Raw genomic sequence first — 72089 nt, 5'->3', positions numbered from 1 at the left:
ATAGATGACAGCAAGAAAACTGTTTGGTATATTCCACACCATGGGGTGTACAACCCACGGAAACCCAACAAAATACGAGTCGTGTTTGATTGCAGTGCACGATTTCGTGGTGAATCCCTAAACGACCACCTCTTGCAAGGTCCAGATATGACGAACACATTGATCGGAGTCCTCCACAGATTCCGTCAAGAACGGATTGCGGTGATGTGTGATATTGAACAGATGTTTTTTTCAATTTCGCGTTGAGGAGAATCAAAGAGACTATCTTCGTTTCCTTTGGTTCGATAAAGGGGATTTTAATTCCAATCCTGTTGAGTATCGCATGAAGGTGCACTTGTTCGGAGCTACCTCCTCGCCGGGATGTTCCAACTATTGTCTGCGACAATGTGCGAATGATTATGAGGAAGAAGTTGGACACGAAGCTGCTGAGTTTTTGAGAAACAACTTCTATGTAGATGATGGGTTGAAGTCGGTGAAGACAGTACAGGAAGCTGTCAAACTTGTCAGTGAAAGCCAAGAACTTTGTGCGAAGGGTGGCATCAGGTTACACAAATTTGTGTCCAACTCAAAAGAGGTCATGACCTCTCTCCGTCCACAGGATCGTGCCAATTCCAAGGAGACAGAACTGCTCAAAGGCATGGACATTGTTGAGAAGCCTTTGGGAATTCACTGGTGCGTAGAAACTGATACTCTGTCAATCAGAGTTACTTTACAGGACTCTCCACTGACGCGTAGAGGCGTGTTATCAACGGTCAGTTCTGTGTATGACCCCCTTGGGTTTTATAGCTCCAGTCATCATGGTTGGAAAGGCTATACTACAAACAATGTGCCGAGATAATGCTGACTGGGATGACCCAGTCCCAGAAACCCTGCGATCCCAATGGGAGAAGTGGAGAACTGAGATTTTAGAATTGACAAGTCTTAACGTGGATAGATGTTTCAAACCACAGGAGTTCAGTGAGATTGAAAGAGTGGAGTTTCACCATTTCTCAGACGCCAGCAATCTGGGATATGGTCAGTGTTCTTACGTCAGATTGACTGATAGTGGCGGAAAGATATATGTCTCATTCCTGATGGGAAAATCTAGAGTTTCTCCGCTAAAACAGGTCACCATACCTCGCTTAGAACTCACTGCAGCACTGGTATCAGTCAGAATCAGTACTTTGTTGTCCAGAGAACTTGAATTTGAAGATGTGAAACATGTGTTCTGGACAGATAGCAAGGTGGTAATTGGCTACATAAACAACGACTCGAAGCGATTTCACGTCTTTGTGGCTAATCGAGTGTCACAGATCCGAGATAAGACTGAGCCAGCTCAGTGGAGATACATCCAGACTGAGAATAACCCAGCAGATGACGCTTCTCGAGGTCTCACACCTCATGACTTGATACACAAGTCCGACTGGCTGAAGGGACCAGTCTTTCTCTGGAACAAGCAACTACCTGAACAGCACACAGATTCAAACAGTGTGATGTTAAACGCAGATGATCCAGAAGTGAAATGTGTTAAAGGTGTTGTGATGAAGACGATGACAACTGAATCAACCAAGCTAGACATGGTTGACCGATTTGCACGCTTCTCTGATTGGTTCAGGTTGAAGCGTGTTGTTGCAATGTGCCTGAAACTGAAGCGAAAGTTGAGACGAGATGTGAAATTGAAACACAGCGAGACCTGCGGAGCTGACAAAATTATTGGATCAAGCACTAGTGTTACTGTGAATGACATGCTGGAAGCTGAAAATGAGATAGTCAAACACTGTCAAAATAGTGCTTATGCAGAGGAGATTCAATTTTTGCGATCTGTGAAAGACAATCAATACACATTCAGACAACTGAAGAAGACGAGCTCACTCTCTCGCCTTGATCCATTCTTGGATAGCTCTGGTGTGATTCGTGTCGGAGGTAGAATCAGGCAGTCTTCTGTCACCTGCAATGAGAAACATCCAGTGATACTTGCAAAGGGACAACATGTTAGCAACCTTATTATTCGTCATTGCCATGAGAAAACGTGTCATCAAGGACGCGGGATGACTACAAATGAAATACGATCAAGTGGCTATTGGATTGTAGGCTGTAGCTCTGCAGTTTCATCTTACATATACAAATGTGTGAAGTGTAGGAAACTCCGAAGTCAAGTACAGCAACAAAGGATGGCAGATTTACCATCTGAACGAGTGAATGCGTCCCCACCATTCACATATTGTGGTGTAGACTGCTTCGGACCCTTCCTGGTGAAAGAAGGTCGGAAGACTCAGAAACGCTATGGCATACTCTTTACTTGTTTAGCCTGTCGTGCTATACATGTTGAAGTTGCTTCATCACTCTCCACAGATTCTTTCATAAATGCTCTGAGGCGGTTCCAGGCAGTTAGGGGACCAGTGCGAGAATTGCGGTGTGATAGAGGCACAAACTTTGTTGGTGCCATGAATGAACTAAAGGACTCTTTTGAGACTGAGATGTTAAGAAACTACCTTTTGAAATGTAATTGTGACTTAGTGAAATTCAACATGAATGTACCTGGAGCCAGCCACATGGGTGGTGTCTGGGAAAGACAGATACGCTCAGTGCGTTCAGTGCTCAATTCCCTAATGGACCAAGTGAAGGCCCAGCTGAATGATGAATCCCTGAGAACATTGATGCTGGAGGCTATGGCGATTGTGAACAGTCGGCCGCTATCAACTGATACTCTTAATGATCCAACATCATTAGAGCCTCTGACAGCAAATCACTTGCTGACTATGAAAAGTCAGATTGTACTGCCCCCTCCCGGACATTTTCAGAAGGCAGATTTGTATGCGTGCAAGCAGTGGCGTAAAGTGCAGTACTATGCCAATGAGTTTTGGTCTAGATGGAAGAAGGAATTTCTTCAAAACATGCAGACACGACAGAAATGGACCCAACATTTCAGAGATGTACGTGTTGGCGATGTTATGATCCTCAAGAATGACAATGTACCAAGAAATCAGTGGCAACTTGGTAGAGTTGTTGAGACCTTTCCGAGTAAGGACGGACATGTTCGGAAAGTAAAACTTCAGATCGCAGATCAAGGATTAGACTCAAAGGGAAGACGGCAATCTTCCACTACCTTTCTGGAACGGCCTGTCCAGAAACTGATACTTCTCCTTGAACATGAAGAATGATTTGAACTGTTTATGCTGACTGAGCTAACTACTTGAACTGATCTGAGTGGATATGTTTGTGAACTTTGCAAGTATTGAAGTGTGAAATATCTGAAATTGAAATGATGTTTTGAACATTTTAAGGTTGGATAAGATTTTATTCAAAACCGTTTGTTTTATTGAAATGTCATGTTTTAGTGAAATCTATGTTTACTTTAAAGTTTGAATGTGTGTTAAGAATTAATTTACTTGGTAACATTTAAATTGCGAGGATGAGTTAACTTGCTATGAATATGTAAATTGCGATGGCATGAATGGAAATTAAGGATATTGCAATTATATGTGTGTATCATTAGTTGCAAGTTATAGATAGTTTCCTATTAAAATTAGTTTATGCTAATTTGTGGGGGAGTGTAGCGGTTATCGTGTAGGTCAGAAGTTTTTAGTGGTATTTGGGTTGGCATTGGCAGAGGGTTGCCTCCCTTTTGTTTTGGTCCCCCTTGCGAAACCAGATCATGGCTGAAAGCACATGTCATGTTGAACTTTGCGATGTCTTCTTCGATGGACATTCATGCGATGTGAGGAACCATGGTGTTCACAAAGTTGTGAAGAGAATGTGTACGGACAAGGTTTGCGACAACTTTGTATTTTAAATGAAGAATAAATGTTGGAACTTTTATAGATTGTGTTTTGCACGTGAGTTGCTTGGAAACCTAGCGGACTACCGCTATAGAAATTTTGTCAACGCTAAATAATGACATTGCTTTTAAGCATCAAATTGAAAGTGACTCGGTAAGAAGGACGTGGTGAAATAGACAAATGAAATTATATAAACAGTTTATTTACTGTCATAACATATAAAAAGCTCGCGCCTGTGAGATATCAACAAAACATTATGAAAATAGCTCACACCAAAGCCTTCACCGAGTATTCACCAGACAGCCCCGCTTCCGAGTTGCGCGAACCTATTTCACTGCGCACATGCTATAAGCGCAGCCCAGCTGTTGAAACCCGTTTTCCCCAGACATTTTCGGGGGGAAATTAGTGAATCGTTTGAACTCCGATTTCGCGCGGTTTTTTTCATCGCGTTATTTTTCAACTTTATAACTTGAATTTGCATTTTTGTTGATTTGTTTCGGTACGTCCATACCGAAAGGTATCAGAATCTGCAAAGTTGTGTTTTACGTTGCATGTGACCTTTAATGAATTTAGGGGTGCTTTGAAAAATTTGTAGAACATTGAATTGCAGACTACTTAGGAAAGCCGCTAAATCCCCATGAGCCTTCTCATTTCTTGTTTTTACTGTTACAAATAGATCACAGGGCCATAGATTGAAAAATGCAGGCATGTGGAAGGAAGAAGAGCAGGTGCCGCTTTGGGATTAGATTTTGCCTGATTTCCAAGGAGAAAAGGCAAATTTCACACGCAAGTTACTTGTACAAAAGAAATCATCATTCGGGCGATACAGTCAACCCGAACGTTAATAGTAGTGATATCGTTTTGGCTGATGCTGTAAGTAACCCGGCCTACTGGCCTTGCATGCTTATTCGGCATCTTGCTAATGTTGAGTTCCTCATTGCAGGGAATCTGTTATCGTTGTATTTGATGCTTAAGCAGTGAGAACAAATGTAGCCATTTTATCACAGAGCGCACCTGCTGGGCCACGATAGATATACTTCTATGGTGTTTTCCTCCTGTCATTCTATGACTGAAATAATGCCAATGCGACGTTACTAGCTGTTTCCTCTTGTTCGTGCAGCAATACAACCATTCGAAAGAGGTTATCGTCAGTCCCACTTAGTACCATCCGCTTGAAATGCATCAAAACGTAGTTAGTCGTGAGTTCTTTTGATAGTTGAAATAATGAAGGTGCCAACTTTACACTCTGCAACACGTTCCTCGGACTGAAAAACGCAGATCTAATAGAGTTGGTGTGCGGACAGTGAATCTGGTAGTGACTCCAGAATTTAGAAGACATTTTTGACAAGTGTCTTCTTTCGTATGCGATTGTAAATTCTAATGAAGGCATTAATTTCCGTGTTATAGGAGGGTCAGGATTGTAGTACATCTTTTCTTATTAAGTAGTATGGTCTGACAAGGTCATTGCATCAACACGTACAGTTTAAAAGGGATTTCTGTGAGCTCTTCTGTAAACTGTGTTTGGAGCATGTAAAGGTTTAAGACTTTCTTCAATTTTCTGGATTCCTTTTAACAGCGATTTAGTCCTGTAGTTAATATGCAGTCTCAACGCTTGCTGAAGTCTAGGCAACAAGCATTACAAAGTGATTGGCATCATTTGATCTTTTATCCTTCTTGGTGAACATGGCAGCGGCGACGTCTTTTTATTCTGCACAACGTATAATTTTGGACTCTTTCCCTCCGTGCAAATTCGTTCAATATTTCTTCACCAAACGTTGCACATAGATAGGTCTAGTTTTTGATTTGTGAATAAATATTTTTATTGTGCGTTTGCATGGCAACAAGTTTGACTTCGACTGAAATCAGCGGTAGTGCTATTTTCCCGAGGAGGAGTTCAAAACCGTTCAATGTTACTTCACAAACTTTGCACATAGATAGGCCTAGTGGTGAACGGGAGCCTTTTGGTAGTTTTATATTACTGAATAAATACTTTTTGCGTTGTCTGTTGTTGATACAAGCATGCTAGTATATGAATAGTTATACAGATTTATGTTTACATTAGATCAGTGTGAAGAACAATGTAAAATTTGACACTTTCATAACTAGTTGACATATTCATGAAGAGTATTTTACCATTGTGGGGGATATTGATGACTGTCTTGTTTGATGATGAAACAGAATCAGTGAAAAGCAATAACAGTGGAAAACAATGCATTTCGCTGGCCATTGTACAAAGCCAAAGGCACTCAAAATCCAGGTTTCATACGAAGGATGGAGTGATTTTCAGGGACTAAAACGTTGGTAGACATGACAATAAAAATATTTCTGTTGATGTCAATTTCTCATGGTGCCTAGCCAACACAACTCAATCAACAAAGGATGTATTTAGAGCCAACCCGTAAATATCTGGGTTAGAACTGATCTTCAGCAAACCATGTTTATTGCTGGCATCGACTAACGGGTCACTTGATTGTCTGACAGCTATTTACAGACAGCAATGCAGAGTTAATTGACAAAACAAAAATATTCTATAGTATACTCCCCATCAAAAGTTTAGAATCACTAGTGTAAATGTAGCCACTTACTTAAGTCAACTCTGCTTTCACATGAACTGATGTTTAACCAAATTTTACATCACAACACAGGTGTTCACATGCACGATATTTGCACATGCTTATCAGCAATTTAATGCATGATCCTCGTGCCATTAATCTACATAAAGTTTGCAGTTGGTTCCCCAAAGTTAGCAAGGGCTCCAGGAACAGCGTTCCTTTGCCCAAGACACCACTTCGACCCTTACTTCACCTAGACGGGTGGTTGAATTGGCCCGGTTCAACCAATCGGCTGGTCATGCCGAGCCCTGAGCACTAAATTTCATTGCTCTAATATTATTTGGCTTGGTTTTATTTGGTAACAATATTGACATGTTTTGATTTTGTATATCTACTATGTGATGTATGGATTTTCAAATTTGTGAAAATTTGCCTAGATGCTTGTGCCAGAAGGCGGTGGCTCATGGGCCAATCTGGTGGAAAAATTACTTTTTGTTTTTTCTGCTTGAGTATATCATCCGGGTATCCTTGGTGCTGCAAGTCGGAGACCCGCTTGTTTTCTAGCATTGTCCTTTGTGATACTCCGTGGTGGGTGGGGAGCTCGGATGATGAAATCTAAACACTTACCATGGCTTATGAAACCCCAACAAAAAAAAGCAAACGTCCTCTGGAAATTGATCCTGATGACAACGACCTCAGACTGTCCAAACAAATTGATTACTGGCCCCGTTTTGTTGTCATTGACACGAAAGATAGCACACCCTTAAAGCTAAATCCTTTTTGCTGTGTCTAAGGGTATTCAAGGCATTGCTGGCGAAGTAAAGAACATCAAAGACTACGTTCTGGTGCGCTGTTGATAGAGTGCAGCAAAAACCACAGTCTACCAACCTGTTGAACACTGACACTTTGTTGGCATTCCGGTTACCGTCACGGCCCACAAAACACTTAACACAAGCAAGGGAATCGTGCGAGACCGCGATAGATTGCTGGCTGACATGTCGGAACTTGATATCGTATCCGAGATGAAGGATCAGGGTGTACTGTATGTCAAACGTTTCTCAACACGTAAAAATGATACAACTATTAAAACCAACACCTATCTGTTTTCCTTTTCTCTACCAAATGCTCCAAAATCACTGAAGGCAGGTTATTGTAACCTCAATGTTGAGACATATATTCCAAACCCTCTTAGGTGTTTCAAGTGTCAAAAAGTTTGGCCACGGCGTGAATATTTTGCACATTGTCTGTTGTGTGTGCTCACTGTAGTGAAAAGACACACACAACTGAAGATTGTGTCAGTAATGTCAAAAGTGCACCAACTGCGCAGGGGAATCACCCATCTTACTCTAAGGACTGCCCGTATGGAAAGACCAAATGGCAATTAATAGAATAAAATTCACGCAAAACATTAGTTTTGCGGATGCCAAGAAGCTAGTCCACAGCTCAGAACAAACAGAAAGTTATGCTTCTATTGCCAGACCAACGGCTGAGGTACCATCTAGGGTAACTAAAGTGTCTACAAGTTGTCAGACAAACTTAACTTGGGTAAATACAGAATCTCTAAACCTTTCTCGACTGCTACAACTACACAAACTGGAAACTCACCTCCTGGTCCATCTCGAATCCAGTCAGAGACGTCCTCCCGTGATCATGAACCATCTTCTCAGTCGTCAACGAAGTCTCAACAAGATATCACTAAACCCAAAAGTAACAAGCCAGATTTATCTAAAAAGCTGAGTGGCAGAGCCCGAAAAGGGTCGCAAAACAAAATTCAATTATACAACAAATATGGATCTCTTGAGGCCATGGACGTATCTGAAAACGTCCATTCTAGGGCACATAGCTTGTCGCCCTCCAAACAAGTGCGGGGTAGATCCCCAGTAAATCCCCCCAAAAGATAATGTCTTCTAATAATCTTGTACAGTGGAACTGCAGAGGGCTAAGGAATAATTTCAATGATTTGCAGCTCTTAGTCCAGGACTTCACACCATCAGCCATTTGTCTCCAGGATACATTTGAATTACGTAATTTCAATGCATACCACTCCTTTTCACCTCCAGGTGATCGGGCAACTGGAGGATCTTCGATCCTTATCAAACAAAGTGTTATCCACAGCCCTGTTATACTTAATACTGGTCTCCAGGCGGTTGCAGTACGACTGACGTTACATGTTGTGTTCACATTATGCTCATTGTACTTCTCACCGTCTTCAACTCTTCGGAAGTCTGACCTTCAAAATTTATATGACCAACTCCCAAAACCTTGTATCATTATGGGAGATTTAAATGGCCACAACCCGCTCTGGGGTGGTACAACAACTTAATGCTAAAAGGTAAACTATTAGAAGACTTTTGTTCAGATAATGATGTATGCATATATAATGATGGTTCGAGCACATATTTACATCCTGGCACAGGAACTTATTCAGCCCTTGATTTATCAATTACAGACTCAGACTTACTGAATGAATTTGAGTGGTCAGTCCACGACGACCTGTGTGGAAGTGACCATTTCCCAACAATTCTCAAACCCGTGAATCCATCTGATGTTCCTCCATCATCAAGATGGAACTTTAAGAGAGGCTAACTGGCCTTTATATGAAACTTTCTGTGCTGACAAACTCAAACCTGAACTTTTTCATGATCTTCCTGATGCCATCAAATGTTTTTCAGATGAGCTCAGACACATAGCTGACAAGTGTATCCCCAAATCCTCTGCAGTTCCTCATGTACGTAAACCATGGTTTAACGCTGAATGCAAACAAGCTCGCAAGGCACGGAAGAAAGCTGAACATTATTTCGTCGCCATCCTATGGTCCACAATTTAAACAAATTTAGAATTTTAAACGCCAAAGCATGGCGTACTTTTTAAACAAAATAAACGCCAATCTTGGCGAAACTATGTCTCAAACATCAATTCGCGCACGCCAATATCAAAGGTGTGGAACATGATTCAGAAATAAAAGGTGGGGCTCTAAATCTAGCATTAAGCATCTAAAAAATGGAGATGAATTATTAACTGATAAATCTGACATAGCAAATAAACTTGGAGAAACTTTGGCCACATATTCTTCCTCTCATCAAACTCATGTACCTGAATTCCAGAAATATCAAAGACAGCAAGGAAAAGAAATCTATTAATTTCAATTCAGACAATGGGAAGACTACAATGAAACCTTTTCGATACATGAGCTTCATACTCGTTTCTTGACCAAGCTCACGATACTGCTTCAGGAGCTGATGGTATACATTATCAACTCCTGAAACACTTACCTGAATCATGTTTAGAGACGCTCTTATCTATTTTGATGTCATTTGGACATCTGACAATTTCTTCGTCGTGGCGCGATGCTATAATTGTGCCCGTATCCCTAAACCTGGACGTGATCATACTGATCCTTCCAACCAGTATAGGCCAATTTCATTAACTAGCTGTGTTTGCAAGACCATGGAACGCATGATAAATAATCGACTTGTTTGGTACTTGAAACCAATAACTCTTATAACTAATATACAATGTGGTTTCCGTAAAACCGTAGTACCATCGATCATTTGGTGCGCTTAGAATCTTTTTGTGAAAAATGCCATAATTAATAAATTAGCATGCAGTGTCGATCTTTTTTCGATTTGAAAAAGCATACGACACAACATGGAAACATGGGATTTTAAAGGATTTACATGATGACTTTGGATTACGAGGCCGCTCTTGCACTCTATTTATATCCAACTTTTTTTAAATGACAGGCAATTTCAAGTCCGAGTGGGTTCAACCCTGTCTGACCATTATAATCAGGATCAGGGGAGTCCCGCAAGGCAATATTTTGTCTGTAACACTGTTTAACATCAAGATTAATAGTTTATCCAAGGCTTTTTAAACGATTCAATTATGATGGATCACTTTTGTGGATGATTTTAATATTTCTTGTCGTGTAAAAATATGCATACTATTGAACAGCAAAATGCAGCTGTGTGTTTAAATAAAATACACAAATGGTGTCTTGAAAACGGCTTTAAATTTTCTAAATCCAAAACTAATTGTATACATTTTTGTAGAAAATATAAGCCGCATAAAGACTCTGAACTGTTTCTCAATGGCACTCCCCATCAAAGTTGTAAAGGAGGCCAAGTTCTTGGGTTTAATTTTTGACTCGCATCTAATCGTTTCTTCCCATATCAAGTCCCTAAAAACTAAATGCTTGAAGGTACTTGACTTGTTGAAAGTCGTTCCAATTCTAATGGAGGAGGATCAAATTACCCTCCTACAATTATATATCGATCATTGGTACGTTCCAAACTTGATTATGGCTCCATCGTTTATGGTGGAGCCTGCACGGCAGTAATTTTAAAACTTTTTAGATTCTGTCCACCACCAGGTCTAAGACTATGTCTTGGTTCCCTTTAGAACTTCACCTGTTGACAGCCTTTCTACGTCGAGGCTGATGTTGCATCTCTTACACAACGCCGCATGAAATTAACTTTACAGTATATTACAAAACTTTATTCCAATGAGTCAAACCTGCATATAACTGTGTCTTTAATCCACTATATGAAGATCTGTATAACAAGAAGCCTTCTCTTGTTCCGCCTCTTGGTATAAGAGAGAAACCTTTTCTTTCTGTTGCTGGCATTGAGCTAGAACATATAGCTCCTTCCCGTTTTTCTTTCTTCTCCGCTAATTGTAATAATTGGTTTAGGCCACAGGATTGACCTAACGTAACTACATTAAAAATCAAGAAACAAATGAATTACAGTATAAACAGAATTTAGTCAATTAAAGAAATAAATATAATACATGCAAATCCTTATTTACAGATGGGTCCAAGGATGGTGGCGCAGTGCATGTGCCACTGTCGTTGATCCCGAACAATATCTTCTAGAATGCCGGATAACAGCTCTATATTTACAGCAGAGAAGCAAACGCCATCTTAACAGCTCTTAAATATATTAATAAACACCGTGAAATATAAACAATATATCATCTTTTTTCAGATTCTCTTTCGTGTCTTCGAGGCTATTAAAAAATCTTTCTTGCAAACATCCACTTTTATTAGAAATTATTGAATTGTACAATGAACTTGCTACTGGCCAATGCGACATCGTCTTTTGTTGGTTACCAGCCACGTTGGAATTTCTGGGAACACGATGGCTGATATTGCTGCTAAGGCAGCCCTCAACAAATCTGTGACACCACTTCTTATCCCATACTCTGATTATAAAGCCAGCATTAGAACATGCATCGCGATCATGCAAAAGAAGTGGGACACCAAGTAGGTATTAATAAATTACATGCAATAAAACCTGCATTGGTTACACCTGCTTGGGTTGTCGGTCAGATTTGAGGAGGTCACTATGCGACGATGTCGCATTGGCCATACCAGATATACTCATGAATATTTATTGAAAGGCGAAGATCCTCCGTTTTGTATCCTTGTGATGAAAGGATCACAGTCAAGCATGTCTTTAACTTGACTGCATTGAATATTCCATCACAAGGGATATCTATTTCACATCCAAAACTCTGAAGGATCTTTTAATAATGTCGGTCCTCATTTAATTATTGCATTTTAAAAATAGACGATTTGTTGACTGATTTGTAAATAGTTAAATATTTTATTATTGGTAGTTTATATTGTAACTGAATGATAGTGGCTGTACCCTCAAAGGGGTTGACGTAGCGTAAAATTATTGTCCTCCTGAGGGGTACGTAAGTCCCAAAACTTTCAAAGTCAATTTAAAGTATACCATGTTTTTTTAATCGTAGGAATATGTGTACTTTTTAATGTATGGCTAGATTTTCTCTTCTCGTCGCCAATGGCTGGAAGGGATGGTGTAAATCCAACCAGGGTCCAGGCAGCAAAAAGTAATGTAAGTCCCCTTGGTTCCTAGTATGGTGATCTACCTTCAGTTGCTTGGCGATCTGTAACCATTTTACGTTGTAATTGTCTTTAATGTTGAAATATTTTAGCTTTGTTCGCTAGTTTTATATTGATATCTGTGATTATCTAGTATTTTTTACTGTCCTTCGTCAGGTAGGTTTTATAATAACTATATATATTCTATTACAATGCCAGTGTTCTCGTCACGATATGGATATTGCAGCTGAAGCCGATGTGACGTTAAATATCAACTCACTCACTCACTCCCCAAAGTTAGTGGAGAAATTCATCTTCGATGTAACCACATATATACGGATTAACGAGAGCTGACTGTATGCATAACATATAGTCAGTGATGTAAGTTAAGTGAGTCTAAACTTTTGATGGGTAGTATATATTGCCCATGTGGTCTCCTCCCTCCTTTTTCTCAGTCTTCAGGTTTGTGTATTTGGTCTTCAATGACCCTTGACACAGCTGGCACTGGCTGTCTGGATCACCACTGTAGAATCTACACGGGATTGTACTCTTTAGAGTCACGATCCCAATCTCTGATAGGTTGGCTAGAGAGAAGACATCTTGAAAACTGGATCTACAACACAGAAACACTGTAGCGAGGAACCTTGGTGGGAACACTGTTTCTCCTTCCCTCTTGTCTTTCGTTGGGTGTTTATGCAAGTGTTGGGTGAAATCTACGTTCATTTCTTTCGCAGTTGTGCAGAAAGTAACAAGCTCTTGGTGCCTGGAGTCCCACGTCTCTTGTCATCGGATACCCGTGTTTGCTGTTTTCCCCTTGCCACAGCTGTCACTGGCAGTCTGTATCGCATCACTGATCTCTGCATTTTATTCTGCTTTTATTAATCTTTATCCGTCATGTGTACTGCACAGGTCAACGAAGGACAGTAAAATATTTAGATTATCACAGATTCGAATTTTAAACTAGTAATTAGATCTAAAACAGTTAAACTATAGATGACAATACAATATAAAAACAGGCTATATTTTGCCAACAACTGAAGGTAGATCACCATACTTAGGTACCATGGGGACTTACAGTACATTTGCTTCCTGCTTGGGCCCTAGCTGGATTTACATCATCCCTTCAGCTGTTAGTAATTGCCGCAAATCTAGCCATATAGTAAAATTACACATATTCTACGATTAAAAAGTGTAGTTTTAATTTACTGGGAATGTTTTGGGACTTACGTACCCTCTCAGGAGGACAATAATTTTACATCACTGTAGAGACGGCTTAGCCTCACTGTATCTGGAGAAGTAAATCACCGCATCTTGAGACTAGAAGTGGTTTCTCAGTAAATAGTCAAAGCGTAGTACATAACAGCCTGCTGATCTCTTTCACACATGTTTTCTGCTGGGTGTTGATGCCAGTGAGCTCTTGGGTCAGATGAGACAAATTCATGCACAACTTGACGTGGCAGAGATAACTGACAGTGAACTGAATTCCTTCAAGTTGTGCAGAAAATACCAGGCGCTGTGGGTCCGGACTTTCAGCCGTTTCCTCCTACTGACAGTTGTGTTGAGCACCAGGTATCCGTCTTTCTTCACTGACCCTTGCCACAGCTGGCACTGGCTGTCTGGACCTCCGTCTTGAAATCTGCATCGGATTCTACTCTTTGGCGTCTCTATCTCAATCTGTTATAGGTTGGCTTCACAGAGAGAAAACATCTTGAAAACTGGATCTACAACATAGAAACTGTAGTGAGTGACCATGATGGAACCACTGTTTCTCCTTCAGACTTGTCTTCCTAATCTACTTTGCGAAAGTTGCAATCAACCGCTCTCACGTTTTTGTTTTAATTCGAACTTAACAGAACCGTATTTTGCAAATATTGAAAAATCTAAAAATATTCAGACCCCTTTTACTTGACTTCAGGATATGTATAAGACATGGTTACTATGGTGATTCTAGTCAGACAGGAGAATGCTGTCATTAAGTATTGGAAGCCCAAACAGTCCATTGATCTCTTTCACACGTCTTCTGCTGGGTGTTGATGCCAGTGAGCTCTTGGGTCAGATGAGACAAATTCATGCACAATTTGACGTGGCAGAGATAACTGACAGTGAAGTCATCTCTGAATTCCTTCAAGTTGTGCAGAAAATACCAGGCGCTGTGGGTCCGGACTTTCAGCCGTTTCCTCCTACTGACAGTTGTGTTGAGCACCAGGTATCCGTCTTTCTTCACTGACCCTTGCCACAGCTGGCACTGGCTGTCTGGACCTCCGTCTTGAAATCTGCATCGGATTCTACTCTTTAGCGTCTCTATCTCAATCTCTGATAGATTGGCTTCACAGAGAGAAGACATCTTGAAAACCGGATCTACAACATAAAAACTGTAGTGAGTGACCATGATGGAACCACTGTTTCTCCTTCAGACTTGTCTTCTTAATCTACTTTGCGAAAGCTGCATTCAACCGTTCTCACGTTTTTGTTTTAATTTGAACTTAATATAATCTTGTTTTGCAAATATTAAAAAAACCTAAACCATTTAAGACCTCTTTTACTCGACTTCAGAATATGTATAAGACATGTTTACTATGGTGATTCTAGTCAGACGTAAGAATGCTGTCATTAAGTATGGGAAGCCCAGACAGTCCATTGATCTCTTTCACACACGTGTTCTGCTGGGTGTTGATGCCAGTGAGCTCTTGGGTCAGATGAGACAAATTCATGCACAATTTGACGTGGCAGAGATGACTGACAGTGAACTGAATTCCTTCAAGTTGTGCTGAAAAATACCAGGCCCTGTGGGTCCGGACTTTCAGCCGTTTCCTCCTACTGACTGTTGTGTTGAGCACCAGGTATCCGTCTTTCTTCACTGACCCTTGCCACAGCTGGCACTGGCTGTCTGGACCTCCGTCTTGAAATCTGCATCGCATTCTACTCTTTAGCGTCTCTATCTCAATCTCTGATAGATTGGCTTCACAGAGAGAAGACATCTTGAAAACCGGATCTACAACATAAAAACTGTAGTGAGTGACCATGATGGAACCACTGTTTCTCCTTCAGACTTGTCTTCTTAATCTACTTTGCGAAAGTTGCATTCAACCGTTCTCACGTTTTTGTTTTAATTCGAACTTAAAAGAACCGTATTTTTGCAAATATTAAAAATCCTAAACCATTTTCACAGACCTCTTTTACTCGACTTCAGAATATGTATAAGACATGTTTACTATGGTGATTCTAGTCAGACGTAAGAATGCTGTCATTAAGTATGGGAAGCCCAGACAGTCCATTGATCTCTTTCACACATGTTTTCTGCTGGGTGTTGATGCCAGTGAGCTCTTGGGTCAGATGAGACAAATTCATGCACAATTTGACGTGGCAGAGATAACTGACAGTGAAGTCATCTCTGAATTCCTTCAAGCTGTGCAGAAAATACCAGGCGCTGTGGGCCCGGAGTCTCAGCCGTTTCCTCCTACTGACAGTTGTGTTGAGCACCAGGTATCCGTCTTTCTTCACTGACCCTTGCCACAGCTGGCACTGGCTGTCTGGACCTCCGTCTTGAAATCTGCATCGGATTCTACTCTTTAGCGTCTCTATCTCAATCTCTTATAGGTTGGCTTCACAGAGAGAAAACATCTTGAAAACTGGATCTACAACATAGAAACTGTAGTGAGTGACCATGATGGAACCACTGTTTCTCCTTCAGACTTGTCTTCCTAATCTACTTTGCGAAAGTTGAGGTTTATCCGTCTTTTTTAACAGACCCTTGCCACAGCTGGCACTGGCTGTCTGGACCTCCGTCTTGGAATCTGCATCGGATTCTACTCTTTAGCGTCTCTATCTCAATCTCTGATAGGTTGGCCTCAGAGAGAAGACATCTTGACAACTGGATCTACAACATAGAAAAACTGTAGTGAGTGACCATGATGGGACCACTGTTTCTCCTTCAGACTTGTCTTCCACTTGTCTTCTTAATCTACCTTGCGAAAGTTGCTTTCAACCGTTCTCAAGTTTTTGTTTAAGTTTTTGTTTAATTCGAAATTAAAAGAATCTTCTTTTGCATGTATGAAACAAGAGTCATCAGAAGATGACAAATGCCCCCGGCCCCTACAAATTTGAAAGAACAAATCAACTGACAGTTACTTAGAGTCCAACTTGATTGTTTGGGACTAGGTCCACATCGTTTCCATGGAAATCATGAAAAATGAAAATGACAAAATCTGCAAATAGCAAAAGCACAACTTCAAGATCTGTTTGATATATCTGTCAAGTCTTGTAGAAAGATTGTGAACGGTTTTCGAGTTGTGATCCGGAAACGAAACCCACCCCTCCCTTTTGAGACTAAGTCCAAAACATTTCCATGGGAACCGACAAAAATCTGTAAATAACAAAAGGCACCACCTTAGGTTCTGTTTGATATACCTACCAATTTTTGTTGAAAAATATTAAACGGTTTTAGAGTTATGGTCCGGAAACAAAATGATTACGGCCGGACGGACGAGGCGTCGACTATAACAAGGGGGATAAAAATCTAAACCATTTAAGACCCTTTTCACTTAACTTCAGGGTTTGTATGATAAAACATGGTTACTATGGTGATTTCTAGTCTGACGTTGAAAGAATGGTGTCATTAAGTAAGGGCAGCCCAGCCCAGACAGTCAGTGTATTGACCATGATGGAGACACTGTTTCTCCTTCATCTCGTCTTTCATTGGGTGTTTTATGCCAGTGTGTTCTTGAGGGAAAACACATCAAATTTGTTCTTGATTTGTTAAGCCACAGGTTGATGAAGTCTCTGTTCAATTCTTTCAAGTTGTGCAGAAAATGCCAAGCTCTGTGCGCATGGAGTCTCACTTGTCTCTTACCACTTGGAATCGTGTCTAGTACTTGGTACTCGTGCTTCTCGTTTTCCCCTTCCCACATCTGTCACTAGTAGTCTGGATGTCCATAATTGATTCTGCATTTTACTCTGCTTTTCAGAGTCTCTCTTTCCGTCGATGTCGTACTGCACAGGTAGTATAACACCACTGTATCCTGAGACATCACTGTACATGAAGTAAATCATCACTGTTTTTCTTGACACTGAAGACACAACTAAAATAGTGTGTTTTCTGTTCAGTAATAAACAACGGGGAGCACAGACAGCCCATTGATCTCTTTCACACACGTCTTCTGCTGGGTGTTGATGCCAGTTGGCTCTTGGGTCAGATGAGACAACTTCATGCACAACTTGACGTGGCAGATATGACTGACAGTGAACTGAATTCCTTCAAGTTGTGCAGGAAATACCAGGCCCTGTGGGCCCGGAATCTCAGCTGCTTCCTCCTGCTGACAGTTGTGTTGAGTATAGGGTATCCGTCTTTCTTGACTAACCCCTGCCACAGCTGACACTGTCTGCCTGGACCTCCGTCTTGGCATCAGCATCGCATTCTAGTTGTTAGCATCTGTATCTCAGTCTCTGATATAGACTATATATATATTTAATGCAGTAGCACCAGAGCTCAAATAGATAGGTTTTCTAAACACTTGATCTTCTTAGCACTTTAATCTTAAGTTTTCTTAGTGCTTTCAATACATTCTCTCAATGAATGTTACTAAATATGTTAAGTTAACAAGATTTCATAAAAGTGAAAATTTCATCAAAGTAAAAATTACTTCAATGTTAAAAGTTGATCCAAGTCAGAATATGAATATACCAAGAAAACATCGTTTAAAGTTGTGTTTATTGACAACCTGATTTCATTTTCACAAATAAAATTACAGAAAAATTTGTTGTGCCACAGGTGGGGGATAGTCAAGTCAACACTTAGTTCTTTCAAGTTGTGCAGAAAATACCAAGTTCGGTGCGTCTGGAGTTTTACACGGTACTTCAGTCTTTGCAATCTCCATGGTTCTCAAAAATCAAAAGCAGACATCAGGGATAGTCACTACAAATGACAGGAAAACCCTTGAAACTAATAACATTTATTACAGATTATAACCTTATTTCACATAGTGTAAAGTTGGTTTGTGGTTTGACGCCTCACTCGGTTGGTTGGTTTGCGGTTTGACGCCTCAATATTCCACATATATGGCGGTGGTCTGTCAATAATCGAGTCTGGACCAGACAATTCAGTGGCCAACTGCATGAGCATCGATGTACACAATTGGAATACGATGACATATGTCAACCAAGTTAGCGGGCACGGAGCACCCGATCCCGTTAGTCGCCTTTTACGACACTGGGTTACTGAAGACCAATTCTAACCCGGATCTTCACTGTTAAGTAGACACATTATGATAATGAAAATTAGAAGTATATTGTTGTTGCTAATCAGAACAAATCGTATTACTCACCCGTTGAAGATATTAGTGTTAAATAAATCTACAATGTTACAACACATTGTGTAATAATATCGTGTGCTGTCGGAACTATTTGCACTCGGTCATATGACCAAAGTAACTTGATCAAAACAAAATGTCGGCTGTCATTCACAACACATCTCGAAGTCGCGATATTCAACTGTTCTTTGCTCGGATGCGTGTTGATTGAAGCCATTTGGTCCCTTTTTCGTACAAAGAAATCAAATTAAATAGACTATACAGAATTTTTTTTAAGAAGATATATATCTGTTCTTTTGTTTTACATATTCCCGTCGTCAAGAATGATATTCGATAGCGATTTTGCCAGCATGTTACTCAAAGAATACATAACCATTGTGATTGTCAAATTGAATTATCTTATAACATTGATAACATCACCCGAAAACAACCACCCTCGGAAACAACATGCAAAATGTGTGGCATGAATATGCTCCACATTTCACATATGCCCTCTGATCGGTTAAAACCTACCTGTAATCATTCTTCTGGTACAACAAGCGGGTCCTAACTTCATTTATATGGATGATAATGCTCGTCCATGAATGAGTTGAGTTGAGTTGGATTTTACGTAACATCGGCATTATTCCAGCCATATAGTGACGAGAACAATTTTGCATTCATAAACATTGTAAGTACATACTCGGAATGAGTTTTTTATTTCAAAAACATATATTCTTTGCATTGTCATTTAAAAGCAGAAAAAGTCATAGCACTAAATTTAAAGGCAGGCAATTTGTTAGTCACATAACACAGTTACAATTTACGATACAGATCAACTTCCCTCAGGTAGTTCACTATCAGATGGATAGCAGTGGAGATAGGGGCTTGTCAAGAGCTGCTTTTGCTGCAGCATCGGCCTTGGTGTTACCTGCTATGCCGACGTGACCCGGCAACCAGCAGAGGACGATGTCACATTGGCCAGTAGAAAGGTCGTTGTAAAGTTCTAATATGTCCAGGATGATTGGGTGACTTGAAGTCACATTTTGAAGTGCTTGAAGGCAGGATAATGAATCTGTGAAAACGATGAAGTTTTTGGAATGTTTTTGCAGTCCAGATTTCAAGAGGTCAGCATGCGACGATGTCGTATTGGCCACATAGATATACTCATGTATATCTATTGAAAGGCGAGGATCCTCCGTTTTGTATCCGTTGTGGTGACAGAGTCACTGTCAAGCATATCCTGCTTGACTGTGTTGAATTCTCCATCATAAGGGAATACAGATCAACTTCCCTCAGGTAGTTCACTATCAGATGAGCGCTCTAGCGGGAGAACAGATCCTTTAGGTTTGTTGCATCATAGTGTGAGTCCCTTGCCGCCGATAAGTCCACGCAGTCAAGCAGAATATGGTTGATGGTGAAAACTTCATCGCAAGAGACACACATGGGGGGTCCATCCCCATCCGTTTTCAGCAGATAGTCATGAGTAAACCCACTGTGGCCAATACGACATGGTCGTGATAAATTTGACATCCGTCGGTACAGTTATAGCTTTTGATAGTGGGTTTGAAATCAGCAGTGGAGATAAGGGCTTGTCAAGAGCTGCTTTACCTGCGGCATTGGCTTTTGTGTTACCTGCTATGCCGACGTGACTCGGCAAGCAGCAGAGGACGATGTCACATTGGCCAGTAAAGAAAGGTCGTTGTAAAGTTCTAAAATGTCCAGAATGATTGGGTGACTTGAAGTTTGAAGTTCTTGAAGGCAAGATAATGAATCTGTAAAAACGATGAAGTTTTTGGAATGATTTTGCCGTTTAATGTAGGTCAAAGCTGAGAAGATAGCTTTGGCATCGGCAGTGAAAATGGAACTGTTGTCGGGAATCCTAGAGGAGACAAGTCTTGGATCCAATGACTGTAGCACTGGTAACTTGGCCCTCATCCTTTGATCCGTCTGTGAAAATGGATCTATGGGTACTTTGAACGTAACTTGTTGTATTCCTGTTGGAGCACCAAAGGATTTGTTTCGGACTTTTTGAGTTTAGTGAGGGTAAGGTCGACCTGTGGTTTCATCATCTGCCAGGGTGGCGAAGACAGGAGTAGGTAAGGTGCTATGATATTGAGATTAATTTTAGCTGCAGATATGTGTGGTTGAATTCTGATTCCAAGTGATGGAACCAGGCTTCGCAGTTTGGGAAACAGGTTTTCATAGAGAGGGTTGAAAACACAATTGTATGCTGGATTGGACTGATTTGAACGTAATTTAGTGATATCTGGCAGTGAAAGTTTAATGCGGCGTTGTTCAAGGGAAGGTTCGTTAGCCTCTGCATATAGACTGTCTACCTTAGAGGTCGTAAAAGCTCCCAGGCAGAGCCTTAGGTCATGGTGGTGGATACAGTCTAATTTTTCTTAATTGCTTTTGCAGGCTCCACCATAAACAATGGAGCCGTAGTCTAGTTTAGAGCGAACCAAAGATCTGTACAAGTGTAGGAGGGTAGTCTGATCCCCTCCCCACTCTGTATTTGAAATTTGAAACCACTTTTAGTAAGTCCAGAGCTTCAAGCACTTGGTTTTCAAATATTTTATGTGTGGTAAGAATGTCAGGTGACATATCAGTTCTGAAGATCTGATAGGTGGACAGTTGAGGAGGGTGGAAGATAGAGTGAACATAGTGTAAACCCTATGTTCAGAGTCATGCGGACAGCAACAGTTTGTAAGTTGGTGTTAAGGGGAACAGGGCTATGTAGGATGCCCTGCCTCGCCAGGATAGAAGTGCCTCCTGTAGCTTTTACACCAGGACAAAAAGGGTGGTAGGAACTGTACCGACTCACCACGGTGTGGCAGATGATGAAACCACAGGTCGACCTTACCCTCACTAAACTCAAAAAGTCCGAAACAAATCCTTTGGTGTTCCAGCAGGAATACAACCAGTTACGTTCCAAGTATGACGCCCATAAGACGGATCAAAGGATGAGGGCCAGGTTGTCAGTGCTACTGTCATTGGATCCAAGACTGTCTCTTCTAGGATTCCCGACAACAGTTCCATTTTCACTGCCGAGGCCAAAGCTATCTTCTCAGCTTTGACCTACATTAAACAGCAAAATCATTCCAAAAACTTCATCGTTTTTACAGATTCATTATCTTGCCTTCAGAATGTTACTTCAAGTCACCCAATCATTCTGGACATTTTAGAACTATACAACGACCTTTCTCTACTGGCCAATGTGACATTGTCCTCTGCTGGTTTTCGGGTCACGTCGGCATAGCAGGTAACACAAAAGCCAATGCTGCAGCTAAAGCAGCTCTTGACAAGCCCTTATCTCCACTGCTGATCCCGTAGTGATTTCAAACCCACTATCAAAAGCTATAACTGTACCGACGGATGTCAAATTTATCACGGTGATGTCGTATTGGCCAGAGTCTGTTTACTCATGATTATCTGCTGAAAACGGATGGGGATGGACCCCCCATGTGTGTCTCTTGCAATGAGGTTTTCACCATCAACCATATTCTGCTTGACTGCGTGGACTTATCGTCTGCAAGTGACTCACATTATGATGCAACAAATCTGAAAAATCCGTTCTCCCGCGTGAGCGCTCATCTGATAGTGAACTACCTGAGGGAAGTTGATCTGTATCGTAAATTGTAACTGTGTTATGTGACTAACAAATTGACTGCCTTTAAATTTAGTGCTATGACTTTTTTTGCTTTTAAATGACAATGTAATGAATATATAATTTTGAAATAAAAACTCATTGCGAGTATGAACTTACAATGTTTATGAATGCAAAATTGTTCTCGTCACTATATGGCTGGAATAATGCCGATGTTACGTAAAGCCCAACTCAAATAAACTCAGTCCTTTTTTAGGTACGTTTCTTGGAGACAAAACGCGGATGGTCTGAAGTCTTGAATCAATGACTGTAATTCGTTATAATTATTCTTAAGTCCTCTGCAATTCCATTGAATCATGGTTTGTGGGTACATGGTGCTTCCACTGGTGACATGTCACGTGAACGTGAGAAAGCGTTTGGTGAACTCCTATTGGTGTCAGGTGGAGATGGAGTGACCTCCATATCCAGAGGGCCAAAGGAGTTATGGACCTCGACGGTGACCTCTGAAGGAGAGGTGGCCTTTGGTTTTGTGTTTGGCAGTTGCTCAAACTGCTTTAGTCTCTCTAGCTTCTTTCTCTCCCTTTTTCGGCGCACAGTTTCTGTTTCTGGTTTGGGCATTTGTTCTGGTGTTTGTGATTCAGTAGTTTTGACTTTTGGCTTTGGAGATGGAGTGGCTGTGATGGGCTGAGTTGAGTTGAGTTGAGTTGGCTGAGAAGACATGACCCACTTTAGATCAGTCTGACAGGAGATAGTTGCTTCATAGCTTCATGAAAAGAGACATTTTTTTGTGCTTGATCTTTATGATCTCTGATTCGCGTTGCCACATGGGACAAGATCTGGAGGAAGCCATATGGTTGGGCACTTCACTTCCTTAGTACAGTCATTGCTGTCATGCTTGTAACCACAGCGGTAACAAACAGCAGAAGAACGATAGGACTTGGATCCATGTCCAAACTTTTGACAGTTGTAGCACCATAGTGGATTAGGTACATACACCTCCACACCAATGCTGCAATAGCCGGCTCTAATAGTTTCGGGAATCTTCTATTGGGTGAACGTAAAGAGGTAGGTGTTTGTGGGTTAAACCACACCGTCCTTCGTGATAGTGAATCTCTTCACAGCTGTAACAGACTGCTGGGAAAGTTCCTGGACAATTTGTTCCTCAGTCATTTCCGACAGGCACCGAGCTCTGTCCCATACAATGCCTCTACACGTGTTCAGTGTTTTGTGCGCTGAGACAGCAACCTTTACATTGACAAACTTTTGTAATTTCAGTAGATTCAAGGATTGCTGTCTCCGAGCACATTCTACTAGTAGAGAACCGGACCGGAGCTTTCTGACATTGGTAACCTCTCTGGAGATACCAGCTATACCCTTGGAGACTGCAAATGGGTTCAATTGCAAATGTTGCTTGTCACAAGCTTCGATGATAAAAAAAAACATGGCCAGTAATCGGGTCGAATGGGCGTACTCTCATCAGAGGAGGAATTGTCACAGTCCATATGTCTTCGTTTTTAACCAGGGTATTGGGAAGCCATGTCGTTAGGAATGTGGTTCGGCATCCCCTCTCCCAACCCACCATGGAGTGTCAACAGGGACGATCTTGTATTGCAGCGGATCTCCAAGCTGCAAAGACCAGGGATAAGGGGGTGTTATACTCCAGCGAATTTGACATGAAATGCTGTAGCTGTCTACCAGATTAAAGGTCAGGATGGATCGGTCCATGACAATCAATTGGAGACGTACAGAATCGGAGGTCAGCATCGCCAGATTGGCCCATGAGCCACCGCCTTCTCTGCATGGGTCTGCGAGGCTAATTTGTTTTGGTAGAATATCAGTTAACATTTAATCATGGCCAAAAATGTTATGTAATACCAAATTTTGTATAAACATTCCATGCACGGGGCAAGGCGTGACCAGCCGATTGTGAGAATCGGGCCTATTCTACCACTCGTCTAGGCAAAGTTTGGGTCGAAGTGGTGTGTTGGATTATCGAACACTATTGCCGGTTCCGTCATCCTCAACCATCAGACTCCTTTCCTCTGCCGACACAGGGGCGTTACCCAGCACTCACCACGAGGAGGTTGCTCTTCAAGGGTGCCTAAGGAAGGAAGAGTAATTCAGCTTTTACATTGGTGGTCCAAAAAGAAACAGTCTAATATAACTCAAATAAGTAGTTTGACAGACTGCTGGTTGCAGGGGCATAGCAGGTAACACAAAAGCCAATGCTGCAGCTAAAGCAGCTCTTGACAAGCCCTTATCTCCACTGCTGATCCCGTAGTGATTTCAAACCCACTATCAAAAGCTATAACTGTACCGACGGATGTCAAATTTATCACGGTGATGTCGTATTTGCCAGAGTCTGTTTACTCATGATTATCTGCTGAAAACGGATGGGGATGGACCCCCCATGTGTGTCTCTTGCAATGAGGTTTTCACCATCAACCATATTCTGCTTGACTGCGTGGACTTATCGTCTGCAAGTGACTCACATTATGATGCAACGAATCTGAAAGATCCGTTCTCCCGCGTGAGCGCTCATCTGATAGTGAACTACCTGAGGGAAGTTGATCTGTACATTGGTGGTCCAAAAAGAAACAGTCTAATATAACTCAAATAAGTAGTTTGACAGACTGCTGGTTGCAGGGGCATAGCAGGTAACACAAAAGCCAATGCTGCAGCTAAAGCAGCTCTTGACAAGCCCTTATCTCCACTGCTGATCCCGGATGATTACGGCATTTTGTTTCTTGGGGCTTATTGCTGGATTCCCTTATCTTCACTTCCGATTGATTACAGGAGGGAAGGGGGTTTATCTCAGCTGTTTACATTAGCGAGGTTTCGCATTGTAATTCTAATGTGTTGGACCCTGGCTCATGCCCCCGCCTGATTGGCTATGGTGGACACGTGACCAGATAAGTGAGCTTTTTTCTGCTATTTTTAGCTTGGGAAATTCCTCTTCTTGTCCGGGTTGTTTTATGCGGACAGAATGCCACTCCCTAGATCCGTCTTTAGGAGTCGAACTAACCTGTAGAGGTTTCAGATTCTTTGAATATATTCCTCCTTAGGGTAAGCCCCCACCCACCCCACACATTCTTGGTCTGATTTCGTTCAGCATGGAAAGTGAGGTACGAGGTTATAGTCTAGGAGTTACCTGCTCTTGGCTGTAGGGGGTCGTAGGGCCCTGTAGGGGTGGTCTCACAAGACAAAAACGCAGTTTTTTGTTTCGTAAATATTTTATTCAAATATTGTTACAACTGTCGTAGGGATTTTAAATGGACATTTAAATGCTTATAGTGAGTGAGTGAGTTAATATTTAACGTCACATCGGCAATATTTCAGCCATATCGTGACGAGTAAATGCTTATAAGTACCCCAAGGAGGAATATATGAAAAAGAATGTAACTGTGTAATGTCACTAACAAATTGCCTGCTTTTAAATTTAGTGCTATGACTTTTTCTGTCTTTAAATGACAATGTAATGAATATAAACTCTGTCAAAAAAGAAACGCAACCCCTGTATTTTAGAGATTTTGATCTGAAGTTTTAGGACGACACGGCATTTTTATTATTGAAGAGACAAGTCTGAAATTTGGCAGAATAATAACCCAGATGGGCATGTTTAAAATTGTCATTTCAAAAGTCATCTCACAGACACCAGTTTGTCACTGTGGGGGCGTCTTTTCAGTATCTCGTGATGAGCACCACGCTGCCAGCAATCACTGCACGGCATCTCCTTGGACAAGAACGGATAAGACGCGAGATTCTTTCCTCGGGGAATGGCTCTCCACTCCTCCTGCAGTGCAACGGCGAGCTGTTGCAGCGTCTGTGGCGGCGGCTGACGTTGACGACGCATCGCGCCGATCAGAGTATCCCACAGGTGTTCAATAGGGTTGAGGTCTGGTGATTTAGGGGTCATGGCAAGACATTGACGCTGGAATTCTGCAGAAAGTTCATTGCTGCACGTGTAGTATGAGGCCGGCGCTGTCCCGTTGTGAAAAATCTGTGTCTGTTGGTCAATAATCGGGAGAAGGTGAAGCTCTAACACGTGGTTGATGTAACGCTGGGCTGTCAGGGTTCCCTGGAACGATCACCAAGTCTGATTTCTGGTTGTATGAGATGGTTCCCCAAACCATGGCGGCTTTCTCCGCCAAATCTGTCCACCTGTCGGACGCAGATGGGCGCAAAACGTTTATGACGCTCTCCTATACAGACGCTGTCTTCCTCCATCCGACGCGTTGCAAAAGAAAACGTGATTCATCAGGAAACCAGATTCCGCCTCCAGTTTTGTGAAGTCCGTATTCCTTACGTTGCTGCACCACCTGAGTCGATGGCGTCGATGTAGGGGCGCTTAGTACAGGTCAACAACTGGTCTACAGGCACGTAAACCCGCTTCTTTCAGACGGTTCCTAATCGTTTGAGCTGACACCTCCTCAAACCTGGTATTTGTGTGGCAGTCACGGCTGGTAGGGCATGCCGATTACGCGAGGTGATGGACCCGGATGTACCGATCTTGAAGGGGTCGTGCTTCTTGGCCTTCCACTCTCGGGCGATCGTTGGTCAAATTCGAAGTTGTTGTCGCGGCCCAAAGTCGGATGTCGTTGTTTTGTGAACATTTAGGTGCCGTGCAACAGTTCCAAAACTTTCTCCGGCTTGAACACGACCAATGGCGATATTTCGGTCGGCAGCACTCAATCGTGGCATTTTTAACACAGCTTTTCGGCGACAAATGAATGAATATAATACGGAAGGCATTATGGGCTTTATACACCCTACATTAACTGCCATTTTCATGATTTGCATGTGTTTTTGTGCGAAGTCACCATGAGGGTCATTTCACGCGTTGTGACGGAATAAGCAAATAAAATACACTTATGCGTACAAATGCAGTTGTTTGGATGGTAATCTTCATTAATTACATGTATCATTTCAATACATTCGAATAAAAATTTAGTTTGGAAGCAAACTTCATTCAAACGAATTTTCATCTATATCTGAGGACAGGGGGTTGCGTGCCTTTTGACAGAGTTTATGTTTTGAAAAAACTCATTTTGACTCTGTAACTTACAATGTTTATTAATGCAGACTTGTTCGCCACTACTATAGGTTGGAATAATGCCGATGTGATTTGTAAGTCCACCTCAACCCTCACAGAAGCTTATCGCATAAAACCTAAAGTGAGAACTGGTCAAGTATTTCTGTGTTGGAATATGACAATGTCACTTTTCATTTCCTTCCTGGAAAAGTTGATGAAATGTTTGAAACTGTTATAATGAGATAAATTTCCAGTATTTAGACATAATGGATTTGGCATTCTGGTGATCAGCAGACTTGATGGTCTTACCTTTGTTGGGAGACTTTTACTGGTGGGTCATTTCCATCTTATCTTCAGGAAATTATTCCAAGCAATACACATGCTTGCTGAGGCATTCAAACATTTCACAGGATATTCACTGATGTAATTGTGTGTTTAAATCAAAATGGAAGTTAACCATATGAAAAGGGGGGAGGGAGTTGGCCATACTGTGGAGATGGATGAGAGCAAATGGGGCATAAAGAGAAAATACCACATGGGTTCCAGTCAGGGTATTCCTACCTTTTGGGTTTTGGTCTCATAGATACATCAAAAATGTCTTTTTATTCAGTGTTGAGAACAGAACCACTGAAACATTCCTACCCATAGTACTTCCCCATGTTGAAGTTGGCACTCTGATAATAACTGACGAATTGAAATCATATCTTTGGTAAAGAGAAGCGATTATGTTCACCAAACAGTTTACCACACAAACAATTATGCAGATCCACATACTGGGGCTCACACCAATACCATTGAAGAGTTTTGGGGTAATGTCAAATCAAAGTTTAAATCCATGCATGGTGTATCCTAAGAACAGCTTGGTGCGCATCTTGAACTTATGTTCTGTTGGAACAACAAGAATGAGTGCATGTTTTCCCTCATGACAGATCTCATGAGGAAATACCACCCCTTTGACTAGTTTTTCTGCTTGGTGTTCATAACTTTACAGAAACAGTATTTAATTGTTGGTAAATACTTCCAGCCCCGCGTTCAATAGGCAAAACGTTACGGAACATTCGGAACGTTTTGTCTGTTGGACGACCCGTTTCCTCGTAACGCTACGATAAACCGCGAACAGTCTGACGAGGTTCCACGCGAAGTGACCAAGATGGCGGACGATGCATCAGTGGGTACATTTTACAAGTGCTCCGTGTGTGGCATCTTCTTTGCAACGATGGAAGCTTTTGTTGAGCATGAGTGTGGTGAGTCCTGAAAACTTTGGAAGTATTTATACAATGGCGGTAACTTGATATTACCTATGAACCCAACGAAATCGCGGTTGACACATGACGCCATTATGGCCAAGTAAAGAAATGTCTTGTTATATAGGATTCAGCACTCTACTTTGCAGCATCATTTTAGATGTAATCATGCTATGTCTGCATTTTACACGGTCAGTGTTCCCAAATATGTTCATGTTGCAATATGTTTCAGCTTCAACTGCTGAGAAAACTGCAACACCGACTGAAATCAGTGCGATAGACGAACTCGGGACTGACACTGACAACGTGGAGAATGAAGTGCACAGGTGATTCAGAAGGAAAAAATGCAATGGACATAATAGACTACATACATTGCAGTCAGAGTAAATATTGTTTGTAAAATAGATTACGTTTATATTATTTTTAAGACGGTTAAAAGAACAAACAAGTTATTTGTAAATACTGCTTGACAGAAGGAGATCAAGTAAAATATAGATCTAGTTCCCTATACATGTCGCACAGTACTAACGTAGTACACTACTTCTTTACAGCTTCTACCCACTGCACATGGGGGTACTCTGCTCACCATCCTCCTAATTGAAACCTACAGAGATCTTCATATATATTTTAAATCTTCTGCCTAGCAAAAGATTGATGCTTGGAAACGAGTGGCCAAAGAGTTACAAAACAGAATTATAGTTATACCGCAGATCAGTGTGACCAAAAATGAGGAAGCTTGGAAGTACAGGTAATTTTGAGATTTCATTTGTCTAACTGAATAGATTGTAAACATTGTTGTCATCTTTGCTAAAAGTGATGCATTATGTTAGTGTTCATTTTACAAGATGATAATTCATATAAATGTATTATCGGTAGGTAAATGACACTTCAATTGAAGAGTCACAGAAATTGTTTTTGTTGTTTTTTAAATCTAACAAAAAAATGTTTAGTGTATTCACTTTAGTGTTAAAATGATAACTTTATATTTTGATCAGACTGATAATGCCAGTGTCTGTTATTAAATGTATTCAGTAAGTGTACGTCTTTATTCAGACACAAGGTAATAGTGGACGGAAACAACAAAACTGGAAGGGGACAACGGACTTGGGAGTTTTTCGATCTTATGGAAGATCTGCAGGCTGGCAACCCATCAGTCAGGCCAACCATAACAGTCTCTTCACTTGAAGGTATATGCAAATGTTGCTCTGAAAGACAAATTAAGAAGAATGTCTATAACCACTATGGGGTAACGGAATTCGCCACAGGTTCAATATAATTTTGCATGCCACAAATATAATGCTAATACAAATGATGGAAACAAAAGTTTATCGATTGAAAGAATAAACATGTCTTCATTATATTTACTATTGTTGTTCACATCAGGTGTATAGTGTAGTGTCTTGTTTGTGTATAATTGTGCAGGTGAAAAGACCAAAGAAACAACTTGTAGTGCTCCTTCAGCTACTAGTACTCCTTCAGCTTCAGAATCTCCCTCGACATCCTTAGCATCTACATCGGCTGAGACACCATCTAAGGCTGGTCGGAAGCGACAAGCACCAGAATGGTTTAAGCAGTTTACAGAGGAAAACAAAAAACAGTTGTCCCAAATGGTCATGCAACAAGCAACAGCAAATGAAGTAGCGAAAGAAAGAAATGAAATTCTAAAGGCTATCTTAAACAAAAAGTAGAGGAGTATGTCTCTATCATGTCTATTTTCTGGTTCCTGGTGGACATTTTTTAGCCATACCTACTCAAAGGCTAAGGGTCATCCAAGCAGTAGTTATCATTTGCAAGAACGTTAAATATTTGCAGCTTCCAGTTTTTGGTTTTATTTTGATCCTTGTGAATACCAGTGTTCATGCCGTACCCGAGACTTATCGTTTTTGCTGTTTATAGTAGTATATTTTCAGCAAACCATAACAGTGACCTTTGTTACAATTTAGCAAGCCATGCTGTGGACATTACTTAACCAGTGGATTTTCCAGTCTGAGGACATGTTGAATACCAAAGTGTTTATTTATTTTGTTCATTTATTTTGTTTAACAGATCATGTAATCGCTGTTGTCAAGTTGGACCAAGTTGATGTAAAGAATGAACAAAAAGTGCCAAACTTTTATTTTATTGTTTTATTTATTTTAATAAATAATTTAAAAAGCAGATTGTTATCAGTTTGTCTTTATTATAACATTGAGGCATGGCAGTGTCACCATGAGTTAAGGGTCTTGAAAACACAGATTAAATCTACAGGAGAAGGGCAATGTCATTCCTCTTTGCAACAGCATCAGGTGGCAACCCCTCGAGTAGTGCCTCTTCATCGATCAACTCATCTGCCTGGTGATCGTCATCACCAACAATGTCATCATGAAACATTTCCCTCATGAGAATAAAATTATAAACACACATGCTGCTACAATGAAGTTGCACATTTCCTCCTGTTAGCTGCATGTCAAGATACTTCAGTCTCCGAAATCTACATTTCAGGAGTCCTATAGCTCTTTCAACATCCACCCTTGTTGATGCATGGCATTTGTTAAACTTCTTTTCTGCAAGGGATAAATGTCCATTGTCCTTGAATGGAACCATGATGTACGGAGCAAGTGGGTAGGCTGAATCACCAATAAGATGGAAGTCGGGTGGCAAATATCCTTGCTCAAGTTTGCGTCTTAATGGGCTGTTCTTGAAAACTCTGCAGTCATGAACCGACCCCGGCCAGCCTACATAAATGTCGGTGAACTGCAGTTTGACGTCGCAAACGACCTGTAACTGCATGCTCGAGTAACCCTTCCTGTTGATGAATGCATCTCTATTACAGGATGTACCAGAGATTGGAAAATCCTTCAGCCACAGCCCCTAGTTCATTGAGAGTTGGCAACTTTATATATTCCTTGACTGTTGAAGAAATTGCTCCACAGACACTGAGAGCAATAACATGCAGGGATCCTTTGCTCAAACCAAACCTGTCGGCAATACCACGATAGGATTCCTGATTGGCAAGTAGCCACAAAGTTGACAGTAGCTTTCGTTCTGCAGTCAGTGTTCTCTCGGGTAACAGTGGTGCAATCCGTTCACAAAGGTCCTACAACAAGAAACAGTACTCATACTACTGGCTCAGTAGACTCTTTAACCCTTTCCATGCTGGCTAAATTATTATTCTATGGGATCTGCCAGTAATATTACCCTACCAGTATGGAAATAGTTAAGCTTCAACTAGTAAGATTTGTTAACCCAATTTAATGCAGTTGGTTTCCTCTTGTCCAAATAGTATTTGGCATGTTCTAAATGAAGGGTTGCAAAGCAAAACAACCTTAGTCACAATTTCAAACTTTTCAGGAGAACGAAAAAATCGAGTTTTTAAATCTGTTGCATTTTTTTTACAATATTCATTATTAAACCTTAGCCATGCTTTAAGCAAAGGCAATTAGTTACCTGACCATCCGATTCTCCCCAAAATGTAACAGAAAATGATTATTTCATATGTGCAGTACTAAGCAGAATCACCTTAGTCACATCAAAATTGCAAAGCAAAATGACCTTAGTCAGCAAAGTTTCATGTCAAAAAAGCCAAGGTTACGTTTGATCTTTAATACTTCAAAAGTGCCCCCGTCTTTGTCAAAATGTGACTTAAAATGCATCTAGTGATTGTAACATTCATTACCACTGACAGGTTTTAATACTTTTACCGCAGTACCATCTAATGGTTGTGAATCTTCAACCACTGTTGTAACAGCAGTACCATCTAATGCTTGTGAATCTTCAACCACTGTTGTAACAGCAGTACCATCTAATGGTTGTGAATCTTCAACCACTGTTGTAACAGCAGTACCATCTAATGCTTGTGAATCTTCAACCACTGTTGTAACAGCAATACCATCTAATGGTTGTGAATCTTCAACCACTGTTGTAACAGCAATACCATCTAATGGTTGTGAATCTTCAACCACTGTTGTAACAGCAATACCATCTAATGGTTGTGAATCTTCAACCACTGTTGTAACAGCAAAACCATCAAGTGAAGATACATCAACTTGGGCAGCAACAACATCACTGTCGACCACCAACAGAGCCTTATCTTCACATTCTTCACAATTAGGGTGTTCATCTTCTTCTGATGAGTCCTGAGTATCCAGCACATATTCAGGATCTTTGCCGTCACAAACATCTGAGAAACTATCCGGATCACTTTCCCTGTCATCATAAAAAATCATGCGAACAACATCATTAGTAGGAGGTTTTTCCATTTTTACATCTATTTTGTGCCTTCCTCGGTTTCCAGAGTGGATCGTGTTGGGTAAGATATGGAGTAAACCCACCTGCGGTGTGTCAAAGGGGGCTCTGATAAGGACTGTAGGATACAATGTCCAAAGCAAACTTCTCCAACATAATCGTTAACCAATTGTGACCATTGATTGATGTCACCATTTGGGTTGACAACAAAAAAAGCCAAATATGGACTGTGAACCAACATTTGACGTGCTGTTGATGGAGAAACTGGTAAAGAACTGCATATTTCCAAACACCGTAGCTTTGGCATGGACTTCACAATCTTGAGTTGATCCTCTTCTTTGAGATCTTGCAATCCATTGGTTACCAAGTGGGTTACTCCTGAACATAACTGAAGACTGTTAGATACATCATTGATATCATATCCGATCCATCCAGAGATAGTTAACTTCCTCAAATTGTTCAGTAAACTGACACTGTGCAATGATGTTAGATGTACAGTGCTTAAAAGAAGTATTTCAACTTTCAGACAAAGGGGTAGGTATTCAGTTAGGTCAATGTGATGGTTCAATTTTTTGCGACAATCACACAACTGCAGATCCAACCAGGTTTGTCTCGACCATAGGGATTTGCTATGAGCTATCAGTTTCCAATATTTGCAGACAGAGGCAACGTCCCTAACAATCTCAAAAGGGGAGAGGTACTGGAAAATCTCAACCAAAACTTCTGAAGGCAGTCTATTCATTTGGGAACTGAAATAATAAAAGAAATGTTGTCATGTAGTTTTCCAATATGAGAGGTTTTTTAGAGAAATAAAGCTTTGATGGTTCTTTTATTGTTTTCTATCCAACCTACAGTGTAAAATCCTAACATTGATAAATAAAGGTTACTTGTCACTAAAATCCATTTTCACTGTTTAACTTCAGTAAATACAATATCACATTTAACAGCTAAAGTTGAAGTATTACCCATTGAAATATTTCCCAGTTAGGATTCTCTAATATCAAGGTGTAGCCATATAAAATTGAAAATAATGATGAAAAAGAAATTACTTGCAGAAAAACCTAAGTCACAAAGATCTGTTTAAACCAATTTTCTCATTTGGAAGCTAATCTTACATCAAAAGTGGTTGGGTTTGTTGAAACGGGATTGCTCTTTGTCGTCTACATACAACAACTCACCTCAAATTCTCCAGAATATGGAGAAGTCGGACATTCTTCAAGGCAGCACTGCATCCAAAAACATGTGGACAAAGTCACTTTCATACCTCCTTCTGAAGAGTTGTGTAATCATTACCAAGCAAAAAGACCAAAGTCAAATAAGTTCCTGCCAAAACAACCTAAGTCTGACTAAGGCCATTTTAGCATACTTCAAGAAACTTTGAAGAGCTATATTTCAAAAACTAATATTCATATGAAGACCACAGTTGGACCAAAGGGTAGCTGCCAACTTAAGCAATCATTTTGTGCTATTATTCAAAAATGACCTAAGTATGACATAGGCGGTTTTGCTTTGCAACCCTTCAAATATACTCCAGTCTGGAGGATGCATTTATTAAACTAAATGTGTTTGTTTATGATGATGATGAATTCTTTTGTCCGAATAAAATTATTGTCACTAGTACCTGAAACGTCGATCTTTTCATCCTGAAATGATCTGAAATCGAAGTCCCTGTATTCTGTATCCCTTCACACTTGCTGTTTGCTCTTGAGTTGTCAAACACATACCCAGCGTTATAGTTGATGTTAAGGATGATATCCTTGCAATGTTTACAGCAGGTAGCAGGCAGGTTCCCTCTGCTAATTCACTGAGAACTACACGTTCTTCTAAAGATAACGCCATTTTGCAAAACGTTTGCACAAAACTCTGCATTCATCAGGTGAACAGAATGTCGCAAAACGTTTTAGGCTATTGAACACAAGGAAGGTCTCTGCTGTAAAATTATTTCCATCACATTTTTAAATAACTGTTGTGTATTTACCATTCCTCCTGAGTGGCATACAATTCCATTTCCCTCAACAGGATTCAAGCGATGAACTTGCATACACTCACACTTAATAAACTGAACCTGATGAAGTGTGTTAATTGGTACGACGTGTTCTTGTTTAGGAACAAATTACAGTTTCATTTCCCTCAGCATGATTTAAGTGATAAGCCTGCATATGGATACACTTATTAAAATCAACCTGTGTCTAAGGAATTCAACAAGAGCAAATACATTCTTGGTCATTGTGGGGTTATTCAGAATACTATTTATGCTAAAAGAAAATACAAATATAATGATGAGTTTCTAAAATGCGGGCCCTCTTATTTTCGGCTCCTATAACAGGCACTGAAGTGGGCCCACATTTTGGAATGACATTATTGCCACTGTATGCACTTGGTTCAACAATATATATGGATGGAAATAATGATGCTACAAAATACTTCCCGATATATGAACTTTTACAAAATCTCATGTCACAGGTATTACTTTGTTCGGTAAGTTCAAACTGATCGTGTTGGCACTAGTGGAGCCAAAACAGCAAATACGAAACTAAAGCGCTTAACTCCTAATGCGGGAAACATGCTAAAATTTACTTCCTTTCATCCAGCCATAATGAATCGCCTTCATGCTTCTGTAGTGGATGCTATTTTGGGGAAACTGGATTCCTATCGTCAAAGTCCTGTTCCTGGGACAAGAAATCAATCTCCATGAAGCTGCCAGATTTTGAGAACCAACATAAAGAGATCTCTGACATCGCTATGGCCACAACAGAACCTGAGGAGGAATCTGAACTTCAGGATGATGAAGGCACATCTGCAGATGTACACCGGACGTCTGTCTGTAACCTTCAACATCTGCCCGCTGACGGACCCATGAGCGAGGTTGATGTTGACGACTTCGTTGCTGCAATATACCAGTTTGACATAAGTTCTACTTTGGACAGGTACTTGAAACCGATGAAAGATATGCTGTGATATATTTTATGGTGTCTTTTGGGAAGACAAGAAGTATTGTTGGCCATTTTGGTAAGCAAGCGTTTGATTCTGAGCAAAATCAACGACCCTGAACCAACTAGAAAGTAGGAACATCTTTTCACATTTGTGTCCTCACATGTGGATAGAGTACAGAAGTAGTACAACGAGTACACGGTACAGCCGGTAGCAACTGGTACTATGGCTTTATGCGCAGACACCCAGAGCTGTCTTTATGGAAACCCGAAAAGCTCTCTACATCCTACATGTTTGAAGGAGACATCCAACAGTACAACACAAGTTAGGGTCGTATTTTAACTGATGAAGCTCTCATCCATGCTCCAGCAAAACTATGGAACATGGATGAGAGTGGATTCTATCTGGAACACACAACCGTTACTTTAGCTGCAGGAAAAGGCTGTAGGAGGGTCCCGAGTAGGGTTAGCATGGCTCGGGACAATGTCACCCTTGTGGCATGCGTTAACGGCGATGGCGATAAAATGCTACCTATATTTTTTGTCAAAGGTAGAACCCCCAGATACTATTGTTATTCAATACTGCCAACGGACATCGTGCACAATCTGGGCTTTTGAGGAGAAAGGTTGGGTTGATGATGAGCTTGGTGCCCTGTGGTTCCGTAATGTTTTCTTAAAACTATGGCCCTTAGAGACCACATATTCTTATTGTTGACCAGCACCACAGCAATGAAGTGCTGGAGACATTGTTTCGTGTGATCAGGAGATCATTATGCTCGTCATGGCCGCTCATAGCAGCAAATGACTGCAATTCCTCGGCAAAGGGTGTTTTCAATACCATTTGTACAGAGTTCATGAGTAGAAATGTACAGAACTTCGTGACCAAAATATCATATGCGGGGTTGTATGGCAGGGCTTGGTCTGATTCTACGACTCCTAGTAACATTAAGCAAAGGTTCAAAATTACAGGGATATTCCCTTATAACCTATCAGCCATACCTCCCCGGGCTTTCAGACCATGTCTGTCTGCACCGACAACTGACCTGTCCCGTCTTTTTCCCCCTAGATCCTCATCTTAAGTTGCCTTGCCACAGACGACCGACAATCCCGTCTTTCTACGACAACCATTGGGAGTTTAACGTCGGCTTCATTTGAGTTGAAAAATAATGTAGAGCAGAGTTGGGGCTAATGTTGTAAAACTAGTTATACCAAAGATATTAAATAAGTGGGGAATAAGTCTTTCCACACTGACGACTGACCAGTCCCATCCTTCTACACTGACGACTGGCCAGTCCTGTCTTTCTACACTCACGACTGACCAGTCCAATCTTTCTAAACTGACGACCAACCAATCACATATTTCTACACTGATGACACCAATCCCGTCTTTCTACACGGACGACTGACCAGTCCACTTTCTACACTGACGACTGACCAGTCCATCGGTAAGCTGTATGTGGAATCCACCAATGTGCAACTGAAAATATATGTTTTCAAATAGAAGAATACATGGTGCAAGTGTTTTTAATGTTATATTCACGTTTCATTGGGTATTACGTTGTGTATTTTGCTATTTTGAAAACCAGTACAGGCAATGTAGGCCGAGCTCTTTTCATTTGTTGTTACCTTAGCAATGGAAGTTATGTCATGTACATTGTTAGCGCTGGTGTTACAAATAAATATGTTCTTCAACCTGTCAACTGGTTTCCACATGAAGGAACACCAAATGTGTGAAGTGTGAGGGTAAAGATATTGCCTTGGTAAGCAGCAGCCCTTACTGTTAGTCATAACTGTGTTTCCATACGAAACAGGGTTAGGGTCCTTATTTTTTTTCTATGTAACTTTGTAGCAAATAAAACTAATGTTTTGAATACCGTAGTTCGTTATTTGTATTTCAACACAACTGCAGGTGCCCGTCTTCAAGTAATGGGCACTAGGCTGTTACCAAGCCCAAATCGAAAACGAAGCTAAAAATATCAACCGTGATTCTTTCATCACCACGGATACAAAACGGAGGTTGCTCCGTGCACTGCAACATATAATTTACCGTGATCTTAGGATTACGAGAGCGAATTACCGTTGGAATTATTATGTAAAACAGATCCAAGCCTTCTCTTCACCTTGTTCCATAGGTCTACCTGATGTGGCGTAATTCTTTCATCACAAGGGATGCAAAACGGAGAATCCTCACCTTTTAACAGGTATTCATGCTTATATCTGGTGTGGCCAATACGACATCGTCGCATAATGACCTCTTCAAATCTGGACTGACAACCCGAGTAGGTGTAACCAAGATAGGGTTTTATTTCATGTAATTTACTAATACATACTTGGGTGTCCCACTTCTTCTGCATTAGATCACGGATATCAGATCTGATGACAGCTTTATAATCAGAGTATGGGATCGGAAGTGGTGTCACATATTTGTGGAGTGCTGCCTTAGCAGCAAGATCGGCCATTGTGTTCCCAGAAATGCCAACGTGGCTGGGTAACCAACAAAAGACGATGTCGCATTGACCAGTAACAAGATCATTATATAATTTCTATTAAAAGTGAATGTTTACAAGAAAGATTTTTAATAGCCTGAAGTCAAGAAAGAGAGTCAGAAAAGATGATATATTGTTTTGGATCCAACGACAGTGGCACAAGCAACTCCGCCACCATCCTTGGACCCATCTGTAAATAAGGATTTATATGTATTATATTTATTTCTTAATTGACTAAATTCTTGTTTATGCTGTAATTCATTAGTTTCTGACTTTTTAAATGTGGTTGATGTTAGGTCAACTTGTGGCCTGACCAATTGCCAAGGGGGAGAAGAAAGAATACGGGAAGGAGAAATATTTTCTAGCTCAATGCCAGCAACAGAAAAGAAAGGTTTAATTCACATAATTCCTAGAGGCGGAAAGAGACGATTTCTTGGTGTATAACTCCTCATAGAGGGATTGTAAACACAATTATATGCAGGGCTAGATTTGTGAGAGTACAGTTTGGTAATATACCGTAAAGATAGTTTTATACGGCGGTGTGCAAAAGATTGCTCATCTGCCTCGACGTAGAGACTGGAGAATTTCGAAAAGACCCAAGACAAAGTCTTAAGCCTTTTGGTGGTTGACAGAATCAAGTAGTTTTATGTTGCTTTTGCACGCTCCACCATAGACGATGGAGCCATAATCAAGTCTGGAACGGACCAGTGATCGATATAGATGAAGGAGGGTAGCTTGATCCCCTTCCCATTTAGAATTTGAAACCACTTTTAACAAGTCAAGTGCCTTCAGGCATTTAGTTTTATGGGATTTAATGTGTGGCAGAAACGTTAAGTGTGAGTCAAAAAGCAGACCCAAGAACTTGGCCTCCTTGACAACTTTGATGGGCGTGCCATCTAGGGTCTTTATGTGGGTTGTATTTACGGCAGAAATGTATGGGGAGTTTTCGATTTAGAAACTTTAAAGCCATTTTCAAAACACTATTTATCTATCTTTTTAAACACAAATTCAGTTGCCATTCAATAGTATGCATTTTTCTTCCACGACAAGAAATATTAAAATCATCCTCAAATAACGATCCATCTATATACTAAATAGTGTGACAGACAAAATACTGCCTTGTGGAACACCCTGATCCTGATTGTAATGATTAGACAGGGTTGAACCCACGCAGACTTGAAATTGTCTGTCGTTTCCATGCTGTGTCATACACTTCAAACCCGGGTCAAGATCTTGCGGGCATGATATCGACAACACACTTCCTAACGTGTCCGCAATGCCCAGTCCTTCCACTGTCCATATACACATACAGGCTGACACGTCAGGTCTTTTCCAAATAGGGAATAGTAGCGTGGTTATCAACAATTACTTCCATGAATAAAGTTAGCGGCGACTAAACTTAAAGAGCTCACTGCTTGAATTGGGCGTGTCGATTGTCATATAGTAGGAGAGATTAAAGCATGAAAAAAATCAAATAATTGTCTTGCTCACAGTATAAACTGTATTTTTTATAATCTCTTTATCATACTTGTTAGTCACGATATCGCTGAAATATTGACTCACTCACTCCCTATGATACTTGTTACAAACAACCAGCATTTATGTTGTTGAAAATGTTTTATGTTGTTAACTACACAAGCTGTCCCTCAACTGGACAATTCCAAGGAATTTCCAGGAAAAAGGCCCATGCACGCTTTGTGTTCTTGCGCGCCAAAGAGTCTGGTTTTGAAACGCTTATCAGTCCTGCTCAAATGTAATAAAACTACTCCTTTATCGTTGATTTAAGACCGCAAAATGTTCAGTTTTAAAATTACATTTAGTGGTCATAAATATAAAAGATAAAGGACCGCAAAATTGAAAACAGAGTAGCTATATCTAATAAAGAATGATCAACAAAGTAATGACTTCTTTTTCTTTGAAGTTTAAAGGGTCTCTAACTGTCCTACCTGGTTAGAATGCCATTCTGGATATAATGCCATATTTTCTCCTGGACAAACGGTAGCATTATAACCAGGGTATACGATAACTGAAAAACCTATAATGAGCATTCAGGAATTTACTTTTCCAAAGAGGACTAGCCTCATGTTATTTTATTTGGATAAAGTTGGTAATTGATAAATAAGCCTTTCATGGTTTCATATAATGCTTTATCACAAATGGATAGCGTTCTCGGCAGGATAAAATATCCGCTGGGGTCATACACGGATACCGATATCGATGCAAAAGAGAGGTCATATGCAAAATTTTCAGTGTAAGCAAACATGGTGTCACGCCCATCTATCGGCGATCGTGTCCGGATTGACGACCGTGGTTACGGTACTGTGAGTACTTTGATCCTAGAAAATTCATGCTTGGTAATGATAGATGGAGTGGGTGAACGGAGCGAAATTAGAATTTCATAGGCTTACGAAAATACCAACACCAGTTCCCAGACCGACGGTGCTAGCAAACAGACAGCACAGGAATCCAGTTTTCGTACCGTAGAAGATGACATAGAAAGATAATTGAGAACAATAAAAACAAGAATAATGAACGAGTTTCGTCCTATACTATTACCTCCTAATTAACTCCACTTTCATGTGCAAATTTCTGATTGGTGTCACGAAAGAGTACGGCTCAGACCCCTAACTCTCAGATCGTATCTTGCTAGTGTTGACAGATATCTCAAAACCAGAATATGACCTAAACTTTTCTCATTCACAAAGGTTCTCAAAGGTTCGAAGCGTCTTAAAATCACATCAAGTCGATTTAACAAATAACAAAGAAATGGTAAGTTACAAAAATCGTGGAGATCACAAACAGACGAAGACGTTCAAAAACTGTGGGAGAGCAGCCATTCTGGAATCAACACTCCTCATGCCTCATCAACACATTGAGCAATGTTCGTCGGCACACGTGTTTTGGGATGGTTAATATTCTGCATTTGGAATAAACAAGGCTCGCTACATACTATAAAATGTGTATAAAAATAAACATAAATAAAACGTTTATATAATAAAGTAATAAAAGTCCCTGCAGGAGACAAATGGACACTTCATTGTCAAGAACGGTGTTTCGGAAACTGGTAGAAGGTTTGAGAAAGCAGCGTGTTTTCCGAGATAAAACCATGCAGCTGGAAACGCTGACAAGGAACTCATATCCCGTTATCGACTCACAAGCAAAGACAAAGTTCGCTCAAAGTCGAAAGACCGACACAGTGTCCCAAAGCTGATAGTTCAAATATGACTTGCTAAATATTCTCAAACTGAAAAACATATTTGTTAAGGCATATTCCTATCTAATCTCCTGGCTGTTCATTTTAAATAATTCAATTGAAACAAATATGAATTAATATCCACAAATGGAATAAAACATTTATTGAAAAGTGAAATTCAATTACAATGTTTAAAGATTAAATCCCATATCAGAGATTTAATATAATCGTTTTGAAACTCGAAGCGAACAATGTTCGAGGCGCACGTACAATCTCAATAACAAGCCCGTAAGATCGTCAGAAATACCCTCAGTTGGACCCATGAGAGCCGTAATGTCAACAAACGCACGTGCATGTATTTGAATCTCTCACCGTCTATGGCACTATCCTAACTAAAATTTACACGAGGCAACACAATTCTGTTAGCTACGTTCCTTGTGCTTTCAATATGACGATATATATTTTTTATGATTTTGTAAACAAACACATAATGCCCTAACCGATTTAAGTACTCAGGATTATTTTTATCAAAACACCTCAATCATTATGCTCGTTCTGATTGGTTTGTCGTATTTTCGCACATAACAAGCATCGAGACGGGGGACGAGTCTTCTTGGGGGTTACGGAAAGGGTCGAGTGGTGACGAATGTCACAACTACTCTTAACTTTGCGTTATCTGCGAAAAGTTGGGTTTCTTTCTCAAATTGGGAGATTTGGTCTGGACAAATCAAGTGTATCACGGGGCTTCCATTGTACGGTGAAAGCAATATGCACGGTCTTAGATAATATTACTTTTCCTTGGAGTCTCGAACTGCAACTAAGGTGAAGCAAGATTTCTACTGAGGCGGTCATTTCCCCAAAGTTCTCGGTGCTGTGGACGGAACACTTATTCCTATCAAACGACCTTCTCCAAACAAGGAAGTCGCCTTCGTATGCCTAAATTTACGACTACAATTACAATAAAGATACTTTAGCTACATTTGTTTTCGATATCAACGAATTAGTGAGTGAGTGAGTGAAGATTTTAAGTCACATCGGCAATATTTCAGCCATATCGTGGCTATAAACAAGTTGCGAATTCACCATTAATACATGTAAATTATAAAAACGAAAGACAGTAAAATCAGCTAGAATATCACAGTATCAAGGAATAAAACTAGCAACTCTCTCTAAAATTGAATTTCAAATTAAGACAACACAGTATAAAAATGGGCTATAGATCGCCAACAACTGAAGGTAGATCACCATACCAGGGACCATGGGGACTTACATTACTTTTGCTACCTGCTTGGACCCTAGTTGAATTTACACCATCCCTTCAGCTGTCAGCATTTTTGACAAACTAGCCGTAAATTTAAAGAACATGTATGCTACGATTAAAAGTAACAGTAGGTTTAAATCTACCTAGAATGCTTTGGGACATACATACCCTCTCAGGAAGACAATAATTTTACAATACTTTAACCCCCTTTGAGGGTTCAGCCACTAACAATCTCAGTTATTAATCTAAGCTACCAATAATAAAATATTTATCTATTGACAAATCAGTTAACAAATCTAATTCTTTTAAAAATGCAATAATTAAATGAGAATTTATATTTTTAAAAAGATCCTTCATAGTTCGTGATTTAAAATAGTTATCCCTTGTGATGGAATATTCAACACAGTCAAGCAAGACATGCTTGACCGTGATTCTTTCATCACAAGGGATGCAGAACGGAGGATCCTCACCTTTCAATAGGTATTCATGAGTATATCTTGTGTGGCCAATACGACATCGTCGCATGATGACCTCTTCAAATCTAGACCGACAACCCAAGTAAGTGCAACCAACATAGGGCTCCATTTCATGTTATTTATTAATACCCACTATGGTGTCCCACTTCTTTTGCATCAGACCGCGGACAAAAGATCCAACAGCAGCTTTGTAATCAGAGCATGGGATCGGAAGTGGTGTCACAGATCTGTTGAGTGCCGCCTTGGCAGCAAGATCAGCCACCGTGTTCCCAGGAATGCCAACGCGGCTGGGTAACCAACAAAAGACGATGCCGCATTGGCCAGTAGCAAGATGATTATACAATTCAATAAATTCTAATAAAAGTGGATGGTTACAAGAAAGATTTTTAATAGCCTGAAGCAACGAAAGAGAATCGGAAAAGATTATGTATTGTTTATATTTAACGGTTTATTAATATATTTAAGAGCCGTTAATATGGCGTTAGCTTCTGTTGTGAATATAGAGCTGTTGTTTGGTAGTTGGACCCATCTGTAAATAAGGATTTGTATGTATTATATTTAGGTTTTAATTGATTATATTCTGGTTTATGTTCATCAGTTTCAGATTTCTTAAACTGTCAGAGTTAGGTCAACTTAAGGCCTCACCAGTTGCCAAGGAGGAGAAGAGAGAAGACGGGAAGGAGATATATTTTCCAGCTCAATGCCAGACGCAGAAATAAATGGTTTAATTCTTAGCCAAAGAGGTGAGGTGAGGTGAAATTGGGTTTTACGTCGTGCTTGAGAATATTTTGCTCATATGACGACGTGCATGCGTGTGTATGTGTATGTGCGGCTGCTTGTTCTAGCCCAGACTGACGCTGGTTTTATAGTGCTAGCTCACTGAGATACCATGCCGCAGTGAAGCACGAATACCCCACTCATTATACTCCGAGCCGACCAGTCCTTGTTGTACCCATTAATGCCGAGCGCAAGGCAGGGACCAACAAGTACCATATTTTAACGTCTTTTGGTATGACGCGGTTGGGGCTCGAACTCGCAACCTTCCGCTCTCCGGGCGGATGCTCTAACCACTACACCACGGAGGCGGTCTCTTAGCCAAAGAGGCGGAACAAGAGAAGACTTTTTCAAAGTTTTTGTTGTATAAATCCTCATAAAGAGGAATAAAAACACAGTTAGATGCAGGTTTTGACTCAATAGAATATAGTTTTGTTATATGAGTCATTTTCAAAAAATGTCAGGATTAAAAACAGTCATATTTGGAGAAATTTTCAAAGGTGGGAACTTTTATTTGACATTATCTTGCTGAGAATGTACTAGATACTTGAATAAAGTTGTTTGTAATTGTTTTGTTATGAATAAGTTTTGCATTTCTATTCGAGGTACTGCCAAAACTCAATGTCCCAAACTTAAAAATAAACTTTTGAAACAGATAATGTAATATAAATTTCAGAGAAATCAGTTTATTTCAAGTCATTATAATTTAGTTTTGGTGTTCTGTTTGAGATTCTATGGTTGTTATCAGGTAACTTTACTTTTAAAGGTGAAAAAAAAAGAGATAAGTGCTTGTCCCTAAAAGTATGTTCTTTCCTGTTACCATGAGGTTAATTCCATTTTAAACAATGATGCCTCCCTCTGAATCATAAAGAGGCTGGGTCATAATAAGGTCACTTCCTTCAAATCCAGCATGGTCAAGAGTGAAATCAGATGGCATTGAAAATATTTTAAATCAAATCAATCAAAGGTCGAAAAGGTGAGTAGTACTTTTTATGTGATTCTATCCTGTAACTGATGTTCTTAAGATTTCTACTGCTTGTTGAATTTTATATTAGCCTCATTATATGTGTGGTGTGTGTAAGATTAGTTTCCCATCAAAAGTTTACTTAGTTGTTCAGCTATCATTCACTAATGATTGGTATAAGGATGGATTTTCTGTCCTGTTACTTTCTATCCTGTTACTGAACCCATTTGGCAACAGGAAAGAAACATCAGGTAACAGGATATAATTAGCAGTAAACATTTTTCATTAAAACAGCTTTGTAGAAAAACCAAAATTACACAAATTTGAATAAAAAGGATTTATAAAGGTTGTTTATAGAACATTGAAGTTTTAGAGCTAATAAGTTATAGTATTTCCCTTTAATTCCCAAAATGGTAACAGGAAAGAAACAGCAGGTAACAGGATAGAATTAGCTGTCAGCTTTTTTTCTTTATAACAGTTTTGAAGAACACCATAAAGTAAAACTTTGATGAAAAGGGATTTATAAAGCTTACTTCTTGAAAAATTAAGTATCAGGACCAGTAAAAATTGATATTTTGCTTTTATTCCTAAAATAGTAACAGGAAAGAAACAACAGGCAACAGGATAGAATCACACATACACTTAGAAGTAGTTTGAGGAATTTCACTGTTTTTGAGCATATTATGGACGTCTTATTTCATTTCACTGCATTGACGAAAATCTGATATTAATCATTGCATGCATCCTGGATGCATCCTCATATTGAAAGGATTGCCATTCATATTTGTTGGCCCCAATCCTGGATGCATCCACCATGTAGCATAGCCATCCGAATGTGTAGGCCCCATCCTGGATGCATCCTCATACTGCAATTATGCCCATCGGGATTGGTAGGGCCCATCCTGAATGCATACTCATATTGAAAGGAGAGCCATTCATATTTGTTGGCCCCAATCCTGGATGCATCCACCATGTAGCATAGCCATCCGGATTTGTAGGCCCCATCCTGGATGCATCCTCATACTGAAAGGATACCCTAAGCCGGATTTGTAGGGCCCATCCTGGATGCATCCTCATACTGAAAGGATAGGCATTAGGATCAGGTTTAGGGTTAGCATCAGGGTTAGGGTATAGGCTTATATGCGAAGGGTTAGGGTATAGGCTGATATGCGAAGCGAACATGGGTTAGGGTTAGCAGGGTTAGGGTTAGGTTAGGTTAGGTTAGGGTTAGGGAATAGACATTTTGACGGAATTGCAACTGTTGCAATTGAAGGGAGGTAACTGCTGTGGGCATTGTAAATAGAAAGAAGCTGCCGTAAAATTCATTCAAGGGAGATAACTGCTGTCGGCATTGTATTTACTCTCACTACATTCCTAGGTGGCGTTGTGTCATAGTCACATTGTGTATCCTCCTGGAAGCTTCTAGAAGGTTCTCGTATGTCACGTGACCACGTGGTCGAAGCATGTTTGGGCGCATTTGAGTAGTGGACGTTGATGAGGTAGCATCACATTGTTGAGTTGGCACTGGGCAGGACGTTTGGAAGGACTTGCAATAGTGAGTACGTTTGGAGTCATGTTTATCGTTTATTCAAGCCATTTAATGATACTATTAATTGAAAGTGTATGATTACGAGTGTAAATGTAGCTACTTACTTTAGTGAAGGGTTTGAAACTTTGTTTTTGTGAATATTCCATAGTGTTTAAACATACTGTGCACACATGAACTCATGTTTTGTAAAGTAAATTGTTAAGGTGTAAAGAATTACGTTCATTAGTTGACTAAATTATCAAACTGACTGAAAATTGGGTAATTTTGAACAAACCCTCATACTAGAAGGTATCTGTTGACATGCGCTATATTTGCATATGCTTTTTAAAAACAAAAATCATGCATAGTGCCAGTGCAAGTAATCTGCATCAGGTTTGCATATGGTTCCCCTAAGTTAGTGTAGAAAATTGTAGTCAGTGCTTCTGTAAATAATAACTGGTTATATATTCCTCTTATTTTTGTTAAAGATATAGATATGTCCTTGATTGTGTGTGTTGTATGAGGCTATCTCCCTGGTAATTCCTGTTGTCTTTATTGCAAAATGCCATTGTTGAAAAAAACAAACTTAAAAATATGTTTGCATATACAACAATTTTCCTTTGGTGTCATTTACGAAAAAATGCATGTGTTCAGTTCCTTCATTATGTACTTGTGTTTGTATTTTACTTTGTACACAAATTTCAACTAGTTTAACATAGTAAAAGTGTCCTAAAATAATCAGCAGTAAATAAATGTGTACTTGTTAGTGTCTCTTTGTAAAGGTCATCACATTGAAACACATGAACTCATTACAAATTAGGGCTTTATATATTTGTGTATTACTGCTAACATGAACACATGCAGGTATGAATCTTCTTAAATAACTTACTGTTATTGGTTTGTGTTTATCTATGCACGCGAAAATATATACACCGCGAATAAACCTTTCCTTCATTCATTGTATTATTTACAGGGATTAACATTACTGCGTGTATCTGAGCCAGAATTAGCAATCAGATGTGCAAACTATTTCATAACGAAAACCTATTTTGTGAAGTAAAAATAAGTACAATCTGTTCATATCGTTCAGCTTACCTTCAGACAGAATTAATTTATTTCATAAAAAACAGTTACATTCCCATGCATGTCATGCGTTTTCTACCTAGAAACCTGTATTTGCAGTGGAAGCAATACCATAGTATTACTGCACATAACGTCTCTTTTTTTCCATGCTTTCGTTGGCTGTATGAGTTTAGCTAAGTTGTAATACTAGGATAGGCCTGTGCTATCAACTAAACAATTTCCATTCTAATTTGCTCCAAAACAGTTTCAACTGTAGCCTGCAACAAAGCACAGCACAAGTACATTTGTAATTCTACTTATTGTGTACAGACTATCTGTCCAAGCCACATGCAGTATGTGTAAGCATTATCATCAGTATACATCCGTATGTCTAAGCCATATCCAGTAGACATCCGTATGTCTAAGCCATATCCATTACACATCCGTATGTCTAAGCCATATCCAGTACACATCCGTATGTCTAACACATATCCAGTAGACATCCGTATGTCTAAGGCATATCCAGTATACATCCGTATGTCTAAGCCATATCCAGTACACATCCGTATGTCTAACACATATCCAGTATACATCCGTATGTCTAAGGCATATCCAGTATACATCCGTATGTCTAAGCCATATCCAGTATACATCCATATGCGTAACTCACGTTCAGTACACATTTGTATACACTCCAGTACTCCTGTATTGAACAAATAAGCAGTACGCACTGCTGAAAAATTATCTGGAGTCTTGCTGTTTCAATCACAATTTTATCTTGTTCATCTGTACAGTTTTCCATAATGTACGGCAGGTATACATCACCCATAAATATATACATATATGGTATTATAAAAGGTGTACTCGGTCTCTATCTGTTGTATTGCACTAAATTCATGAGTAATATTTATGCTTAAAGAATGTAACCAAGCATCCCAGTACCAATATGAACTTTATGGTATATTATTACACTACAGTTTTTCTTTTTCTTTTCAGTTTCCGTGTTAAGGGATTACGTTGGAATCGTGAGTGTGAGTGTTCAAGCTACACTGGCATAAATAACACATAATAATATCATGTATACCAGAATGCGTATTTAATATATTGGAAAAAATTGCAATATTTGTGTTTCATACAAATATGGTGTTTCAAATTTTCGTCATGTTTAATCGTTTGTAGGACACAGCAATGTACCTGGAGCCCCGATTGGTGCAGCCAACCGCCTCCCAGCTCATCCGGTGACACGACATACGATCCACTCTCTGGTAAGAATTTACAGTTTTCTACAACTTTTGTATACAATCATTGCACTGTAAAGGTCGCAGTTACCCTAACCCAACCCATTAAATGTGTACAAACTGGTTCTGAAGGTAGGTTTGTTCCATCACAATTTACCATCCATAGTCAGGCACTACGCACTACAGCATGTAAACTCACACTGCTAAAGGTAATAACAAAACTGGCACTATTGTTATCCCCCGCAACGCGTTTTGCGGGGAGTATTAAAATGGACTCCTTCCGTGTGTGCGTGCGTCCGTGCACATTTGTGTTTTCCGGAGCAGAACTCTAAAACCGTTCAATGTTTCTTCACCAAACTTGGCACATATATAGATGTGGTGGTGTACTGGTGCCTTTTGGTAGTTTTGGAATTCTAAATAAAATATTTTTGGCGTTTCCATGGCAACAAGTTTGACTTAGCCTGAAATTGGTGATAGTGCTGCTTTCTGGAGCAGAACTTTCAAAAGCTTTCAGTACTCTCCTCCTTCCACCTTTCTATATACACACCTAAATATTTGACATAATCATAACTCGTAGACATAATCAGGAAGCGTATTTTGCCATTGCGAGGGATATTGATGACTTTGTTTTCTTGTTTTTGTTTTTTTCTATGTTGCAATTTATATATTTTCAGAGTGGCAGTCGTGGACGGGGTGTACGACCTAGATGCCCAATGGCAGGAGCGGCTGGAGCCCTTCGCCACTAGGGTAAAACAGACGGACCTGATGAATGAGGTGCAGCTGGCGTTCTTCCATTGGTTTGTGAAGATAAAGGCCAAGGGGGGGAACGCCAGCGTAGACCTGTGTCGGGAGATGGCGCAACTTGGGGCCAAGCCAAGCCTGTGGCCAGTACAGCATGGGTTCCCGCACACTGTAATTCCAGTGACCTGGCTACGTACCTCCGAACCAAGTGAAGAACACCACCACGGCCAACAAGAGGAGGAGCCTAACCACCCTGAAAAGGAAGAACATGGACCTGACAGAGCAATATGTTGCATTCCTGAAGACACCCGTGGTACCTGGACCAAGCCAAGGGGGGGAAGACCCACTCAACGTGTCATCGGCCGATGAGGCCACTTCCCCGTAAATGTAACCGGTCAGGGCGGTGGGGTAGCCTAGTGGTTAAAGCAATGGGCACAATGTGTTAAGCCCATTTCTGGTGTCCCCCGCTGTGATATTGCTGGAATATTGCTAAAAGCGACGTAATTTTCTGCTTTTCATAATTGTCTTGTTTATTTAGCCTTGTAGTTAAAATAAAGAATGTGGTGCTGAAATAGTAGTTTTGTGTTTTGAGCAACATGAACAAGAATAGAAGTACAACGGGGTGAATCCTCATATTCAAAGTATTGCCATCCGGATTTGTTGGCACCATCCTGGATGCATCCTCATATTCAAAGGATAGCCATCCGTATTTGTAGGGCCCATTCTGGATGCATCCTCAGATTGAAAGGATTGCCATCCGGATTTGTTGGCCTCATCCTGGATACATCCGCAATGTAGGATAGCGATCCGTATTTGTAGGGCCCATCCTGGATGCATCCTCATATTGAAATGAGTAAATGGCTAAGGGTTGGGGAATGATGACAGCAAAGTTTGGAAACTATTAGTTCATACCACAAGGTCAACCATTTATAATTGGCGAGGTGGATATGGCTGTGACTTTATGTAATCAATGGGGATGGGTTCGGTACATGCAGTAATAGATGGGATAAGCTAGTTGGTTACCACTTACTTATCTAGTGGGTGAAATGTTTGGAACCATTCCTAACAAAGCCCATAAAAAAATGTGACAAGCAACAATTAATGTATTGCTTACCCGATAAATTAGACACAATACGGTTGGCACAGTTTGGAAGAAGGTAAACGTGTTATAACACAGTTGATATACAGGATGGGGTTGTGAAATGCGGGATGTATTGTACTTTCGCATATGGATCTATGCCGGCTGCGACTGAGATTCGTTGTTGATTTATGTATGTGGTTAGATAGCTGGTGAGGCTTAATCCTATTCATGTATTGGGGGGAATGGTGCTAAGACACAGGGTGCGTTGCAAGCCAGGAATGGCTGAGAGTAAGCAAAGGAATAACTCAACCCTAATCCTAATCCTTGCAACAGCTTGAAGTGTTGCTGACTCTTTCCAGAATGGCCAGAATGGCGCTACATTCAAATTTCCCTAAGCCGCCATGTTGGTTTGAAATGCATCCCAATGCCAACCAACATGCATCCAGCATATTATTGGTTCCCATATGATCAGAGATGCCAACCACTCCGATTTTGGAGGGGTTACTCCGATTTTCAAATACAAAATCCATTCTCCGATTTGTCTATGTAAAACTCCGATTTTTTAGAAAATACAAATTTGTTTATAAATTTAGAATGTTTGAAAGAATTTTAGTAAATATGTTAGTTTGAGTTAAGAATTATTTGGTTAAGTATGCCCGGAAATTGCATATTTCCAGGCTAAATCTAAAGATTTTCATATTGGAAGCCCCCCAGACCCCCACCATCAAAGGGGGCCTAAACCCCCTCTCACGCTAAAACCCAACTCACACCTTCAGGGCTTAGAAATTTGTTTTAGCAAGGCTTCACTCAACTTTCAATTGATTCAGGGTTGGCATCTCTGCATGCATTAGGGAATGTCACATACCCATCCTTATTGGGCAGGCCCACATACTGGATGCATCATCATACTGCAATGCCACCCCAGATTCATTCAGCATCAATACCCCTTATCATCCTACATGCATCAGCCAGCATCAATACCCCTTATCATCCTCACATGCATCAGCCATGAGAGATACCCTTATGGATTTGGCAAGTGCCGCACAGGATGCATCCTCATACTGCAATGCCACCCCAGATTCATATAAAGCATCAAATACCCCCTTATCATCCTGCATCCATCCGCCGTGAGAGATACCCATTCGGTTTTGCAATTCTCATACTGGATGCATCCTTATTATACAATGTCAACCCAGGTTCATTCGGAATCAATCCTATTCATACTGGATGCATCCTAACCAGGCCATTGCCAGCATGATTGGTCCCCATACTACATGCATTAGGGAATGTCACATACCCATCCCCTATGGGCAGGCCACGTACTGGATGCATCCTCATAATGCAATGCCAACCCAGATTCACATCCGGTAGCCTATCCCTTATCATCTTGCATGCAACCGCCATGACACATACCCATTCGGATATGCAAGCATCAAGCATTAAACCCTTGTAAGGCGAATGGCTGCAAATGGCTTGCAAGCGATTGCTTGTTTGTAACGCACCCAAAAGCGTGTATGCTGGATACTTTGCAGGTAGCCGGAAATGCAGTACAGTACAGTACAGTACTTTGGGTGCAACATGATTTTAGGCTTGGTAACAGGTAACAGGTAACAGCCTTATTAGTGAATTGCACACGTGCACCTGTGATTCATTGTGATGAAACACAAATAACTTACGACAGTATTAAAAACGTTACTTTTATTTCGTACAAAGTTACAGATAAGGACAAGCATCCTGCTGCTTACCCAGCAATACACTCAAGGCCAAAATAAAGTGGCCCATTTTATGTTCCATGTGTGAAATTGTTGTGAGTGGGAAACAATACCACAACAGATGTATTTAACCACTCTTACTTACTTCAGAGCAGCGCGAAATAGAGATAGGAATGATAAACTTACTAAACCTTTGTTTCATATATATGTATATATGCTTCAATATTACTTCGGGCCACTTTATTTTGGCCTTGAGTACTAAATTTCTATAATTCCAGATTGATATAGCATACGTAACGCATGTAAACCAAACCCCTAACCATGTAGGGCAAAATGGCAAGAACGCTTAGAACCCTTCATGAACCACAACAAGTACACATTAGATGTTCCTTCATATGCAAAATACATTTAACCTTGATAACAAACACCCGATAACAAACACACAATTGAACCCGGGTGTTCGGTGTCACAAGCAAACGCTTTAACCACTGGGCTAGCCAACCGCCCCAGAAATGAATGTAACATGTGCTGGCTATTGGTACCCTACTCTACCACATACTAAAATTTGAAAACTCAAGTACACAGAAAATGGTGGAAACATTGTATACTTTTTATGACTCTTCATGTATACATCATATAAAAGAAGGCAAACAATTGACATGAGAAACTTAACTGCTTATTCTGGTGAGGAGATAGTCATTAATATGTAAACACTGACTACATATGACTTAAACAGGTACAAAGCATTATTTTCTTCACACATCAATGCATCTGAATATCATCACTACTTGTTGATGTGTTAGCAGACCCAGCAACTGGAGTTGGATGAGGGGCTAACAGAACAGTTGGTGAAGGAACTGTACTATCGGTGGTGCATGAGGCACCGCTCATGTTAATTCTATTTGGAGGCAGTGGAGGTGCCTTGCCTTGCCTTCTGCTTGATCATGTTTACCATCCTTTCTACTTCCTTCAGTCGTGCATCATATATGCAATGTCTGGGACACTCAATGTTTGCATAAATTCTGTCAATATCACGTGAATGGATACACATTCTTTGCTCCATCCTTTCAATCCTGTCTGCAAGACTTCTCAACTCCTGTCTTTCCTTATTTGCACTACAACACTGACCCATACTGAACATGTGCTCCACAAATCCACCATTTATATTACCCATAATTCCTTACCCACTGTGTCTGTGACGTCACGCACTGACATCTAAGATTTGATGTAAGCTTCACTAGAGTTGCTTCCCTTGGTTTGAGGTTGATTACCTCCCTTTGTATTTTATGCATTTAGAAGAAACATGCATTTCCGTAATTTGTGAGGCTCTATATAAGTAGGGTAATGCTACGCAGTAAAAACGTACATCTCTGTACCTTCATGAGGCTCTATACAAGTGGGCTTGACATTCGTATTATATGTTTTATGGAATTTATCATTGTTTATGAAACAACTTAGAACTGTCATGGCATTTTGATATCGCAAAAATGTTTTAATTGAACCAGTAAATTAGCTCAATGTCTGGTATTGGTGTTTTTTACACAATTAAGTATAATTTAGCTAAAGGTGTGATTACACTCATCTAATTTACAGGAATATCACACTTATAGTTCCTTTGTTATTTTACAGCTTTTACCACGTCACACGTGATTGACCTCATCATGCATAGTCTTCATGATCGTACTTTTGGTACAAATAAAGGCAGTCAAGGTTAAACTAGCTGTTGAAGACTCTTCTTTATAGTTGGAGAACAGTATAGTGTCAAAATTGGCAAATTTGCTCTGAAATATTGTAGGGATCATTCATTTATTTATATTACATTTACTTACAAATTGTCTTCACTGTTACTGTCCAAACCGTTACCAATCTGCAAAGTAACGGTTTGGACAGTGCTTGTAATGGTGAGGATAAAATGATTTGTATTTCAAAAAGTTATTAATTAATATCTGAAATTTATAATTGCTTTAATAGTTAAGATAGCTTAGGCATGGAATTTTACTGTTCAAAGGAGTTTGGATGTAGTAGGAAACAAGAAAAAATTGTGACCAGGGACACGGATGCCCCCGCTGACATTCATAAGACATATAAAGATCAATAATTGAACATAATTCACGAACAAGTTCAATAAACATCTATGCAACTATGACATGCACACCTTTCGAGTCTCAATGAAACACATGTATAAGCTTAATCAATTCTGTTGAGCAGTTTTTGTGGAGAAGTTGATAGACTTCATCCCCTATAACACTATATTCAGAGAGAAATTCAACAAAATTTATGCAAGTTTAAACTGCATTAAAATTGGAAAAATAAATAAAATACAAAATCAAAATATGAGATGCACACCTTTAGAGTCCCTATTAAGCACATGTGTAATCTAAATGAATTCCATAAAGTAGTTTTTGAGAAGTGGTTAACGTACACCCCCTGTTGTATGGGACAAACTGGATGAATAGAACCAAATTCAACTAAGTTCAAACATCTGTAGAAGTGACAAAATTAAGAAATTGGATGAACAAGGTATGAGATGCACACCTTAAGAGTTCCAATGAAACACACGTAGAAGCTCAATCAATTCTGTTGAGCAGCTTTTGTGGAGAAGTGGATAGACTTCTCCCCCTATAACACTATATTCAGAGAGAAATTCAACAAAATTGATCTAAGTTCAAACGGCATTAAAATTGGAAAAATAAATAAAATACAAAATCAATATATGAGATGCACGCCTTTAGTGTCCCTATAAAGCACATGTGTAATCTAAAAGAATTCCATAAAGTAGTTTTTGAGGGGAAGTGGATAACGTACACCCCCTGTTGGATGGAACGAACACTGGCTGAATAGAACAAAATTCAACTAAGTTCAAACATCTGTAAAAGTGACAAAAGTAAGAAATTGCATACAAAATTATGAAATGAACACCTTTAGAGTCCCTACAAAAGACATGTAGAAGTTCATTCAATTCTGTTGAGCAGTTTTTGTGGAGAAGTGGATAGACTTCATCCCGTATTACACTATCATCATAGAGAAATTCAGCAAAATGTACCTAAGTTCAAATGTCTCTAAACTTACTAAAAAAACCAATAAAATAAAAAAACACAAAATATGAGATGCACACCATTAGAGTCCCATGAAAGCCCATGTATAAGTTCATTGAATTCCACAGAGCGGTTATGGTGGAGAAGTGGATAGAATACATTCCCTGTTTCGTACGGACGGACACCGAGGGTAACCCTATATTTATGGCGGGGGCATAAAAAACCCACAGTCTCTGGTAACAGTTTGGACAAATAATAGTAACGGTCTGGACATATCTTTAATAAATTTCAATGCTGAAGAATATGTTCTATGGTGTGATAATAAATTTCTATTTATTTATGTGTTAAATAATAAAAACCAAAACGAATATATCACATTAAGTTTCTACCTTCTATAAGATTATAGTTTTTATGAATTAAAGGTAACGGTTAGGAAATGTATGGCAACAGTTAGTACAAAATGTAGTAACGGTAATCAACTTAATTGTATTCCAACCTTTACAGATTTTTTGGTGTAGTCTGTTCTGACTTTATGTAAGACTACCATTTACTTTGAATATTGCTAGTGCCTAATATGTTGGCCAAACCTTGGTATTTGATAAATATGTTACCATTTCACTATTAACAAAAACTAAAGGTATCCAAGAGAATGAAAGAAGTATATTTTATGCAGACTAATATTGCACCATACTATCAACAGCAAAATGATATCTAGGCAGTTGCCTATGTAGCATGGCCATGCGGACAGTATCATAGAACCTTTCAGAATATAATCTTTGCAACTTTTTAAGAGGGATAACATTTGTTTGTGACACTGTTACCAATTGCACTCTTTATATTTTAAGTTATTTTCAATATAGACAGGTGTGTTTTTCTATTCTTTAGAAGCTATAATTTGTTATTATTCAAAAGCCTAAATTCATTCACAAGTTTTATACTGATATAACAAAATGTCCAAACCATTACCACAGCATGGAGTAAGTGAGTGAGTTTAGTTTTACGCCGCACTAAGCAATATTCCAGCTATATGGCGGCGGTCTGTAAATAATCGAGTCTGGACCAGACAATCCAGTCATCAACAGCATGAGCATCGATCTGCGCAATTGGGAACCGATGACATGTGTCAACCAAATCAGAGAAACTGACCACCGATCCCGTTAGTCGCCTCTTACGACAAGCATAGTCGCCTTTTATGGCAAGCACATGGGTTGCTGAAGACCTATTCTATCCCGGATCTTCACGGGTCAATTTCTCATGTATACATTTAAAGGTCAATTAGTACATTTGAGCCTGCATGTTTGTACTTTTGAACAATGACGAGTTTGAGATTTTATTTTAATAAAATTAAATCAATTTTGAGGACTTGATTTTACTGTAATAGAGAACTGAAAATACTACTAATTTTGAAAATGACCGATATATGAAGTATAACTTTGTATCCTAATGAATAACTAATTTCTCCATACACTTACTAAGAAGTCCCTATAAAGCACATGTGTAATCTAAATGAATTCCATAAAGTAGTTTTTGAGGAGAGGTGGATAACGTACACCCCCCTGTTGGATGGAACGAACACTGGCTGAATAGAACGAGATTCAACAAAGTTCAAACATATGTAAAAGTGACAAAATTAAGAAATTTCATAACAAATTATGAAATGCACACCTTTAGAGTCCCTACAAAAGACAGGTAGATGGCGGGGGCATAAAAATAGCATAAGTAACGCATGTAAACCAAACAAAACTAATTGGCTAACCCTAGCCCTAACCTAACACTAACCCTGTGTTAGACGGAAAGCAGTGTCATTTGTTGTTTCACTACTTAGTAACATTAACCCTAAGTGTAAAGGCAAAACAAGAATAGACCTCATTTTAAACAAGAATGGGCTTCACACACAGAATAAAGACCAACAGGGCGAACATGAACAAAATATCCATTGTAAAAGTGGCAAACAGCAATACATTGCTGAATGTGTCAGGACAGAGGAACAGTGCTGTTCGTAGGGCTATTCCCGTTGCCGTGTACAACATTATGGCTATTAGCTGGCTGCATCCTGGAAGTAACCAAGATGTACATGCACCACGGGCGAGCATTTGGTATTGATCATGACACTCAGGGTGTTAGCGACAAACTCCACTATCATCACTAGAAGAATAGTCGGAAGATGATGGATGATACTGCTCGTGAGAGTACAATATTGTTACCCACTGCAAGTGCAATCGAATGAATTGCTGTACATGGAGGGCTTGTACAAAGTCATACATTACAAGTGAAAACTGTCCTACCACAGAATCTTCTAGAAAATCAAAATGTCTGTCAAAACAGTGATTGCGAGTGATCTCATACTCATCGACTCTGTGAAATAGGAAGATGGCAACTGGTTCATCCATGGTTCTTTCAAATGTAACTTACGCACTGAACACACAGGCCGGAATAGCCCTATATCCGCCATTTTGATTTTATGACGTCATCATCGAACACCTGGCTGACCTCATTTCAAAGGGGTGTCAATGACCTTGTAACGAGTTGACCTTGGATTAAACCACTTTTCCAAGAGGTATTTTTAGATCAGGAGCATAGCAACCGAAAAAAGAATGCATCATGGTAGTCATGTAGATTTACATGTGTACGAGTGTGATGTTCATCGTACAATATTGTGTGTATTTGTGACTATTTGAGAATAAATCAATTTTTGTTGTCATTGGTTGATGTGGTGTATAAAAGTCCTAACAAAAGGTAGGTGAAGGGAGAGCAGAGTGGCACAGTGGAAGCGCACTGGGCTCATAACCCAGAGGACCGTGGATCGAAACCACGCTCTGCTAACAACATGTTTTTAGAATTAGGGCTAGCAGACATCTATATAAAGGACATAAACGGTGATTAAGCTTCATTTATCACGGGACCCGTGATAGTGACACTTCATCTGAAACCTCTGTGTGAGAGTCAGTATTTGTTCTGAACAAGACAATGAACAGAAGATACTGGAGACCCTATTTGGACGACCCTAAGAAATGGACCAAATATTACTATTTGCAGGCTAAAGGATATCCCAATCCCTTTACTAACGTGGATGATTATGTGATCTATTATGAGAAACAAGGCGTCAAGATGGACCTACCCCATTCTACAGACAACTTTGCTCTCACGTCTCCAACCCAACAAGTCGTTCAACAGGCCAAAGCTCGTATTAAGATGCAGGAGAACGGGGAAAAAACTGAAGCCAAAATAATGACTTCCTCCCAGAGTCGCACAAAGAAACGGAAGACGTGTTTTTAGATAAAAGCAGTCAGTAGACAGGTTCTTTGCCATTTAGACTCGGACCACCATGCAGTCAACAACGTGTCCCGTGTGCTATATGACGTTTTCCAGGACAGACAATATGTTGAGACATAGAAGACAGAAACATCAACAACCCTCTCCTCCTCCTCCTCCTCCTCCCTCCACAACCACTTCAACAACCCTCTCCTCCTCCTCCACAACCACAGCAGCAGCAGCAGCAGCAGCAGCAACCACATTCATCAGAAAGTATTACCCAGTCATTGGAAGAATGTAGACTGATTCACCCCTTCACCATGATTGTCTCAGGGCCCACCTCCTGTGGGAAAACCTACTTAGTGAAACAGATTCTAGAAAGGATGAACATTAAACCTTATCCTGAACGTATTATATGGCTCTACAAACGATGGCAGCCCTTGTATAATGCCATTCAAACCCATGTTTATCCCTATGTGGAATTTCATCAAGGCATTCCTTCTGATCTCGAAAAGGATGCATTTCTGGACCCCCATGTGGTGAACGTGGTTATCCTCGATGACTTAATGTCTACTGCCAGCAAGGACCCACGCATTACAGATCTGTTTACGGAAGGAAGTCATCATCGTAATCTCTCAGTGATCGCCTTGAACCAGAATTTGTATTTCAGTAAGGATCCCACACAACGAAGAAACTGCCATTATCTGCTTCTGTTCAACAACCCTATCGATCAACAACCCATCATGACTTTGGCGAGGCAAATGTATCCAGGTAACACAGACCGTTTCATGGAGCCGTTTCAAAGAGCTATCCAGAAACCATATGGTTACTTGTTGGTTGATCTAAAACCCCAAACACCTCCCCATTTGCGACTTTGCCCCAATGCATTCAGCTTAAAAGGAGACATCCAAGCTAGGACCATTCAGTCCGAGTTAGACTTTCGGCGTGAGCAGACGTGTGAAGAAAACCTCCCAACCATGCCATCTTGTGATGACTGTGGACTCATGTTTCAAGACATGCATGATTTGCAAAAACACAGAAGAAACTGGTGTCCCGTAAAGTCTTCAGTGTGTCCACCGGGAATACCCCAAGTGAAAAGGAAGTGGGAGGAAGGCGACAACTTCTCTCCTGTGAAGGCACCACGTACACTGTCAGATTGTGACTATTGTGGTCAAGTGTTTAGCAACAACCACAACTTACAAAGACATTTACACGATAAACAATGTCCTGAAATGGAAAATGATGATGATGAATCATTAAACGATGTCACACAAAACAACAGGGAAAAAAAGATGGCTGATCTCGAAGAGCAAGGTATAAGACAAATGTATTCACGTACACGTGAGCTGAATAAAGACTTTTTGGATGAGAAACGACAGCTGTACATGAAAAGAGGTTTAAACGAAGACACGATTCAAGCCAAACTGAACAAATACATGTGGAGCACGTTTAAAGAGACGTATGCCTGGTTTATTACTTATCTGTACCATATGCAGTATGGTCCAAACACACAAGGAATACTGAAACAAGTAGGAGACACAAATAATCTGTATCATGATGTGTTTTCCAATCTGTACCAATATAAGTCTTGGGTCGAAGGCTTGACCGAAGATGATAATGCAGACATAACATCTGATGAAGAGAGTGAAGGCTATGACGATTAGGAACGGTGATAAGACAACAGATGTAAAGTAAACTTCTGGGAGCGCTCCTATCCCGTAGTTGTACTCGTTTGAAACGGAGCTAATAAAAAAAATGAAATCAGTTTATCTTGTTTTTTGTGATGTATACCTCGTTAGTAGCCACATTAACTTAGTGCGCCTAGTGGCAGCAAGATGATCCCCGGGAGTTGAGAATGGTAATATGGCTGTGATTGACATCCAAGGAACAAGTTGCCAGCCCTTTGAGCATGCATGCGGTATGGACTATAGTGCTATATAAATACCCATATAAAAATTATATACACCTGTGAGTTGTCATTTATGATTACTCTTTCATGCTAACACTATACAATTACCCCCCATTCCTGATGGAATTTTAGAAAGTTGAAAGTTGCATTCCTAAATATGATGTACAAAAACCCCATGACCAGAACGCACATTTCAAAGCTGACACGCCCTTGCTAGCGTTCATTCTAACGAGCATTTTTATTTATGGGTGTTTTGGGAAATGTCGTCAGGCTATAACTGTCGACAGAAACCTCCCTCCCTCTGCCAAGGCAGTGCCCCGCCCTCCCCTACCCCTCCCGCCACAGCATAGTGCCACACACGCAAATGTGGGTCACCAGATCGCGTCTCTGCTAGCACTGTGAGAGGGAGAGTGTTTTGCACGACACAATCCCAGATATGTTCTATTTACATGGAAGGTGCAATATTAGTCTCATGTGTTTTGGTGGTTGATTCATTCAATACAATCACAAACATATGGGATTTGGGTATAACATCTCAATATCATCCCTGATTCCTAAATTTATCGCATTACAAGGCAGGATACAATGACAATATGGATTGGATATTCAAATATGGAATGTGAATACCGGTAAGTTTGAAATACGTTTGAAATTCTATTGAGTTGGGTTGTTTTGGTGATGGTCAAGACAAACTCAAACCATTTTCATGTGGCAATGAACGCTGATTGCATTGAACAAATGTGTTATAAAACCCGTGAACTGAACCCGTATCATTTCTTTTACACATATGAGTGCTCATGTTAGACTAGACTAATGTTTAGTCTCTGAATGTATTATCTTGATAGAAACAAACAAACCTATTTAAATTGACAAGGAGCCCAAGGCAGACCTGGGGAAAATCTAGACTTCATTTAGAGCCTTTTTTGCACTGCAGGGAGGGCTAGGCTGTAGGCAAAATAATATGGGTCAGGGACCGTGAGACAGGCTAATGTTAGACCCACGATTTTGAGTACAACTTGAGGAGGTATCATATTACACCTCGGCGGAGTGAGACGAGGGAAGTGTGTGGAGGCTGCGACTGTTAATTCGCCATGCCTCAACGGCGCGCGCTCTGAGATGACAGATTTTCTCCACAGAAAAGGTTATTGAGTATAGAAAATATAAACATTTTGTGAGAGGACAAAATGATAACTTCAACTGACTGTCAGAGGGTTTTTTTTTAATAGGTAAAATTGAAACCGGACGAAACTAGTTTGTGGTCAGTGGTCCAGTGAACCCCAATAGTTGTTCTACGCTGATTGGCCTAAATTAATGGCGTGATGTCATGGTGTGATGCTATGATGTGTTTCCCACGGGACGCGCGGTCATTGACCCCTCGGTCAGGGTGAGTCACACCGGAGTGAGTTGGCTGTATGCTGATTGGTCCAACATAGTGGCGTGATGTCATTCTCTTTCGGTTGCTATGCTCCTGGTCTAAAAATAGTGGCATGATGTCATGGTGTGATGCTATGATGTGTTTCCCACGGTCATTGACACCCCTGTGAAATGAGGTCAGCCAGGTGTTCGATGATGACGTCATAACGTTCACTGAAGATAGGTGAATCTTGGACTGAATTTCAAGTCTCTTCAGTCGACATTGTGGCACAGGAAGATCATCGGCCACGCGCACCAGCTTCACATAGTCAACATAAAAACCTTGCTGTAGAAAGGCAACTGCACTAATAAATGTAAGACAGATTACTATCTGCTGCTGAGTGAGACGTTCTCCTTGCAACTTTGTGAGGCACGAAGATATCCAAGGCAACGGACAAGCTTCAACTTTGTTAAGTACTGAGGAAAACGAGCTTACTAAGGTGTAATTGTGTTTTGACAATGGAAGTGAGTTCAATAGCTCTGGACTCAAGATCGACCTTCTGCTGGCTGAGAAGCGATATTGTCCAATATTTGAAGAAATGTTTCCATGTTAAGGATGCATTTTGGTGATTGTCAACACACCGGACAGCAGGACATGGTCAGCATTTTCATAGGCACTCTTTACCATAGCAAGTGCGGCGGGAAAGGCCATGTGATGAACATTTCTGTCCTGGTTTTACACAACAACGCGCACAGTTCATTTACAGTTATGGTGCCACATACTTCGGTACTTCTTTTTGTTGTGCCAACCTTCAAACCAAGCAGGAAATCTGCAAACAAGGAAGGTGGTCGTCCAGTGTGGTACAAATCGTTTAAAAGGATGAACAGCAGCCTTCTCCCAACCAGTTTGGCAGCCATGGAGGTAATCGTGAAAACCAAATAACTGCTGTATGGCTCTCTGATAAATGAACGAATGGGTCCAGACTGCAAGAGGTGGGTGCGATTCTTCATGTTCAAGCGAAGTTGTACAATGATCGAGGGAAAGAAATCCCAACTGGTCAGTTTTACACCTGCTAGGGAATGCCACCCCAGGCCCTAAATTGATGGACCACACGTGGCTTCTCCAGCACAATGGACGACCCCATAACATCTTTTCCAAAGCAAGTTCACACTGAAACGCTTTCCAAAATGAGGAGCTGTTGCACGTGAATGCATGGCCAAGATAGATGTGTTTCAGCTCTGTCACTAAAGCAAAGCCGATGTGTTTAAGATAAGGTACAAAGAGGCGTTCCCTGTCAGCATACGGTACAAGAAGTGCATTTTGTGATAAAAGTTGCTTCACTCCATACACATTCAAATAATCGGTAGCAATGACTTCCACAGGGGGAGTGTCTATGGCAACTACAACTTCAAGCCTACACACGCAGTTTCTTAAGAGTTCAAAGTTATTTTCCATTTCAGAAATATAGGTTTCAGCATTTTTTTTCATGGAAGCTAATGCATTACCATGGAAAACAGAATTGCCAAGAACAGATCCTGAAACGAGATGGAATGTTGTCTTCGGATACCTGTGAGGAGTGTCATCTGAATAAAGCGTAAATGACCAGATGCTTTCAAGACAGTGTATAGGTCGGTGCATTAAGATTACACTGAAAATTGGCACATTCGGTAAAGGACATGACACTTGTTAGTGTGCCCCTTTCACCAACCAACTGCTGTAACCAACATCGGGACCACATGAGTGCAATACCGAAATTTGCCTGGATATTGACTGCAGCATGTATACTTAGACACCTCACTGCCGAAACGTCACACGCTGGAACTTTGATGGGAAGTGCACTTTTCTCACCAAATCGAAAAGAAAAACATATTGTCTTAAGAGAATGGTGAATTTCAACATTGTCAATAGCTGTCTGAAGCAGTTGTAAAATAGGATGACAATCATCAGGCAGTATGGAAAAGTAGCGTGTGTTTTTACGGTTATTTTTTCTTAGAGTGTTAGACGCAATACCTAATGTAGATGCCTTCTGAAGCTGCCTCTCAAATTGCCGACGCAGGCTAAACAGACACCGAGATGACTTTTGTCGCACATCCGTAGCACTCATTGGGGAGTTGCTTCCATTTGGTATTATGCCCAGCCAATATTCCCATCCGTATTCATAAAACAGTCGAATTCCTACTGAATGCTTGAAATTTTGAAGGTCATGAGCACGATAATGAGTAAGAGGTACATGCTTCTTCAGCATGGATGCAATAGGCCTGATGCTTGCTTCGTCAGGAGGCAAAAGATTTAGATAACGCACGGGATGATTTAATGCTGCAACTGTTTTCCATTCTATGACAATGCCATCAATATCCGATTCAAAGTTAAGGTACACATCAGACTCCATTTCAGATACTTTAACACTTCTGGCAGGAATGTAACCGTCATCACTACGGGCAAGAAAGGAGCCAACACTGTCATGTTCTTGATACTTATTCAAAAAGGCGTTGGCATTTTCAAGGTAAACGCTTACAAAATCTTCCAATTCTTCACAGTTGTTACTTGAGGTGAAGGCGTCCATGCTTACAGATGAAGTACTATAAAAAATTAACAGACGGATTATAACACCCTGCGAACCCTGTGTCATATTACATTTCAGCTTGGATACTACCAAACAGTATGTGGCATTCTTAACAAGAGTCATCAGAAGATGACATATCCCCCCGGCCTCCACATGTTTGAAAGAACAATTTTTCTGACAGTTACTTAAAGTCCAAATTGTTTCCAAGTGCAAACTGTTTCCATGGAAATCATGAAAAAAATGAACGACAAAAATCTGCAAATAGCAAAAGGCACCACTTTGGGATCTGCCTCACATATCTGCCAAGTTTTGCTGAAAGATATTAAGAAGTTTTCGCGTTGTGCTCCGGAAACGAAACCCATGCCTTCCTTTTTGAGACTAAGTCCGAATCATTTCCATGGAAACCGAGAAAATAATAAATCACAAATATCTGCAAATAGCAAAAGGCACCACTTTGGGATCTGCCTCACATATCTGCCAAGTTTTGCTGAAAGATATAGAGAAGTTTTTGAGTTGTGCTCCGGAAACGAAGCCCACCCCTCACTTTTGGGACTAAGTCCGAATCGTTTCCAAGGAAACCGGGAAAAATAAAAATGCCAAAAATCTGCAAATAGCAAAAGGTACAACTTTAGGATGTGTTTGATATATCTACCAAGTTTTGTTGAAAAATGTTATACGGTTTTTGAGTTGTGCTCCAGAAACGAAAGCAATCCTTACTTTTTGAGACTAAGTCCAAAATGTTTCCATGGAAACCAAGAAAAATAAAAATGCCAAAAATCTGCAAATAGCAAAAGGCACCACTTAAGGTTCTGTTTCATACATCTACCAAGTTTTGTTGAAAAATATTGAACGGTTCTTGAGTTATGCTCTGGAAACGAAGCCCACCCCTCACTTCTGGGACTAAGTCCGAATCGTTTCCACAGAAACCGGGAAAAATAAAAAGGCCAAAAATCTGTAAATAGCAAAAGGCACCACTTTAGGATCTGTTTGATATATCTACCAAGTTTTGTTGAAAAATACCGAACGGTTCTTGAGTTATGCTCCGGAAACGAAGCCCACCCTTCTTTAAGACTAAGCCCAAAACGTTTCCATGGAAACCGAGAAAAATAAAACTGACAATAATCTGTAAATAGCAAAAGGCACCACCTTAGGTTATGTTTGACATATCTACCAATTTTGGTTAAAAACTATTCAACGGTCTTTGAGTTATGCTCCGGAAACGAAGCCCACCCCTCACTTTTGGGACTAAGTCCGAATCGTTTCCAAGGAAACCGGGAAAAATAAAAATGCCAAAAATCTGCAAATAGCAAAAGGTACAACTTTAGGATGTGTTTGATATATCTACCAAGTTTTGTTGAAAAATTTTATACGGTTTTTGAGTTGTGCTCCAGAAACGAAAGCAATCCTTACTTTTTGAGACTAAGTCCAAAATGTTTCCATGGAAACCAAGAAAAATAAAAATGCCAAAAATCTGCAAATAGCAAAAGGCACCACTTAAGGTTCTGTTTCATACATCTACCAAGTTTTGTTGAAAAATATTGAACGGTTCTTGAGTTATGCTCTGGAAACGAAGCCCACCCCTCACTTCTGGGACTAAGTCCGAATCGTTTCCATAGAAACCGGGAAAAATAAAAAGGCCAAAAATCTGCAAATAGCAAAAGGCACCACTTAAGGTTCTGTTTCATATATCTACCAAGTTTTGTTGAAAAATATCGAACGGTTCTTGAGTTATGCTCCGGAAACGAAGCCCACCCTTCTTTAAGACTAAGTCCAAAACGTTTCCATGGAAACCGAGAAAAATAAAACTGACAATAATCTGTAAATAGCAAAAGGCACCACCTTAGGTTATGTTTGACATATCTACCAATTTTGGTTAAAAAATATTCAACGGTCTTTGAGTTATGGTCCGGAAACAAAATGATTACGGACGGACGGACAGACAGACGGACGACGCGACGACTATATCCCACCGCATTACATGCCGGTGGGATAAAAAGCCCCGTGGCTGGACCCCGCCAGGAGGAGGTGATCTCCCATAGGAGAGGAGGAAAACGTGATAAAATGGATTCCCTTAAGACTTTGACTTGTGCCTAACCCTGTAACACAGAAGACCTTGTTTGCCCACATGGGTACATTGTGTGAAGCCCGGAGAAAATTAAGATTTTCTTACTTCGAGAGTAGATTTGAGTTTTGAGCAACATGAACAAGAGTAATGACACTGTTAGTTACAACATTACAAACCGTGTGCGAAACAGTGACTGGCCCGCTAGGCCGTGGCTAGTAAAAGTGAAATTAAACATTTCACAATGTACAAATACCTTCTACATAGGATTGGTAATATGAAGGATGGTAAAGGTTAGGGTTAGTTTAGGTTAGGGTTAGTTTAGGTTAGGGTTAGGGTTACGCTAGGTACAAACTGCTTCGGAATCAGGTACGGCTTACGTGATGTTTGATGTTGTGCTTCTGTGCAGGTGGGGACTTGCCTGGAATAGATATGGTGATTAGAAACGCTGATAACTCTATTTCCATTAGCACACATAGGTATCTAATACATTACAGAGAATTACTATTCACAGCTAAGTTTGTGTGGCACAGATTCAATTAAGTATGTAATTAGTGGGGGTGAATTATTAACTTACCATGAGGGGTGGGGGGTGGTATGCTGTGCCTCACGAGAATCTGCAATGAACATAAATTAACTTAAAACTAATGGTTGCATGAGAAAACTGGTTTATACCCTATGAGCAATGACGTAAAAGAACATACCACTATTGCTTTCTGTTTTGGTTACTTCATTTCATAGGATAGTAAATATGTGATTTCATAGGTTTGACGTAATAATGTGCTTGTAAGATTCATACAAATAAGATGAGGATTGCTTATGGATGAATGTGGGTTGGCATTTGAGTATGAGGATGCATCCAGGAAGGGGGCCTAAAAATCCGGATGGGTATACTACATTGCGGATTGGCAGGGTCCATACTGGATGCCAGTGCCACCCATACGTATCCATCATGAATATTCACCATCCTGCATGCATCCGGAATAAAACATACCCATTCGGATTTGTAGGTCTCATCCTGGATGCATGCTGACAAAGCCAATGCCACTCCACATGCATGCCCTCCTCATGAATACCCGCGCCATCCTGCATGCATACGAAATATCGCATACCCATCCGGATTTGCGGTGCCCATACTGGATGAATACTCAGAAAACCAGTGCCACCCACATGCATCCATCATTAATCCCTCACCATCCTGCATGCATACGGAATGTCAAATAGCCATACGGATTTGTAGACCCCTGGATACATGTTGTTACACGGGGTTTGGGAAAGGCAGGTGCCATGGGCCAATTTTGCACATTAGAATAAAACATGGGCCATTACAATTTGGAAGTTTACTACTGATACAAGGACAGTAGTACATTAGAAATTGAGAAAATGGCTTAAAAGATTGAAAATGGCCCATTGTTAAAGCTATGTATGTAAATACCTGAATTTACATGTTGTAGTGCGTAGTGCCTGACTATGGATGGTAAATTGTGATGGAACAAACCTATCTTTAGGATCAGTTTTCGTAGCAGCCGCTACCGACGGCTTGTCGACCTCTTCCGATGAGTCTATAAAATAGAGTGACATTGAGATTGAATGCATAAATATTACACTGTGCAGAACAGTGAGAGACATTGCACACAAAAAGGGGAGTTACTATCAGGTGGCAATGAAATCCCACATGCATGCAGCATGAATGGTCCCCATACTCCACGCAAGCAGAATGTAACATACCCATTCGGATTTGTAGGCCTCATCCTGGATGCCTGCTGACAGAGCTAATGCCACTCCATATGCATCCCCTCACGGAATACCTCTCGCCATCCTCCATGCATGCGAAATATCGCATACCCATACGGATTTGCGATTGCCCATACTGGATGAATACTCAGAACACCAGTGCCACCCACATACATCCATCATTAATGCTCATCATCCTGCATGCATGCGGAATTTCACATACCCATGAGGATGAATCCAAAATGGAATCTAGTTGGAAACTCAGTTACTCAGTTTCAGTGAATGGAAACCAACTGGATTCCCAAATTACCCAGTATACGGATGGTTTCCAGGTTTCAGGAAACCAAATCATTTTTTGTAGTGAGGTATCCGTCTTTTTTAACAGACCCTTGCCACAGCTGGCACTGGCTGTCTGGACCTCCGTCTTGGAATCTGCATCGGATTCTACTCTTTAGCGTCTCTATCTCAATCTCTGATAGGTTGGCCTCAGAGAGAAGACATCTTGACAACTGGATCTACAACATAGAAAAACTGTAGTGAGTGACCATGATGGGACCACTGTTTCTCCTTCAGACTTGTCTTCCACTTGTCTTCTTAATCTACCTTGCGAAAGTTGCTTTCAACCGTTCTCAAGTTTTTGTTTAAGTTTTTGTTTAATTCGAAATTAAAAGAATCTTCTTTTGCATGTATGAAACAAGAGTCATCAGAAGATGACAAATGCCCCCGGCCCCTACAAATTTGAAAGAACAAATCAACTGACAGTTACTTAGAGTCCAACTTGATTGTTTGGGACTAGGTCCACATCGTTTCCATGGAAATCATGAAAAATGAAAATGACAAAATCTGCAAATAGCAAAAAGCACAACTTCAAGATCTGTTTGATATATCTGTCAAGTCTTGTAGAAAGATTGTGAACGGTTTTCGAGTTGTGATCCGGAAACGAAACCCACCCCTTCCTTTTGAGACTAAGTCCAAAACATTTCCATGGGAACCGACAAAAATCTGTAAATAACAAAAGGCACCACCTTAGGTTCTGTTTGATATACCTACCAATTTTTGTTGAAAAATATTAAACGGTTTTAGAGTTATGGTCCGGAAACAAAATGATTACGGCCGGACGGGACAGGCGTCGACTATAAAAAGGGGATAAAATCTAAACCATTTAAGACCCTTTTCACTTAACTTCAGGGTTTGTATGATAAAACATGGTTACTATGGTGATTTCTAGTCTGACGTTGAAAGAATGGTGTCATTAAGTAAGGGCAGCCCAGCCCAGACAGTCAGTGTATTGACCATGATGGAGACACTGTTTCTCCTTCATCTCGTCTTTCATTGGGTGTTTTATGCCAGTGTGTTCTTGAGGGAAAACACATCAAATTTGTTCTTGATTTGTTAAGCCACAGGTTGATGAAGTCTCTGTTCAATTCTTTCAAGTTGTGCAGAAAATGCCAAGCTCTGTGCGCATGGAGTCTCACTTGTCTCTTACCACTTGGAATCGTGTCTAGTACTTGGTACTCGTGCTTCCCGTTTTCCCCTTCCCACATCTGTCACTAGTAGTCTGGATGTCCATAATTGATTCTGCATTTTACTCTGCTTTTCAGAGTCTCTCTTTCCGTCGATGTCGTACTGCACAGGTAGTATAACACCACTGTATCCTGAGACATCACTGTACATGAAGTAAATCATCACTGTTTCTTGACACTGAAGACACAACTAAAATAGTGTGTTTTCTGTTCAGTAATAAACAACGGGGAGCACAGACAGCCCATTGATCTCTTTCACACACGTCTTCTGCTGGGTGTTGATGCCAGTTGGCTCTTGGGTCAGATGAGACAACTTCATGCACAACTTGACGTGGCAGATATGACTGACAGTGAACTGAATTCCTTCAAGTTGTGCAGGAAATACCAGGCCCTGTGGGCCCGGAATCTAGGCTGCTGCCTCCTGCTGACAGTTGTGTTGAGTATAGGGTATCCGTCTTTCTTGACTAACCCTGCCACAGCTGACACTGTCTGCCTGGACCTCCGTCTTGGCATCAGCATCGCATTCTAGTAGTTAGCATCTGTATCTCAGTCTCTGATATAGACTATATATATATTTAATGCAGTAGCACCAGAGCTCAAATAGATAGGTTTTCTAAACACTTGATCTTCTTAGCACTTTAATCTTAAGTTTTCTTAGTGCTTTCAATACATTCTCTCAATGAATGTTACTAAATATGTTAAGTTAACAAGATTTCATAAAGTGAAAAATTTCATCAAAGTAAAAATTACTTCAATGTTAAAAGTTGATCCAAGTCAGAATATGAATATACCAAGAAAACATCGTTTAAAGTTGTGTTTATTGACAACCTGATTTCATTTTCACAAATAAAATTACAGAAAAATTTGTTGTGCCACAGGTGGGGGATAGTCAAGTCAACACTTAGTTCTTTCAAGTTGTGCAGAAAATACCAAGTTCGGTGCGTCTGGAGTTTTACACGGTACTTCAGTCTTTGCAATCTCCATGGTTCTCAAAAATCAAAAGCAGACATCAGGGATAGTCACTACAAATGACAGGAAAACCCTTGAAACTAATAACATTTATTACAGATTATAACCTTATTTCATATAGTGTAAAGTTGGTTTTGTTTGTTGTTTGACGCCTCACTCGGTTGGTTGGTTTGCGGTTTGACGCCTCAATATTCCACATATATGGCGGTGGTCTGTCAATAATCGAGTCTGGACCAGACAATTCAGTGGCCAACTGCATGAGCATCGATGTACACAATTGGAATACGATGACATATGTCAACCAAGTTAGCGGGAAGGAGCACCCGATCCCGTTAGTCGCCTTTTACGACACTGGGTTACTGAAGACCAATTCTAACCCGGATCTTCACTGTTAAGTAGACACATTATGATAATGAAAATTAGAAGTATATTGTTGTTGCTAATCAGAACAAATCGTATTACTCACCTGTTGAAGATATTACTGTTAAATAAATCTACAATGTTACAACACATTGTGTAATAATATCGTGTGCTGTCAGAACTATTTGCACTCGGTCATATGACCAAAGTAACTTGATCAAAACAAAATGTCGGCTGTCATTCACAACACATCTCGAAGTCGCGATATTCAACTGTTCTTTGCTCGGATGCATGTTGATTGAAGCCATTTAGTCCCTTTTTCGTACAAAGAAATCAAATTAAATAGACTATACAGACATTTTTTTAAGACGATATATATCTGTTCTTTTGTTTTACATATTCCCGTCGTCAAGAATGATAAATCCAAAATGGAATCTAGTTGGAAACTCAGTTACTCAGTTTCAGTGAATGGAAACCAACTGGATTCCCAAATTACCCAGTATACGGATGGTTTCCAGGTTTCAGGAAACCAAATCATTTTGTAGTGAGGTATCCGTCTTTTTCACTGACCCTTGCCACAGCTGGCACTGGCTGTCTGGACCTCCGTCTTGGAATCTGCATCGGATTCTACTCTTTAGCGTCTCTATCTCAATCTCTGATAGGTTGGCATCGGAGAGAAGACATCTTGACAACTGGATCTACAACATAGAAAAACTGTAGTGAGTGACCATGATGGGACCACTGTTTCTCCTTCAGACTTGTCTGTCTTTAATCTACCTTGCAAAAGTTGCTTTCAACCGTTCTCAAGTTTTTGTTTAAGTTTTTGTTTAATTCGAAATTAAAAGAATCTTCTTTTGCATGTATGAAACAAGAGTCATCAGAAGATGACAAATGCCCCCGGCCCCTACAAATTTGAAAGAACAAATCAACTGACAGTTACTTAGAGTCCAACTTGATTGTTTGGGACTAGGTCCACATCGTTTCCATGGAAATCATGAAAAATGAAAATGACAAAATCTGCAAATAGCAAAAACACAACTTCAAGATCTGTTTGATATATCTGTCAAGTCTTGTAGAAAGATTGTGAACGGTTTTCGAGTTGTGATCCGGAAACGAAACCCACCCCTCCCTTTTGAGACTAAGTCCAAAACATTTCCATGGGAACCGACAAAAATCTGTAAATAACAAAAGGCACCACCTTAGGTTCTGTTTGATATACCTACCAATTTTTGTTGAAAAATATTAAACGGTTTTAGAGTTATGGTCCGGAAACAAAATGATTACGGCCGGACGGACGAGGCGTCGACTATAACAAGGGGGATAAAAA

The 72089-nt window shown here is 40.2% G+C and overlaps 2 long non-coding RNA genes across 2 annotated transcripts; one reads left to right on the top strand and one right to left on the bottom strand.

The window, feature by feature from the left end:
* The first annotated feature begins 19091 nt into the window (after window positions 1-19091).
* Window positions 19092-42460, top strand: LOC124260518. Its single transcript, XR_006894112.1, has 3 exons — window positions 19092-19104; window positions 35928-35930; window positions 42169-42460. It is a non-coding gene; the product is annotated as an uncharacterized LOC124260518 (long non-coding RNA).
* On the bottom strand, window positions 34555-41611 carry LOC124260519. The gene is made up of 3 exons (XR_006894113.1): window positions 41415-41611; window positions 39366-39369; window positions 34555-34566 (listed from the first exon to the last, which is right to left on the bottom strand). It is a non-coding gene; the product is annotated as an uncharacterized LOC124260519 (long non-coding RNA).
* Window positions 42461-72089: the final 29629 nt, after the last annotated feature.

Source organism: Haliotis rubra, unplaced genomic scaffold (assembly GCF_003918875.1).
Source record: "Haliotis rubra isolate DU_JTF1 unplaced genomic scaffold, ASM391887v1 Scf768, whole genome shotgun sequence".
NCBI lineage: Eukaryota > Metazoa > Mollusca > Gastropoda > Lepetellida > Haliotidae > Haliotis > Haliotis rubra.
This window is presented reverse-complemented; position numbering and strand designations above follow the sequence as displayed.